The sequence below is a fragment of the Atheta coriaria genome, unplaced genomic scaffold (genome assembly GCF_025399875.1).
Source record: "Atheta coriaria isolate IRGN ID8LTWV9N9 unplaced genomic scaffold, Caltech_Dcor_3.1 hic_scaffold_4_pilon, whole genome shotgun sequence".
NCBI lineage: Eukaryota > Metazoa > Arthropoda > Insecta > Coleoptera > Staphylinidae > Dalotia > Dalotia coriaria.
Window position 1 is genome coordinate 7,275,002 of NW_027045446.1, and position 51,538 is coordinate 7,326,539.

General features: G+C 38.0%; 8 protein-coding genes and 2 long non-coding RNA genes across 10 annotated transcripts; 4 read left to right on the forward strand and 6 right to left on the reverse strand.

Moving 5' to 3' along the window:
• Positions 1-21,538: 21,538 nt before the first annotated feature.
• LOC135791220 (intraflagellar transport protein 43 homolog) lies at positions 21,539-22,448 on the reverse strand. Its single transcript, XM_065301549.1, is given in 4 exon segments — positions 21,539-21,893; positions 21,944-22,067; positions 22,070-22,253; positions 22,311-22,448. Coding segments are annotated over 4 exon segments (546 nt in total). The 5' UTR covers positions 22,353-22,448; the 3' UTR covers positions 21,539-21,697.
• A 157-nt stretch (positions 22,449-22,605) lies between these two features.
• Positions 22,606-23,078, forward strand: LOC135791221 (protein PET100 homolog, mitochondrial). Its single transcript, XM_065301550.1, has 2 exons — positions 22,606-22,848; positions 22,933-23,078. The coding sequence occupies exon 1, from the start codon at positions 22,606-22,608 to the stop codon at positions 22,843-22,845; it is 240 nt and encodes a 79-aa protein (XP_065157622.1). The 3' UTR covers positions 22,846-22,848; positions 22,933-23,078.
• Positions 23,079-23,223: 145 nt separating this feature from the next.
• Positions 23,224-24,802, forward strand: LOC135791218 (uncharacterized). The gene is made up of 5 exons (XM_065301547.1): positions 23,224-23,361; positions 23,418-23,552; positions 23,614-23,743; positions 23,818-24,012; positions 24,070-24,802. The coding sequence occupies exons 1-5, from the start codon at positions 23,317-23,319 to the stop codon at positions 24,789-24,791; spliced, it is 1,227 nt and encodes a 408-aa protein (XP_065157619.1). The 5' UTR covers positions 23,224-23,316; the 3' UTR covers positions 24,792-24,802.
• A 1,997-nt stretch (positions 24,803-26,799) lies between these two features.
• LOC135790858 (acyl-coenzyme A thioesterase 13-like) lies at positions 26,800-27,353 on the reverse strand. Its single transcript, XM_065301142.1, has 3 exons — positions 27,276-27,353; positions 27,115-27,206; positions 26,800-26,953 (listed from the first exon to the last, which is right to left on the reverse strand). The coding sequence occupies exons 1-3, from the start codon at positions 27,351-27,353 to the stop codon at positions 26,800-26,802; spliced, it is 324 nt and encodes a 107-aa protein (XP_065157214.1).
• Positions 27,354-27,653: 300 nt separating this feature from the next.
• Positions 27,654-28,177, reverse strand: LOC135790859 (acyl-coenzyme A thioesterase 13-like). Its single transcript, XM_065301143.1, has 3 exons — positions 28,139-28,177; positions 27,873-28,060; positions 27,654-27,813 (listed from the first exon to the last, which is right to left on the reverse strand). Exons 1-3 carry the CDS (start codon positions 28,175-28,177, stop codon positions 27,654-27,656), a joined length of 387 nt encoding a protein of 128 aa, XP_065157215.1.
• Positions 28,178-28,692: 515 nt separating this feature from the next.
• On the reverse strand, positions 28,693-29,251 carry LOC135790860 (acyl-coenzyme A thioesterase 13-like). The gene is made up of 3 exons (XM_065301145.1): positions 29,183-29,251; positions 28,901-29,088; positions 28,693-28,849 (listed from the first exon to the last, which is right to left on the reverse strand). Exons 1-3 carry the CDS (start codon positions 29,249-29,251, stop codon positions 28,693-28,695), a joined length of 414 nt encoding a protein of 137 aa, XP_065157217.1.
• Positions 29,252-29,570: 319 nt separating this feature from the next.
• On the forward strand, positions 29,571-30,038 carry LOC135791224 (uncharacterized). Its single transcript, XR_010547976.1, has 2 exons — positions 29,571-29,697; positions 29,763-30,038. It is a non-coding gene; the product is annotated as an uncharacterized lncRNA (long non-coding RNA).
• A 407-nt stretch (positions 30,039-30,445) lies between these two features.
• Positions 30,446-31,005, reverse strand: LOC135790862 (acyl-coenzyme A thioesterase 13-like). The gene is made up of 3 exons (XM_065301146.1): positions 30,925-31,005; positions 30,682-30,869; positions 30,446-30,611 (listed from the first exon to the last, which is right to left on the reverse strand). The coding sequence occupies exons 1-3, from the start codon at positions 31,003-31,005 to the stop codon at positions 30,446-30,448; spliced, it is 435 nt and encodes a 144-aa protein (XP_065157218.1).
• Positions 30,910-32,553, forward strand: LOC135791219 (NAD(P)H-hydrate epimerase-like). Its single transcript, XM_065301548.1, has 3 exons — positions 30,910-31,574; positions 31,633-32,168; positions 32,225-32,553. The coding sequence occupies exons 1-3, from the start codon at positions 31,551-31,553 to the stop codon at positions 32,457-32,459; spliced, it is 795 nt and encodes a 264-aa protein (XP_065157620.1). The 5' UTR covers positions 30,910-31,550; the 3' UTR covers positions 32,460-32,553.
• On the reverse strand, positions 32,551-33,487 carry LOC135791223 (uncharacterized). Its single transcript, XR_010547975.1, has 3 exons — positions 33,260-33,487; positions 33,024-33,197; positions 32,551-32,971 (listed from the first exon to the last, which is right to left on the reverse strand). It is a non-coding gene; the product is annotated as an uncharacterized lncRNA (long non-coding RNA).
• Between the last annotated feature and the right edge of the window lie 18,051 nt (positions 33,488-51,538).

Below are 51,538 nucleotides of genomic sequence, written 5' to 3' on the forward strand. Positions count from 1 at the left end.
TCGTACTCTGGCTGCGGTGCGCTTGCATCGATAAGTACGTCCGGCTGGGATGCTAAAAAACAATGTTACGTCTTGTAATATTTTGCAGGAGGAATATTTGCTTTGTGCATAAACCAGCGTGTAATGATGAAGAAACTTCGGGAATACATTGTGAACCATGGGAGAAATATTTTTGATAGTTTGGCACTGAACTAACTTTCTGAGTCTTAAATTTCATGTTATATTGGGTGTAATTTATATCGAGTTAGTTACAGCATTTATAACTCAAGAACGGTTTGACAGATTTTAATGATGTATGATTTATTGGATTTTTCTCCGTTCCAAATAGCAGAATAACTATTAAAATGACAAAAATTCTGACCTATAAGATATTAAATCTATAATATAAAAATGAATCTTAAAATCTGTTGGTAAGCGCCTAACTCAACAACGCCTAGACCAATTTGGCCAATTCTTCTTTTAAAATGTTCGTTAAAGTCCAAGGATAGTTTTACTGCGAGAAAAATTTAAATAATTGCCCGGAAACCCCTAAAGACAACCATTTTCTATAAGATAAAAGTTGGTATTGAGATTCAATCATAGTTATAGTTTAATAATTGAATTCGAGATGATACACAACTTCATATAGTAGGTCTTAAACCAGAAAATAAAAATTAATTACGCTTTTACTAAAAACTACGAAGATGAAGTCGCGGGCAAAAGCTAGTTTTTTATATACTAATTAAGTAACATAACGCCAAAACAATATTCCCACCAAATATCTACCCACGTATGAGTCTACTAGTAATTGTTTTGTTGTTGGGGTTAAAAGCAGCCGTGCCAATGAGATTTTTTGCTGCCAGCTGCACGCCGCGTGCGAAAATTTGCGGTGCGTTGTGAGTATCCGCCACCACTGCCGCCGCCGCCGCCGCTGCATCAGTGCAGCACTTGCAACGCGCCATGAATTATGCTCTCTTTATTGGCTCGATTAGCGGCAATTTGCACATTAAATTAGTTTAAAATTAGTTAGCCGAGTTTCCAACGCCGCCGCACGGCCAGCCACCACCAACCCCTGCATCCGCTCTCCGCGCCGCCGACATCGACGACTAAAATTACCAACTCCGCCGGTGCAATCAGCCCCAACTTGCCTCCAACCCGTTCCCATTGTTCCGGAATATTATTTTTTGCCCTCCGGTGATTTGTGCGTTTCTTGCCGTTATTATAATCCGATTCGATGGTTCGCATCTGATGAAAATCCTCCCGGAGATGCGGCGTGTCGCAAAAAGCTAAATTTTTATCCCACCAGGGCAGGCTACTGGATGGAGTAGAGAGTTGTGGACGAACGGATATTTAAATGCCAGCGTTCTTTTGTCGCCTGTTTTCGATTCAGGGCGGAGTGCAATTTTCTCTTTTTCGCTAGAGTCGCATTCCGCCTCAGTGGATATTAATAACTTTAATTCGGTGCCGGCGCAGCGCATTGAAAACGAATAAAATAACTCCGGCAACACCGGGTTTCATGCGGATAATTAAAACGTAATTAATAATCGTACTAGTTGACAAATTAATAACACTAAAACGTCATTTTCATTCTACGACTTCATACTTTCATGCAGTCGGCAATCATTCGTCTGCGCACTTTTTCTGGTGTAAGAAAATTTGCCATGTGATAATAATAAGTTATTCTTCCTTTCTTGGCGTTCTTTGTGCGTCTCAGCATTGTGTGGATTTGCATCGCTTTAATTTCGCGCCGCGTCCGCAGAAGCCGCCGAACGAAAAGCCGACCAGTCGGATGATGTCTTCGTGCTTTTAATTACATAGATTAAGGTTCGAATCTAGTTGGCAGCGGCATGAAATGTGGCAAACAGCGGCGAACCAAACGAAAATAAAATTCTTATCGGGGAGTTATATCCGTGCGCAAGTACATCCTCCAAGTAATCTTTCTAAATCTAAAACTAGATCAAGAAGACAAATTGGAAACAAAATTATAGCTCAAAGTTTACAACTTCAAAAAATTTTAAAATTAATTTTTGCAGTTTTGTGAGATTTTTGTACTTATTTATATTACGAAACTGAAAAAAATATATTAACTTAAATTTATTATTAAACGACTATTTGTAGTTAATTTATCGCAATTTATCCCAACAAATGATTCAGGATAAGATTCGTTTTTCCGCGAGTTTAAACTCGACCGTGCCAGTTTTACCAAGAATTCTTTGCATCCTATCGATAATAATATGAGCATGTTGTGCGTTGTGCGCAGCAATTTCGCATCGCATACGTGCCCATGTGCTCTACTGGCACACCACGCCGGTGAAGATGCTGCGATGCTGTTTTGCATTTTGCACGCATCGAGCAACTTGGCCGCGGCCGTGCTGATCGTATCAACGCCGCGCCGCGTTTCCGAGAAGCGCACATTATAAGGCATTATATTTCGTCGTCTCGGACGTGCCTCGCACGCAATTGCGCCGAACAAAAATTACACCTACGATAAAAACACCCAGCGCGCATAGAAAAAAAAACATTCCACGCAAGCAAAACTAACGCCCACCCAAATCATATTAGTGCGTATTAATACAACTTCTGTGCTAAACGTATTGAACATCCATGTTTATCGATTAAAGTTCAATTTAATTTTCGCAGACGAAAAATGGGAGAAATAAACTAAACAATGTGAGGTGCGATTGTGAGCGTGGATACGGATGCGAATGCACGCGCAGTCGTCGACAAAAAAAAAACGCGCCGAGGAAAAAGGTTGGAAAAAAAAGTCGGAAAAGAAGAGAAATGTATGCAGATGCAATGCGTATCTCGCCGCCCACACGCCTTCCAGTGCTTTTGGGCGCGTCGGGGAGTCTGAGGCAGCAAATACAGCTGGAATACGCGCGCTATCAATGACGCAAGCAACGCAAACAACGCAAGGCAGCGCACAACAAAAAGAGGATGCGTTCTTTCGCGTTCATGAAACGAACGCAGGAATAATTTCAATTATCTTTGCCAATTTTTACTCCATCCTTTTTTCATTTTCTCACACGCGCAAAAAATTTGATCAATACTTTGATGATTCACAAGTTGGAATATTATAAAATTGAAAATTTGCTTTACCTCGATATTTTTCGTCTGCTTTATTATTATCCTGACTTTATTATTTTATTTCCCATTTTACTGGTTGTGTTTTTTCAATATCTCTTTTTATGTCTAGTTGTTTACTCCATCCAAGACGCCGTTCTCCTGCGTCGCTGCGTTCGTATATCATGCGGGTGCGAGGAGTTTAGGATCGGCGCGGGTGTGAGTTGCAGTCCTGAAAATTGGAACGAGCCGGCGTCGGCTGCACCTCGAAATCCACCCGCATGATGCCCGTGATTCACTGATACGCTGATATACGCGTCGCCCGCCTCGCGCTTGCCGAGAATATCGGAAAAACCTATAAAACTCCGCCGCGTTTCTTTATGTTACGAGCCACAGTGCGCACACTGCACGCTTTTTCTATTATGAAATAAAGACAGCGCCCGGCGAGACACGAATATTATTAGTTATGGACTATAAACGTATAAACAAGGAAGCGTGCAAGCACAACAAGAAGAAAGCGAAATGGAAAAGAGGACGAAACAGAGGACGAGTGCGACACACCAAAACAGGATAAAGACATAAAGTGTGAAACTTATGTTACGGCGAGTTGGATTCAAGGCTTTCCTGTTTGTCTACCTGACAATATTTGGTGAAAAACAATCAGAAAAATATTGTGTGTAAATTTGTTCCTTGGCGTAGGTTAAAATTTTCGTGAGCGCGCACGTCTTCCCTTCTTCCCTTCCCGCGGGTAATACGTGCGTGTGTCGGCGGCGTCGGCGGCGGTGGCGGCAGCGTCGGGTCGATGCGGGTGCAGTGGGGCAGAGAGTGAGGCAGGTTCGGGCGCTCTCCGGTCGATAGGCCCGTCTGGAAGGGTGTGAGTGTGCCGAGCCGCTTTCCTCTAGCCTCTTTCTTCTTCCTTCTTCCCGTTTCCGTCTTCGTCCGCGCGCCGCCAGCCGCCGCCAGCCGCCCACCGTCGCTCCGTGGGTTTTCCGTCTCGCCTAAAATTTCCTCGCCGACCCGTCACCCACACTCGGCGACGTTCGTGCCGCACCAGAGCCGTCACCCGCCGCCGCACCACACCAACACCCCCTTCTACGACCGGCTTCGATGCATTTCGTCTTGCCTCCTGCCGCCGCCCGTTCACGTTTGGGTTTCCGCGTCGTGGGACGGAATGCGTCGTCGTCCTTGTTCGGCACGCACGCAGACAACGCCACCGTCAACGCTACAAGAGGCGGCGGGTGCATTGTGCGCGATTTTTACCACCAACGCACCGAAAAACTCAATCTTCGGTTATTTTCTACACCAGCCCGCAATGCAGCAGCCCTTAATTTTTTTAATTCACATATAAATACAAGAATTTATTTTTTAATCTTTAATTTCTAATTGTTGGAATTGATTTTGCAGCAACATACTCTTGTCGCTTCAATTAATATCAGGAGCTCGCAGTAATCTTAGTCCACTTCTAGAATCCCACGGACGTCGTCCGGGCAGAGCGATATTTTAAGCATAATGCCCTCGGATTTGTTCGCCAAAGCCCTTAAAACACAATCCCTTCTAAACGGCAACCCGAGCCTGGACTGCGCGTGGTTCTTCGGCTACAAAACGGTTAATTAAGTTTGGAACATTAGACGGACCTGAAAGCCCAATCTCCATTAACCCCGCGCGCCGCCGTCACCATCGCCGCCTCCAGCCCGCATAAAACACATTTCGGTACGACATCAATTAATGATCAAAGTTGGCTTGATAACAGACGAGCGGACAAACCCGACCCCGGCTGAACCTTTCAGAAACTGCATCGGGTGCAAGCATGTCTCAACTAGGCTTATTGAAGATCCTTTTTCAGGATTACTCAGTCACAGAATCACAAATGTTGATTTTTTTCATCCACTTTATTTAATTAGCTACCAAAATGGTAAAATATAATTTTCAGGAGGAATGTAAGATAATTTTGGAGTACCAGCGGGTTACATCGATAATTACGCCGTGCGAGCCTGTTGGTGTCTGCACGAAACCGCTTCTTGAGATGCTCGCCCTTTGTCTGCCATCCTCGTGCGGCTCCCGCAGCGCATTATCCCGCTCTTGCCGGCGTTATCCTTGGCCTAGCACGTTGCACGCTCGCGCATTCATCCTTTCATCCTCTCCCTCGACTCATCTATTCATCCTCCCAACGGGGAGAATGCGCTGGTATTCTCCACCAAAGACGGAAAACGCGCGCGCGCTTGCGATTTACTATATTCTTCGGTCATTGTCTGCCGCCCCTCACGCCACTGGTTGTAAACAATGGGGCGTGTAATTAGATGAATGAATGTATTAACTAAATACGTTTAATCAACACTATTGCGGTCTCCCGGTGCATCCGCGCAATTTACTCGTTTTCTAATTTTTGTTCTCCTCTCATCGTCGTAGCGCGTCGGTTTATTTTTATGTCGGATGCGCGATGGTGAACGACAGAAACTTAAAACTAATTACTGTTCAAAGGCGTGCGCTTCTTCTATTAGTCTTTCGCCGTCTTCTCAAACAATGCTTTTTTTGCGTGGTGCGCGCACACACGCGGGGTTGCACCGGCGTGAGATATAAAGCGGCACGTGCATTAGTTCGTCTGGTAAATTACATCATCCCCCGCGAGAGAACCGACGCCGCTCGTCTTCGGCGTAACTCTCTCGACGACTAGCATATACCGAGTATTACCGAAATAAATTCTACCTGCTTCATTTAATTATATGATGATTTTTTACTTATTTTACATCAATTTAAATAAATACTTGTTGTATTATGTTTATAAAATTGTTTGGAATGGTTTTTCTATAACATCCGGTAGGAATAATACTCATCTGTGAAGCGGTCCCATACCCAGACCCAATCCAACGCCTTATCGCGGACGGTCTTACTTTACTGTTGATGACTTCTTATGCATTCTAATTGCGTATTATCCTTCGGAAGGCAAAAGCGGTGCACACCCTCGCCTAGCCTGCCTGAACAGTGACTATGCTAGCTTTGGATAGTAAGTTGTTGCTCCATCGACTCCGCAACAAGAAAAAATAATATCCGATTACTTTTCTCTTTACTTTTTCAATAAATACGCAATTTTTTATTAACATTTTTAATACTTCTTGATAAACTATTTGAGAATTTACCGAGGGCCTCCTTGATGTGGTAGTCCTATGGGGCGGTTAGATGCAAGAGGGGGCGGCAGGGTAGTGGCGTGCGTCTTACCTCCGAGGTCATCGCAGGTCACCGACGGGCCGTGCGCGCCGAGCCTGCCAGACGCACACACGCCTTGCCCCCGTCCGCCGCCGCCGCGACCGCCGCCAGGATAACGTCGGGATTAGGACGTGACTAGCGGGTGTGCGAGCGCGCCAGTTGTCAACCCTTGTGCGCGCCTCGTTTCGGGTAACGAATGATCCCTTTCCGCACTCCTCATGTCCCGCGCTGCACTAACCTATCCAACTATCTTTAGTCCTTACTCCTTCGTCGGCCAAAGGTTCCATTTCGTGCGTGGTGGAAAAATATCCGTTTCGTTATTTACTCTTCGTGCGTTTTTCTTGCATTTCACATGCCGTTTGAAAATGCCAACTCAACTTCCAGTCGGTAAACACGAGGTTGTTTGTTTTAAAAAGGACGAGAAAAGGACAAACCAGACTGTGGGACGTGGACGAGAATTAAATGCTTGTTTACAGATGTTTTAACCGATGTTCTGACCGATGTTTAATTGTCGTAATCTTTGTTTCTTCTCGATAACGTCACAGAAAGTAGCTAGTAAATTTTTATCAGTTGTCCTTTTTTTTCTTTCAGTCAAGACGTGGGATATTTATAACTGTATGATGTTTACTACGATCTAAACTAGGCCATCGCGTACTCCAACAAAACTTTACTCTTCAAACTCTCCAACTTAATTTTTACTTACTTTTTACTGACGGTGGCAATGAAATGAAAGAAATATATATGTGAATGAAAGTATGAAGTGATTTACACGTCATTGCTTCATTAATCGGCCGACAAGAAGCGTTAACAAGTCGCAACTAACTAATGCTTGCAGTAAAAGTTACACTTAAATAAGTGGTTTATTATAACTCTTCACGGAGCTGTTCCATTGCTTATATTGTTTAAGTTCAGCTGGTTTTATGCGTCGAGTCGAAGCGTGTTGTTAGCAGTCGTAACAACGGGCGGTTTACGACCGTTGAAAATTGTCGAATTTCGCTCATCGATGTGTACGAAATGCAAACAAACAGCATTTATGAAAATTACAACTTGAACTGCAACTGCAACAATGAAACCGTTGGATTTTAACACTGATTTTCTATCATTTTATCATTTTAATGATTTGCCATTGTAAGAAAACGCTAATGACCATAAATCACAAGACTGGTAATGATGTGTCTTCGATTCGCTGGCCCACGCTTTATCATCATTGATTTAGAAACGCACCGAGTGTTCTCGATACGAAAACTAATTATTTACATTCACGTTCTTCTTTCCGGCGGTAACCTAAAATACGCGAAAATGATTTGCACTCATTACGGGACTAATAAACAATTGCAGTTGTAATTGTAATCGCAATAGTAAATTCGCAACCAACTCGCACGCAATGCACGAGTAGAATAATATCGAATAATAGCAGAAAGAATATGTTTCGGGTTTGTTGGCGGAGGTTCGTGCTCCAACTCTAATTCGAATTCGAACTGGCGGCGCGCAAAAACACGCTGCGGTGTGTTCATTGCGCAAAGAAAGAAGGACGCTGAGATGAAGCGGAAAGAGAACTGGGAGAGAGAAATTGCAATGATCGCAATGGCTGCAGTTTGCACTGCGCGGCAAGTGCGCAAGCAATTCCATAAATCACCGACTGCAATTAATTAACCTTAGGTTATAATGTATAATCGCCCGGGGTAATAATTAATTAATTTCGCATGGCTTTTCGATCGTTGTAAGCAATAAGTTACATTTTCTGCAGTTGTTCAATTTACGACCAGGAAGCACAATATTTTAAAGAAATAATACAAAAAATAAACATTTTTCATAAGTTACAAGACCAAAATCTGTTGACATGTACAGGTTCAATATGTACCGCCCAACAGAATTGAATAAGGAGGATATGAATGAAGGAAATGGAAGTAAAAGTGGGAAGAACAGGAAGCAAAACGTAAACATCTTCAAAATTATTTCCGCCCGAGTCTCTACTTCCAACATCCCTGACCTACCGCTACATTTTCCCAGTGCGTGCAAAATTTACCACCTGTCAGCCAGACCAACGTGTAATTACTTTTCCTATCCTTAATAATTCCTCCAGAAATGTGCAAATAATATTTTTAATTAAATTTTTAATTTTAAAATATCCAAAAACTATTTCCAAAATATTTATTTTGTTGGATAATATTAATTTAAGTTAGAAAACAAAATTTCCTTGAAAACAGAACTTAATTACGTTCATGTTTACATATTGTATGTTATCCCAGCAATATTGTGGTGCAATGTTCACCGCCCGCGTTGCTACCTTGCAAACATCTGTAATTCGCTCCAACATTTCAAATTCCCAAATTGTCCTACCTTAATTTCGTTTCCGCTGCATTGCGACTCGACGTTCACTCCTTCCGGGACTCATCAACGATTACTGCAAAACAAAATAAACCTTCAAAAACCGTGCACTTTTGATCATCAACTGTTTATTGTGGAGTATAGAAGGAAATTGACCACAATAAACGATAGTAGGTGTAACAGGACATTCATCACCCAATGGCAAAAAAATGAAAATAATAACGATCACGGCACATAAAGCAAAGTTACTGTAAGATAGTCTGCAGTCGGCGGAATTTATGAGAGAAGGCAGGATGGACAACACAGTCACTCTTCAGAGGTCCAAGCCGAGAAGCCTGATGACTGATAGCGAGCGAAGGAGTCGTACATTGCACGCCCCCGCCTCATTAGACGAAGCCCAGACGATGTGAAGAAGAACGTGCGTCACATTCATTACCACCTTTCAGACTTTCAGTCGTTTCAAACATTCGCAGAATATCCAGTCCTACTACTTCTTTGTAAATGTACTCTAATGTAATCTAACCTGTGACAATCAAGCAGTAGTTAATCTCCAACGCTGTAAATCTTTATATTTACACACTGTTTACACGCGTATTTCCGTTTATAACACAACGCGAGCACTAACGTGCTACACAAGCACAAACAAATGAATGATTGCCTTGCACGACTTGTGCGATGCTCTTCGCTGTGATAACAATAAGGAGCGCGTCGTCCAAAAACAACAACCGCCGCATATTTGTACGGCGCGGTTGTTTGGCTGCACAAATGCGAGACCGCAAATACGCGCGCTTGCGAATATGTGAACGACGTCAAAATATAATTTCTGCACCACGACGACGGTGCGGATAGGTGTGCGAAGGTGCATTGTGCGGGGCGTCCGCCCATTAAGGGCCGCACGGCAACAAGATGGGAAGCGATGCGCCAAAGATAACAGTAAACACGCGTGCAAACCTGGAGAGGAAGCTGCACATCATGGCGCGTATTAATTGTAATGCGAGTCATTTTTCAACGTCGCACGCCGTGCGAACAAATGGGTGAACATTTACGAACAAAGCAAAATGTTTTAACAACAAGCAGAAACACAAAATTTTTTCAACCACAACATCAAGTAGCTTAAAGATAAAACATAACCTATATTTACATCTATTTTCTTTTATAATTCTTAAAATTGATAAATTAAATGACTCGAAATTTCTATTTTAAAATTTGATGGATTTTACGGTTGCATTTTGTTTATTTAAACAATCCTCTTGTCCCCGTTTGAGATTTTGTCCAACCGGTACCCACATTCATATGCATATCGCTCTGCATACTCTACGCTAGTCGGTAATACGACTTTCCGTTCTCCTAGGATGGCCTAGCTGCCCTGTTTTATCTGCATGCCATGAAAATATTCCGCGATGCGTGCGCCTGTATAAAATACGAGATCGCAACGGTGCACGATTTGCCTCCGCGCCTCCTCCTCGCGGATTTCATCTCATGTGCAAGCGAGCGGGCATGACGCAAGGTGGATAAAAAATCATCGGCGTTGTTCTCCTCCGCTCCGATGTTCCTCTGTTCTCTTGTTCTCGCATGCCTTCGGAGTGGCTAAGTAACGAGTGAGTAAGTGGAAGCGTTCGCATAATGCGATGCGGCCGGTGGTAGCCGCGGCGTGCGCATTCTTCGGCAGCGGCGAGCGGCGGCGCGCTCTCGGATCGTGGCCCACCCGCCGTGCGTCCGCTCGCCCTCGATACGATCGGAAAAAATCTCAACACCATGCAACTTTGCAACCCAACGGACATACGCAACTCTAGACGCAAGCATATATAATCATACAAACTCAATTCGTGTGTGAATTAAAAACATATGTACCTATATTGATTTAATTTCAAAACCGCCCCCGAGTAAATTATCAGTTAATTAAAAACAAATTTTAAAATTATTATCAATAAAATGAATGAATACTGACATCGTAAATTCGCACAATTTCTTGTTTTGATCTTGTTGCTGTTTTCCTGATTTCTGTTCCGAGTTCGTGTTGGCGCGTAATGCGCACTAAGGGTCGTAAACCCTCGAAATAACCATAAACAGTGTGTTATGTTGTTTGGCCCGCTTCTTCCCTGCAACAGCGATGTATTTTCGCACGTAGTTTCCCACATATGTGAGCTCGTTTCGGCCTGAAAATTTACTTCGCACCGAGCCGCTTCGACTCACTTTCCAGATGCCAGTTTCTAAGTCTCCAACTCCAACCAAAGTGCGAAAGTTGGAAACTTACCACACTCATATATGAAAATATGACAGCGCGTTTTCATGTTAGGCATCACCAAACATCAAAAAGGATAAAATAATAAACTGAACAGACGAAATTAATACAATTATGTGAAAATTTTGATACAGGATGTTTATTTATTATGCACTTAAAGTGTTTATAGCTTGAAGATGTAGATCTTCACGAAAAACACGATCAAATAAAAGATACTCAGCACGAATCTGTTTGCAAGCGCGCGCGCAAACGTTTGCGAATATGTTTGATTCGAGAAATCAGTGCGCGCAGCGCCGGGGTGATCCTTATCAGTTTTATGCATTCTGTGAGAAGCAGGAGTCATGGAAGTCACGGGACACCCAGCGAGCGATCATATTAAATACCGCGTCGTCTTCGCCGGCGTGCGTGCGGACGCGGCCGAGAACAATATGCGAACAATGCGCAAATAAACGATACCAGTAGTTGCCCTTGGCGATAGCGTCCACTCGCGAAGATGCGACACGCAGACAATGGGACAGCGCACGATGACAAACGGAAGCCACCGCGGGGACCCACGACCCACGTCCACGATGAAAGTTCGATCTTTATGGTTTTCAGTTTTTAATATTTTCTCAAACATTTTTCCCGTTTTTTTTTCTTCTCGTTCATGTGCACAACAAACGCACGATGCACTTTTTGTTCGCGGATTGTTTTGGTTGAATTGTTGTTGTTTCTTGTAGGAGGAGCCCGTTGGAAGGCGAAGGCGAAGCCGAAGGAATGAGGAACATAATTCTCGGAATAATGTTGATGTTGTTGCTCGATCCAGATAACGATCGCTCGTGGCGTCTCCGCGCCGCAATCTATTTTCTATATTTTCCTGCGAAGCGATGCGCCTGCTGCCGGCTGCTGGTTTGCGGCGGCGGGAGGAAAACGCTAAACGGATTCCGCAATATCGCCAAGGCGTGCTGCGCGCCCGCTCGCATTGCCGCACGAACGGTTTAATCTCGGATGGATAACGGCTTATTAATATCGCACCAGCGCCGGCAACCATCTTCCAGCGTCATACCACGAAGAACGCGAAGCTGGTAAACACCAAAACGAGCAGGACGCGGTGGTGCAAGAGAAATGTTTATTCTGGGGAGACATTTGGGCCAGGAAATCCCAAGACAAGGCAGTTTAATGTTTGGCATATTTCAGCCTGCTTTTTGCTCTTTTTCTGGTCATTTTACTACGAGCTGAGGTGTTTATTATACTCATATTTCAGAGCGTACATGAGAGGAAAATTTAATGTTGAGTTTTTAAAAATTACACTTTAAAAATATCAACATTCGTTACATTTTGTTCCGGGTTCAAATTTTGAATTTTATTTTTCTTGGGTTAATAACCTCTTGAAAACTGCCCTAAGGTAATTTTGCGTCCACTGACCTCTTGTCGGACTATGACAACATTGCTGCAGACACCCTGGCAGCGACTCGTGCCTAATGCTAAATATAAATGAGCCTAATGAGCGCGCATCGGCAGATCAATCGAGTCACAAAAGAATACAATGATTCCGCTCCGCCGGCGCGCCGTTCGCGCCCTTCCGCGCATTATCCTCTCTCGATGCAGCTACCTGCAGAAGGGGTTAATGCAATCTGCATATCTCTACCAGCATCGTCCGCCTTGCCGGGCGCCGGGCGTTTTTTTCACCGCGCGTCATCGATGATGCGCCGATGAGGATATGGTGTGGGTGCGCTCCGACACTTGCCGACGGTGCAAATTGTGTCCGTATCCACTATCGCTATCGCCGGTCCATTCGACTTTGTGTTTATTTTTTGTCACAGGCGTCGAGCATGATCGCCCCAGAACCGATGCAAATACAGTATGTATACGAAACAATTCGTAACTACAAAACATCCAAAATATACGGATTCACATGGAAATTATTTTTAAAACAATAATTACATAATAAATCATAATAACTAATGTGTATTATTGTATACTCAAGAAAAAATAGCATAAATATTGTTTTTCCGTAAAATATTTTCATTCCGAATGTACCTGGGATGCACTGGGATGCGATAAACGCAATCGAAGTCCTGCAGCGCAGCGTACGGCGCAAAAAAAGCGCTGAAAATACAAAAGGGACAAACGTAAAGGTACCCCACATCCCAGCAACCGTGCATCCTGCATCCTGATGGCCAATCCTGCGGAACAAGGAACAAGGAACGTTTAATGCCGCCGCCGCTACCGGGATTCCTCTGAAGTTAATAATAATTGACTGGCTGATGAGAAGCGATGCAGCCAATTCATCAAGCGTGGAGAAAAAAATCAACATGAGGAGGATATTAGTCAATGAAATATTCGCCGTGCAGGGGGCATGCAAAGTCAGGCAAAAGTAACCGAAGCGCTGCTGTGCTTGTTCGGCCGTTAACTGATTTCATGATTTCAATCATCCGGCCTAAAACCGTAAAACTTGAATCAACGAAATAAAAATAAAAACGAACATAAAACTTGCACGCAAAGAAAATATTCACGCTGCAAGTTTACTTTAATGTTTAATATCTCAATATCTTTATCGTGATTAAAGTCGATTACATCTGAAGTCTATTAGTCGCCGACGGTAAATTAAATTGTTAACTTTCTTAAGCACATCCTTTCGATGTAATAACCACTCGATGCTCGTTCGCACAACATTCAATTACACTTTCCTATGCTTCTTTATGCCTACCAATGAGCATAAACGCAGTATCGTGCACATGTGTATATTAACAGCCAAGGATATGTATGTATAACGTGTGCCCGAGTGCATTTATCGCCGATAGAGCTCGTAATAATTGTTCGGCGGCACAGCGGTGTGTAAAATAATTATTTGCCGCGCGTAAAGGTGATCGTTAGCGATTTGTTTTTATATTTAATAAACGCAATCTGCCCGTACTTACACTAACATATGTAGTCTATTATATGCTCGACGCATGAATTATGCATCTGCGCCCTGCTTATACGCAAGTTTGTTGTGTAGTTTATTCATGATTTGTTATGTTTTAATTACGACAACGAGGAAGCCGAGCGAATTCACTTCAGGTGATAGATATGCCACTGATTGATACGTAGATTTGCATGCGGGGCAATTATGAGGTGATGGTAATTAGCAAATGGCATTTAAATGCAAATTTATAAATAGAAAAATATGCAACTTATATCATCCCTTTCATTATATTTTTCTAACCGGATCTGCGTGACGGGAACGAATTTTATTTTCCGTAAGTAAATATAATACTTTGCGAAATGTTTTGAACAAGTCGCCATTGTATGGTTTACTAGCACACATTAAATATTCGACGTTAAACTGTAAAAACACGCTCGTTTTACATACATTCGAATAGTTTCGAATAACTTTGAATCGCAATGCGGCGCAATCCATTGCACCGCGATCCAATACATTCCAATTGAAGCCGATTTATCCAAGCGCGCATGTCGCCGCGACTACACGAAGGAGTAAGTAATGTTATCTTATTATATTCAGATGAAGTTATTCCGATTCGATGCTTTTCAAAACATTCGCTTAGAGAGCATTGTCACATATCATTAAAAACTGCCAACGGTAAACGCAATCGCAAACATTACACACCGTTGTGTAATTGATGGTTATTATAATGCAGGTGAAGTAGCATCAATTGTATATAAAAAATGGTATTCATTTTATTATTCAATCACGATTAAGTCGTTTAGAAACACGTTTTGTGCGGCTGCAAGTTTTATTACACGCCGAAGATGCTTCTTCCCCTCTTCAAAGACGTTAATTAAATACCACGCGTATGAGACACGTACGTCGAGTAGTGAGACTGCGTGCCGTGCGCGAATATCGCGGTTATTCCTACCCATTCAGCACCTATCCTGCTGTTCAACGTTGGCGGTTGGCGCGCTCTTTTTTCTCCTCTCTCAGCGCTTCAAAAGCAAGAAGAACAAAGAAGAAAATGCATAGTAGGAAAATCTAAACATAAGAAAGCCCACTTCTTCACTAAAGATGTGCCCTAAAATTTCCCCTCTATTGGAACACTTTTCTAAATCTACTTTATCATGTCAATAGCTACCGAGTAAAATAATCACCTCGTAAATAAATATTTCATACCAAAAAGGCAACAACATGAATTACAAGCCCGCAATCTACAATACATATTTTGTCCGAAGACACTTGATAAATAAACGCGCAATAAAACGCCAAACGAATTTATTCAACAATAATAATAGCTTGTAACATTGAAGCAGTCCAGTTCGGGTCAAAAGATGCGAGAACAAAAGGTAAAACCGAGGCGCGTTCATGATGCCCACACAATTCGCGTCGTTTTCTATTATGCGCGAAGACAACAGCTCACATATATCGATGCAAAGTGCATGCGATTCGGAACGAGAAGAAACGCGCGAGTCTAATCTTGCATCTAATCGAAACTTCCAGCAATCGTCATGTTCGTTGCCGAGTCCATATCAGATATTTATCGTTATACCGAATTCGGCATCGCTACAATTCAATCGGACACGCAATCATAATATACAGAGTGTTTAAACTGTTTTTGGACTCAAAATTGTACAAAGCATTTTCAGATGTGTAAAGATTTCTTAAGCTTAACCCAGGGCCTGTTTGCTTGTGTGTACGTGAAGAGCAACATAAACATTAGCATCTGAAATTTATTCATGAGCGTCATAACAATCGCGAAATCAATTTTCACAATGTAATAAAAGCGGGAATTATATCGCGCCGTACAATGGGATCTACGTCCGTAAACGCAGATAACAAATAGATGTGTAGATCGAATTGTGGATGGTGCAACAGACGTGAAACCCGCAGAACTGCCGAGAAGACGTAGAAGGATGAATACTCGTGCAGCGTGGCACCGAGTGTTGAATCGTATATGTGCTTAAACATGCCAAGAACAACGCAATTGAGTGGAGAAATAGTAACAGCAGCGAGAGCTGAAAGGAGAATGGAAACATGTTGCCGGAGCGCTGAAGAACCGACGCAGGCGAGCAATAGATGCGTAATAAACGGCTATAAGCAATCCACTTAGCATATATGACTACAATACAAGATAATTTAATAATACATTAAATATTAGTCCATAATATTCGGGAATGATTATAATTTTACGAAAAAAAGCCAGTTCATTAATATTCAAATAAAAAATTGACATATTTTTGTTCCAATGTGAATTTAATTTATAGATATCCTTTAACGCGTTGCAAATTAAATGTATTGTTAATTAACTCACTTGAAACCCACGTTAATACCTAGTGGATAATCTAAATCACATTTTAATTGCGTAAAATACACAATCAAGGTTAAAAACATCATTTATCACTCAATCACACACCTCCTATGAATACAGCTCGTTCTAACAAATCAATCAATGCAACTCTGATTTGTAAGTTTATGGTTGAATTTCTCACTACGTCTTGTATGAGTACGAGTAGCTATACCTATCCTGCTGCCAACAAAGGAAAATGAATTATATTCACGTATTGAATTGTGTGGCACGCGAACGCAATCACTCTCCTCGAGTTACTCAGTGGTAACAATGACTGCCTGGACACATGGACATGTCGATGGCGATGTCAACCATGGTCAGCTCGGAAGCAGCATCGAAGGCAATACGCCACGCGGCGCGATGGAAATTGTAAATTGCGAATCGTAAAGTCAATAGCTCATGTTTATTGACTACAAATTGTGCTTTTATTGTGCTCTGACTGCGCGTACCCAGCACACACATAACCCAACATACCCAGAGATTCTATTAGCGCATGATCGAGCGAGTGCGAGCGCGCTTCTCAATATCATACATCAATAAGCAGTTGACCTTTTGTTGTCATGATGTCAATCTGTTGGATGTAAATCACTTCTGATGTGGGGCATAAAGATTAGTATTACTTTACAACTGAACAAATCTTTCACTTTGGGTTTAAGATAAAAACTCAGCGGTGAGTAATAATTTAGTTTCAGCAACTTTTTTAGTTTTTTTTTTTAAATTGTTCGATAGATTTTTCATTTGCTTCCAAAACATTTCAGTACCGCCCCAATAACTTTATTTTTATTATTTATAACGTGGAAATATTTCTATGTAAATTTCTCTCGCTATTACTTTGTTTCAGAATAATTTATACAAGTAACATCTTATTAACAACCAAATGCGTTTGTAATATTAATGCGAGGCAAACCTCACAAACGTGTAACACATTTTTTCCACCCGTTCGAGTATTATTACGTTGAGCGCTCGGTTTTTATGTGGTGCACGCTTGTTTCGTTGCTTATGCATGCATATTATTATTATGATCAAGATTGCTAATGACGCTTTTTAGCTAATTCGTTCCTTCGACGGCGACTTCCTTCGCACCGCCGCCGCGCGTGAACTTCGTTTGCATTTTTCGCCATCGGTGCGATAAATTCGGAACTGGTGCACGCATATACCATGCATTATACAAGAAGCAATTACTTTTTATATATTTTTATGTTTTCCGTTAAATTTTCACATAGAAAACATGATGAATCAAAACTGGTTGATTTTTACACAAAAAGACAGCATGCAACGATATATTAAGCGCCAGTTTAATCTGGTTGCCAGTCTTCTCCTCTTCGACCTCTTCTATTCTAGTCAATGCTGCTTTATTCTGCGCGATTGTGCGGCGTGGGCGACGCGAGTCTTCACTTGCAAGTTTTTAGGTAAGTGCTAGCGCACCACAGACTTGTCTTCCACATCGTCGTGGTGTGTTCCGAGAGACCTATATGAGACGTGCTACATATCAGCAACCGTGCGAATAATAGCCGGACGCCGCGGTAGAAATGATGTGACGGCACGCTCGGAGTAACCTACGACGAAGGCACGACCTGCGAGAGGAGGTACCAGGTGAGCCACCGGAGTACCAACTCGGCGTGCTCGTGGCGTGTAATTGAAAGTGCGGCACAGGGGATACGCGCGATTTGCATGCGGAAACGCAAGAGACGAAGGAGCCGAGATGGATGTGATCGAGCGTCCTGTAGGCGCGCATTTTTTCGCTTATCGTGCAGAGCTAGAAAATAATACAGCAACAGGCCAGCTCTTCGGCGCAGTGAAGTTGCGTAGGTGGTGTGGGTGATTGTGTCTATTTTATAATAGTTTAAACGTCACGGTGAAAATTATTTCTAATTCAGTTCGGAAAAATTATAAGTGCATTCAATGGCATGAATTTGATAAGTCACAAAGTTTAGAAGTATTTTTGCTTCGGAGAAATGTCTCGATTTCGATTTGATCCCAAAATGTTATGCGCTTCAACTGTCTAAGTCGTGTTGCCTGCGTGTTCCCAATTTTTTCCACTTTGCCAACCATTTCTGCGTTTCTTCGCGTTCGAGTGTACTTTCCGTGCGATATAAGTACACGCGTCGCACTTCGAATGTTGGATGTTGGATGTTGGATGTCGGGTTCGTTGGTGAAGAGTACAGAACCAAGAACTAGGCGAGTCGGTCGTGAATTACATTTTGCGTTCTCTCGACGCGGCTAAGCCGCGCTAAGAGGATGTGTGCGCATTGCGAGTCTGAATTGTTTTACACCCCCACAGAAAACTCGACATTTCTGTTTTTGCGCACACGAAAACATGACTCGAAGAATCATTCAGCAGAAGAACCAACCGTATTAAATTTAAGTCTACTACTTTAAGTTTAAATACATAATAAAATTTGGATTATTTTTTTTGTGTATTTTTATGACAGTTGAAGAAATGAAAGTGAAGTTTAAAATGACCCAATTCCACACGGGAAAATGAAACGTCCATAATTAATAATTTTTCGGTCATAAACGTGTGCCTGCACTAATTTTTCGCACTTCCATTCCGCGCAGCTAATTTCGCCCGACTGGCAGCGGTGGAAAAATGCAGCGACATGCAGCTGAAAACGAAATTGCGTTTTCTCCTCTCATGACGATGTTATGACATTGCCGCAGCGGCCGATGCCGATGGTATAATATGACGGATTGCACTCACTTATGTGGGTGTTCCTGCGCACACATGCGGCTCACGCGAGCCATCCGGTCATTTATATTAAACCCACATAAATCACGCTCGACTAAATCCGCGCTAAACGCCGCGTCGCGCCGCGCACGCACGCACTTTAATTAAAACAATATTACACTCGGCCTTTTGTTCACTCGGCTGCGCTGTGATCCTTTCTGGATTGTGCACACTGCCAATTTAACGATGTAATGCTCGACGAAAGCATCGAAAATGAAGAAGAAGGCACGAAGATAAAAAGAGTCAGCGTTCCGGAGCTTCTAGTGTCAAATTGGTTTAATTACTGTAATTAAGTACGCTTTGTACAGATAATATGCGCGAATACTGTGGTTGCTACGGTGCATCCTGTGTGAATGTTTATTGCAAACCTTAAAATCTAAAACAAAAAGTTTTCTAATATTATTCCAAAATCTCAGAGATTAAACTATAAAATTTGTTGTAAAATTTCATATTTCATATGCGTTGCCAATATACATCATCGAATGATGTGTGCGCGAAACCCACGTGAAGAAAAACAATTTGCATATCAAAGCCGATGCGGAATATATCTAAATCTAGGTGCACCGGTGTATTTGCACGCCGCGTGCGTTATGCGCCAACTCGATAGAATGATAATAGAAAACGAAACGGCACAAGGGCACATGTTACACACGGCGAACACGCTGCTAATCTCTTGTGCCATTTATTGTCGATCAAAGATGGCGAGCGCGCAACCAATGCGCGTCCAGTTTGCATAATAAACCTATTAATATCGAGGAACTTGATTTCAAACATTTTTCAAGCATCACTATATTGCATCGCAAAGGTGATCAATAGAGAATGGCACTTTTTTCCAACGTATTTGCTATTTATACAAACATTTTATTGAGAATCAATCGATTAAAGTCTCGTTCCTTCGCGGAGTTGAGCAATTTTCTCATTAACATTAGCGGCAACTTGTTCGCTCGCTGTGGGATTAAACAATAAACGTTATTTATATTAATCGCCTTGCATCAACTTCAAATATATCAAATTTTATACAAGGCCTTCCAAATTCTTACAATTCGCTATTTATTTAAGATTTCTTTTGCAAATCAATTAAAAACTTCAAAAAATAATTTAAAAGTAAACATACTTACATTTTATCATTAAAATCTTCATTTTTATGAAGATAAAAATATTTAATGTTTTTATTTGTAACCTCCTGTAATTCTATTGATGTTATTCAATAGATATCAAAAGACATGGTTATTAGAGAGATACAATGCAAGATATTCCGCCGCAATGTTTGACGCACGAGCGCGAGTGTGCAAATACTAAAGAATATTATATGAATTATGAATATTAATAAGGTGGGCACAGTGCGACACTGCAAACCTGCGTTATTTATCGCTTTCAGCCGGTGTTTCGCTGTTATGCAGCGCATAATCGAATCGATACGCGAATCGATTGTTCTGACTTTACGCTTACATCACGATGGATGTGACGACCGTGCAGGGACATTGTCGCTGTCAGGATTAAATCCAGAACAAGTCAAACAAGTTCTTACCATATCAATTATATTGTGGAAGTTATGACATGGCGTTATGACCTAATTTATATCTTTAAAATTGCTTGCCTTTGAAGTTGTTTGTTGATTTTACCAGGAGAGACTTTTAATTTGAGTATTTGCCATCACGAGGGATTTATTCGCAATTGTTTGCGACGGTTTGTTGTTTGGTGTTTTTCTCGGATTGAATAATGGGCCGACGGAGGCCTGTGTGGGCCATTAGCATAGGGCGTGCGGCCGCGACCTACCCCACGGCCCACGTGTGAGCGATCGACAACGCCGATACGTATCCGCCTGCCCACACCTACACCCGCATCGGCACAATGGACCGCATGAAGATGGCATGAGGCGGCCACCGCGGGACGCGCGAAACGCGCACGCCACGCACGAGGAGATGCGAGCGAAGATGCGCGTCCTGAATCGCTCGCGGTGCACCGGCCGACACGACAATGCGCCACGCGAAGAAAGAGGAATTCTTCAAGCGTGCGCGCAAAAAATACACAAAACACACCTTGGATTCATTGCTAACATTGCCACTATCGCCAGTAAACCACCAACGTGTCAAGATTTTCTTCTTGTATCTACTAAAACTACAAAACAAACAATAAAAAAAACTTGTTTGTTTATACGACTACAGTGACACGTTGTGTTGAGAATTAATTAGTAATCAGTAATCACATACCTTAATTAGTTAATTGGTTGTAGACTTATTACCATCCTGGTGCGTTTTCGGTGGAAAATAGCGGCTTTGGTGGAAAATCGGCTTCAGTTCGCAGACGAGTTCGGTGCACGTTTGATTATCACTGCACGCCGCGATGCAAAACGAATAAACAAAGTTAAAGATTGGTGGAGCCATCCAGCGGCGGAAAATAGACTGCAAGTTTCATGTCCTCAGTTTACTGCAATAGATTCTCCACACACCACCGGATATCCTGAATATTCCAAAGGAAAACTTGATATTATCCTTATATTGATATTGCTAGCGTCATCTATATGGGAAACAGAAAGGAAAACATTTAATATTATCTTTAATTCAATATTGCTAACGACACCTATATGAGAAATACGTAACTAAACATAATCAGCAGATAGCAGCAGGTGTAAACGTATAGCATAACTATGTTGAATACGTTTTTAGATCCAGTCTTATTAGCTAAAAACTGCGGTATTTATTGAAAATATAATTCAAAATTATTTAGTGCTGCTCATTTTTTGGCAATTTCAAACTTTTAATACTAATTTTATTCATTGCACAAAAAGATTTTCAAATATTTTAATAATGTGCATGTAAAAAACTCTGGACGGATGTACTATTAATAAAACTTATATTAAAAATTAAATAAATTAAAATTTCTTCAGGATGTTCATCATTTGTTGCAAGTCAATAAAGTCTCAAATAAATCATCCATTGTCCATGGTTCATCCAAATCCTTGATATCATCCTCTGGATATAACTGAGTTGTCAAGAAGGACAAATTAATATTCCCAATATTAGCAATCTTCTTCTGCAAGTTGCTAACCTCTGAGCCCAGTTCCTTATAAGTTGCTTTATTTACAGAAATGCTAAAAAGCAACAATTACTAATCCTTAGAACAAAATTGCTTTAATTTTACCTAGGCTTCTTTGATGTGTCATGAAGAGACAACATTTCTTCTTGCATATCATCAATATCTGGAATGATGGGAATATCATCATCAGAGTCATCTCTTCGACTCACTTGCCCTTCAAATCTCTCTGTTCAATTAAATTTATTGACGACTTCCTGGCAGATTTAGAACCCTCATCAGCCCAACGACCTGTTTTATGTGCCTTAAGAAGAGTAGGACCTGGACTACCAGGGTCACTGTCTAATGATAAGTCTTGAGTTTCTGGACGGTCTGGACTTTGTGTCATGCCGGCACGACGTCCTTGCTTTGCAGCAGACTGGATAATTTCAAATTCAGAGTCAGACATGAACAATGTGTAAGATTGAAATAATACCTTTTTCTGAGCTAGCGTATCAATATCATCGTCCCAGTTCATAATTTATAGAATTAATAATGCAATAATCGGCAATGACTTCTCTATTCGTTTGTTTGTTTGTAGTGAACACAACGAATTTAAAATCGATTTCCCAACCTAAAAGCACATCTGTTTTCAAAATATAACCCTGCTTTCTTCATCCCTAAAAACGTAATTATAATACATATTATTATACATTATTTACTGCTTCTGTGAGTAGTTCTTTTTGATTTTCTTCGCTTTCGATTCTATTCATAGAAATAAAGCAATACTAATGGGCAATTGGCAGTTGGAAGTCTTTAAAATGACGCTCTACATGAGTTTTCCCGTAGCAATGTTCCACTATTTCAATCAACCCGAATATTATGAAGATTATGTGACTAAATTGAAGCAGACTGTCTTCCCGCCCGTAAACAAACAGCGTGATGATGAACTAAAGGATGCCATCAAAAAGATTCAACAGAGTCAAGACCTTCGTATTCTCCAAGCAATGGAGCAAGGTTCCAAACAGTAAATTGTAAATCAGTCACACATTATTTAATAGATGCAATAAATTTACCACTTATTGTTATTTCTTGTATTTAATAAATGCTTTTTGTAGATTAAATGACAATGCTTAGGACTAGTTAAAGAGTAAAATGTTAATTGAGTGATGGACAAATAATTAAAGTTTATTATAAAGTTATTGCTGTACTGGTAAGTTTCTGGTGAATACTTACTGTGATGTACTCAATGTCAAATTGACAAGTTTCATTTTCATAAATTTCATTAATTCTTCTAAATAATAGTGTTTATGTTTCATTTAAATTAACATTTGTTCAACATTTGTGTTGAAATTGCATGATTCACTTGATTGATTTTGTTCATTCAAGTCAGTCAAGTGCAACCAGAAAGAACAAACAAATTTGGTCTCAAGAACATTTAAACCTGGGCAAAATTACTTCATTTACAAAGTCTTCACTCATTAGAGCTGTTTAAATCTATAATGGACAGCAAAAGTCTCAACCAACTTTACATAATTTCATTTTTGGTAAGTTTTATCAGAAAAGTGATTTTCTTTAGATTACATGTTTGATTTATTTGCAGGATTCATTTTGCACTGGATTGACACTTCCAGTTCTAAATAATTACATTGTGGTAGGTTTAAAAGGTTCACACTTCCTTCTGGGCTTATTGAGCATGGTTCAAGTCTTAAGTCAAATTATAATAAGCCCGTTATTGGTAAGTTTAATGACATAAACATTAAAATTATGTATGGAATGTGCATTTTCTTTGTTTTCAGAGCCCAGTGACAATGTTTGTTGGGGCACGTAATTTACTACTGTTCAGCCATGTGATGACATTTTTCAACTATTTAATTGTTATCATTGCTAATGACTATCGCTTGTTTTTACTGTTCCGGATGCCTTTCTGTAAGTATTTGGAGATTTTACTTCATTCCTAAGAAGTACAGAGCAACAGGTCAAGTATTAAATTATAATTTCAGTTTTCTTCAACCAAACTCAGTATTCCACTGACGTGTTAATCGCAAAAACTCAGCAGACCACAGGAGATCATTATGTACGACAATTGAAAAATGTGGCTTTTATACTGGGCCCTTTCTGTGGCGGATTGCTGTATCACGATACCAGTATTCTATGTGTCGCTTCTATGATCAATATTTTAACAACTTTAAGTCTTGGTAAGACGGTTTTTAACATTTTTACAAGACTTAATCTAAAGTATTTCTTTCACATAGTATTGGCTTATAAATTACCTCAAGACAATATTACAACAAACATTCAATTGCCCTCACCGCCAATGTCAAAACTATGGCAAAGCAGTTGGCGCGAGTGCTGGAAGAGTAAATCCCTGCTCTCAATGGTGAAAATACTCACAACAATTGGACTTTCATGCTTTTTTATCAAATTTACTCTGGTAATGACCGCAAATCTCAATGCATCAGCGAGTTTGATTGGATTTACAATAGCAATGCACAATTTAATCTTTCACTCCGCTAAATTCGCATGCCAACTTCTAAATAACTCTGTTCTGAGTATTCAGAAGCATATCCGACAATTATTATTAACTTGTCTTCTGGTTATGACGATCGCGATGTACATTTTGTGCCGGTCACATGACTATGGCGAATATTTATTGGCATTCGTGGGGCTAGCAATGTCAAGAGAGATGTTTGAACGCCTCTGGGGAATAGAGGCAGATTCGATGACGAAAAACTCTATGGAATGTTTACAGAAACTTATCACTTGTGTTCTTCCCGTGGTGCTGGGCGCTTATTGTGATCTTTATTCACATCGAGCCGTTCAGACGTTGGCTGTGGTTCCTTTAATATTCGCTACACTTTTGGGATTTAAACAATTGGCATGGCAACCGGAAAATTCAAAAATGAAAGTAGTAGAACAACAAATTATGAAATCATTCAATCTTGCTATAAGTGCAAATAATAAAAAGCATAATTAGTGATTCTTAAAGCAAGAAGACAAAATATATACCCTCATGTACATTAAATTTATATTTAGTGGAACTTTGTTTCACGAAACATGCTAATCCGTCTTGTCCCCATCACCATGATATTTGGCTTCAAGTTTATCAATTGCATACAAATGATAAGCAACACCTGTCCCGAGCAGTGAGAATAACGCCGCGTATAGCATTACACCACCTGTCGACGATTTATCTGCGAGAATTCCGGCCGTCATCGGCGCCAGGAAGCGTCCTAACGACATCATACTATCCGATGCACCAGTTAAACTTCCGCGTTCGTGGTCCTTACACTTTGCGACAACCAACTCCATTGTTACAATCCTAAGCACCGCATTGCACACCCCGAATGGGACGAGCAACAGTGCAAAGACGAAGATATTGCGAACGCTTAAAAACCCGATGAAACAAATCGTCAGCAAGAGAAACATGTGATATGTCCGGAGGGTGGCGGTTTCATTCACTCCGTAAAAAAGTATTGTGAAACGTGACATGCAGAAGCCACAGATTACACCGACTAGCGAAACGAGCGATATCACATAGCCGACTTCAAGTTTACCAGCGTCGAACATTTCACTTAAGTAAAATGGTTGTGTTGAGAAGAACATTGTCGTCACAAAAATATAAAAGAATTTTAGAAGAAATGCACCCCAGTGGTTTGTCCAGTTCACAGCCCTTAGGTCCTGGACGACTATTTTCAGTTCATTTCTCGCAGTGCGATTTTGACGGGAACACGTCGGTTTGAGATTCGGTAAGCAATAAGCTAAAACTAATTTTAAACAATTTGCAGTCAAGTTCTGTTAACATAATTGAACTTACTTGTATTTACTACAAAGAGAAAAGCGGTTAATGAGCAAATATATTGCAATGCATTATCAAACTCGCTCAGATGACCGCTTACCATTGGACCAAAAACAAATCCAATCGAAGCGAAAGATGCACACCGACCATAAACGGCCATATTCAATTGTTTGTCGTTTCCGGTTAGGTCTGTGATGATTGCTTTATTTAGGGTTTGCGTATGTTTAAACATACCTTTAAATAAGCAAAATTAACCATACTGATAGTTGATATGCTATGAAATGAAATTTCAGCAAACGTTTTAAACTGTACCTAATAAAAGTCTGAGGATAAGAAGACTTATAAGAGTCGTGCAAAATCCCATCAGGAAATAGAGAACGGTGCTTATCATCAATGTGACGAATAATATAGATTTACGACCTCTGATATCACTCCAACTTCCCTTGAGAGAGCATAGAAATGAGTAAATTTGATATTCAAGATTTTTAAGCAATCCCTTACAATGATAGGTCCAGAAATAACTTGTAGAGCAGCATATGCTGAGCCAAAAATTCCTACTTGTGTGTCTGTACATCCTAAGGACTTCACATAGGGCCCCAAGAATGGGAATATAACGCCCACCGCAAATAAATCCTGCGAAAGAAAAGAAATTAGGCAATAACTTTTAAATTTCGAAATTGGTGCGCAGCGCGTGACCTTCGACATCAAAATGGCTGGGATATTTACTTACTATGAATGACATTGCATAAATCATCCTTAATGCACTGTTATTAATCTGCACACGCCGTGTGCCTTCCATTTCGGACATTATTCAGAAGATTTACTTGATTTACTCATGAATTTGCTTTAAAACACTAGCATTGTCTTCTTCACCATAACCTTGCATCGTTTTTTATTGTCGTTATCACTGGCACCTAAACAATTTAGAAGTGGAACACGTTTTAATTACCTACAAGTTAATGATTATGAGCTGGACTTATATTGAATTTTCAACGTACACTTCCCGAACGATGTGTTTAAATTGAAGTCTGACAGTTAATTTCCAACAAACATTTGTTTTGACACAGTTTGTTTATTAAATCTACTAGACTTGAAAATGAGTCAGTATAAAATCTTCATTTTGCAATATTTATCAAAAAAGGATTGTCTTTAAAGTATTACCAATAGTATTAAGACATGTAGCAAATTAAACTTTAAACTTAGTTTGTTCTGCTTTAACTAGCAGTTGATCAGTCTTGAGATTGCGAAGTTCAATATCCAGAAAAGCAAAGGACTTGCCAGCTTTAATCAACTTTGAAATTAGCTTGACTTCATCATCAACTTTTACTCCCTTCATGTACCTGTAATAATTAGATTTATATTCAGTATATCAATGATGCACAGCTCATTTAAATATTAGTACTCACAGTATATTAAGATTAACAGAAACACTTATATTTGGCCAATCTTTGTGTGTTAACAGCCCACTATGAGAAATTGAATCAATAATCTAGCTGAAAACCCTCCGTGTAATGCTCCTAGTGGATTGACATCACCTTTTGTTACTTTAACAGTGGCAACACAACTACCTTGATCAGCTTGCAATATATTAACCTTGAAACAAATTATTACTACTGTGTTATTAAAAAAGCAATCATCTTAGTTTTGCAAGTTTGTACTTACATTTCGTAAGACTTTATCAAATCCATTTCTAACCGGAGCTGATTTCAAGTATTGATTCAACCATTGTGCTTTAGGCATTTTGGATCAGTAGCTGGAATACTTAAGTAGTTGACTTTAAGGCATTAAGTGGTGATGTGCAGTAAGCACAGGCTGTATTAACTGTATTCTTCTGATATTAGTTAACTGTTGGTTGGATTTTAATTATAACAAGTCCAAAGTTTACCATTTTATCTATAACTTGTTCATACTTATTCATTTAAACATGAAGCCACAAAAATGGTAATTAGTATTTGTGTTTTATAAATAATATCCGCATAAGCTATTGTATTTATTTTAAAAATGCGTTTTTATAAATATTTACATTCTTATGAAATAAATTTAAGAGGAAGAACTTCGTAATTTCACATGCTCGCCCTTCACCAGCAATTCTTTTTCTGCATTTCGTATCTCCACGTCTACAAACGCCATATTTTTCCCAACTTTTAAAACCTTAGACTCTATAGTGATCTCCTCACCATATTGTGCGTTTCGCAGATACCTGTACACAAAACAACAGCAAATATTTTCCGCAGCACTGCAGCTTTAATTTGCACTTACGATAAATTCAGCCTAATAGTTGGACTAGGTTCTCGCCATTTACTATGTGATAATAAACCAGTACTAGATATATTATCGATCAAAGTTGCGGCCAATCCACCGTGCATGCCACCCATGGGATTTAGATCATCTTCTTGCAGGGTCAACTTTGCAAAGCAGTTGCCACTATTCACTTTTATTACTTTCACCTTGAAAAGAAATGAAGGCTTTCATTTATCTTCTTTCTGGCGATTCTTCGTAGATGTAAATTGTTTAACGCTACTCACGTGGCTAACAGTTCGGCAAAAACCACTGACCCCACTCATTCTCCTGATTGTTTGATATAAAACTTGCATTTTTGGCATGGTGATTACACGTGGCAAAAACATTCATGCGAATGATACTAGCAAGTATACTAATGACTTCCCACCTATTCCATACCTTTGCCAATACATTAAACCATTTACTACGAAATATTTTGCGATAAGTTTTTATTTTCCGAGTAGTTAACATACCTTTCTATATGTTTATCTTCAACATATGGAAACTACTTTTTGCGAACATTATAATTTGAATTTTGAGTGTTTTTTGGTTGCTGATAAAAGTTACGAATTATAGAAGGCCCACAATACATATTTAAATCTATAGGTTTATTTGCATTAATAATTTCAAATTCTTTTCAATGAGTTCTTGACATTCAACAAACTAAAAATGAATGAATGAACAATGTATTTTTCAAAAAAAGTTGATAAGTACATTATTGGAACACAAACAAACTTAACTTTTATTAATACTTAAAGCTGGCAACAATTGTACTAGCAATTTCAAAACTTGCACTATGTTAAGCACCCATTTTAAATTTTGTATGTTCAGCCTTCACTAGCAGTTGATCAGCTGCATTACGCAGTTCAACATCCAAATAAGCCATAGTTTTTCCAGCTCTTAAGACATTCGAAATAATCGTAATTTCTTCACCAACTTTTGCACCTTTCAGATATCTGAAAACTCATCATTAAGACAACTATAGACATGAAAATTGTATGTCTTACGTAAGATTTATGTTAACAGATACACTTGGTGTGGCCCATGGTTCATGAGTCATCAAACCAAAACTAGAGATTGAATCGACTAAAGTTGCAGAGAAACCACCATGCAGACCACCCATGGGATTCAGATTATCCTCTTGTATTTTGACCGTCGCAACGCAATTTCCTTTATCTCCTTTTAAGAATTTAACCTAAGGTTATGTAATATATTAGACAAATTTCAAGATTTAAGGAAATTCTAGTCTTCAACATGTACGTACTTGATTAATATTCAGATTTACTCACATTTTTTACTACTTTATCGAATCCTTTCAAGGTTTTTATAAATTGGTTCAGTAGATCTGCTTTTGGCATGATGAAATTTGTGGAATATAAAATTAAGTCTGCTTGGTTGGAAACTTTGACTAATTATGAATTAGGTGTACCTAGACTCAGATTATAAATTCACGACTGATTTTATGACATAAACTGTTTTGTGGACTTCGTACTTTTGAGAAATGTTAGCAATGAAGTGATTGTATGTGTAGATATTAAATAATGACTAGACATAAAATGTTGAACTATTTGCTCATAAATATTGCATTAAATCATTTAATTATCAGTAAAGTCGCTTCCAGAATTCTAGATTAGTAATTACAATTACTGCTTGTTCAATATGATTTTTCCGATAATAGAAACCTTGTGTGCAAAGCTTGAGCCAGCAGATCTCCAGTTTGTTTGTTTTTAACCTCCACCCTAAGATATGCCAAGTTTTTACCAGCTCTCATTGTTTTAGCATCAATTAAAATTTCATCACCAAGGTTTGCAGCTTTCATGTAGCTGCATACATTTAATTAATTAATTGTTAATCTTTAATTGCTTACAGTAAGAACTTACGTCATGTGCATATCAAGAGATACACTAGGTGTAATTTCGTCCTGATCACAATACAGTGCATAAGTTGAAGTAGCATCAACCAAAGTTGCCGTAAATCCACCATGTAATGAACCAAGAACGTTGGTTGCATTTTGTTCCACTTTGTACTCAGCTAAACATGTCCCATTGCCAGCAGATATGATTTTAATCTACAATATGTTTGTTTTTAATAATATTAAGCTTTTATATATCTATCAATCATACATTTTTAAGTATTGACTCAAAACCAGAACAATTTTTGAGGTAGTTGCGAATAGCGGATACTGCTTTCGTTGTAGCAGCCATTTTGATCTTGTTATCCTTTAAGCTTGTTGTAATTTAAACAGCTTATTTATCCCGGTCTGATCATACTCAGTTGACGACGCACTTTAATAAGCAGTGTAGGAATGATTGTGAATAAAATGCCCCTATGAATATTTATAATGAGCTGAAAATATTTGTGGAAATTATAGGTAATGAGCAAACACAAAATTTTCAACTATTCACTGATAAATGTAGCATAATACGTTTCTAATCAGCAAAGTCAGTTAAGCAATGTAACAATTATAATCAATGTTTATTGAACATATGAATATAAAGTAAGTTGGCTACACTTGTAGCATATATAAAAGCATAATTAATAAAACAAATGTGTTACTTTTTCCCAGATAAAATAAACTTTGTATGCAATCCTTGGACTAGCAGATCTCCAGTCTCTTTATTTTTAATCTCTACCTTAAGATATGCCAGGTTTTTACCAGCTTTCATTGTTTTTGCATCAATCACAATTTCTTCACCAAGTTTTGCTGCTTTCATGTATCTGCACAGAGTTAATCAATCAAATGCAAATTCATTGTTACTATTTAGAGCTATTGAAGCAAAACACTTACGTCATGTGCATATCCACAGATACACTTGGGGTAATTTTGTCCTCATCACTGTGTAGGGCATAGCCCGAGACAGCATCAACCAAAGTTGCAGTGAAGCCTCCATGTAATGCACCTACAATATTGGTGGCACTTTGCTCCACTTTGTATTCAGCAACACATGCCCCATTGCCAGCAGATATAATTTTAATCTGTAATTTCCAGACTTCATTATGATCAGTCTTTATATTGCTATGAAAATATTACATTTTTGAGTATTGATTCAAAGCCAGGGCAATTCTTGATGTAGTTGACAATATTAGGTACTCTTGATGCTGCTCCAGACATCTTTATCTAGTTATCTTCTCTCTGTTTTACAATGATTACTGTGGAATACTCGAATCAAGACTGCTTACAGCAAATACAGCACTTTTTACTTGTATAACGGATTTATTTATACGCTTTTGAGCGCTTATGAGGTTATACCGGCCTGGACTTTAATCAGTTAGTAATGCAATTTAGCAGATAGTCGAAAAACCAGTTATAAAAAAGAAATTAGACTTTATTTAACAACTCAAAACTCCCAATAGTCATTGTCCACTAAATGAATTCAAAAATCAATGTTTCCTCTTTGTAATGTCAGTAATATTCATTACTTCTATCAGACATAGTATGCATTCATTAATATTGAATATTAGTAATATTTTGACAACTGTTAATTAACAATTATAACATTTTATATGCTCATAAGCAAGTTCTGTCACTGAGCTTTTATTTAAAAAAAAAAAAAAAACCTTTTCCACTGAATTATTTTTTGTAAGTCTGTGATATCTCCGACATTTAACCTTGGACTCTCGTAAATATTTGAACAATATTCAAGGAACGCCCACAAAATGCATATGAAATTATTCAGGAAGGTAATATCATTACTAGCTCTTAAAAATTTAATAATAACACATTCCTCCAACATTACAGTTGTTGTTCCAACTTCCGCATGTTAGCCACTTCAATAGAACTTACATTCTTAACCAAAATTTAAAGCAAAAGTGTACAATGAAATACCTCAGACAAGATGAAGCCATTAATGTTGACTTGGAACTCTTCAATGAGTACAAATTCAGTGTGGATCAATTAATGGAACTTGCAGGTTTGAGCTGTGCCACTGCAATTGCCAAATCATACTCAGTCGAATCTCTAAATGACAAGAAAATCATGGTTTGTTGTGGACCAGGAAATAATGGAGGTGATGGGCTTGTTGCAGCAAGACATTTGAAACTGTTTGGTTATCCTACTGCTGTTTATTATCCAAAGAAGACAGACAAGGAACTGTATAATAATCTAGTGACTCAATGTTGCAATATGGGTATTGATGTCTTGCCAGATACACCTATTGATAGAGAATATGGTTTATTTGTGGATGCCTTGTTTGGATTCAGTTTTAAACCACCAGTTAGGCCACAATTTCATGCTGTAATGCAAGTTTTGAAGAATACCAAAGTTCCTATTGCAAGGTGATATAGTATTATTCCTTTAATTATATTAACTAATTTTTATTGGTATATTTTAGCATTGATATTCCTAGTGGCTGGGATGTAGAAAGTGGTGAACCTTCTGAAGGAGGAATAAAACCTGAACTTTTGATTTCCCTGACTGCACCCAAAGCATGTGCCAAGTATTTTAAAGGAAAATATCATTATTTAGGGGGAAGGTTTGTACCACCTGCTTTAGCACGCAAGTACGGATTAAATTTGCCAGAATATCCTGGTACAGACTGTGTTTTACTGTTGGACGACGAAGGATAATAAAGCAGGTTTGCATGTTGGGTTGCCTATGTTGAAACATGTTTTCAACCATTTTAGAGTAAAGATTGATTCAAAATAAACAATTTACACATGGTTTTTAAATCACATTATATTTTACCTTCATTTAATTACATTGTTTGTTTTCTTTGTTACTTGATATACAAAATATATACAAATTTTTTTTTTCGTATTAGAACTAATTAGCTAAGCGCCAGATTTTGTACAAAGTGTACTGTATCAAATTCGCCACCGGGAGTAATATAATCGTCACTATTAAGGACACTATCACAAAAATCACAAATAATTCACCAATAAATATAAACGTTTTGCAGACTTTTTCTCCTATGTTCTTGCACTCGTCAATCTCCAGTATTTTGTCCAGAATAAAACGAACAAGATTGAGTAATCCTTCGAGGAGAGGCAAAAGACCCATAATCATTGTAATGATGCACAGGCAGGAATTATAAGAGTGATTGAAGAGTGCTGACATTAAGTCAACGAATGTAAAGCGCCTGAAATGTTAAGTTTATATCTCGTTTTCTTTAAATTGACGTTTCGACTTACTGGTGTCTGGAAATACCACGTTTTTCTTGAATATCAGCAATGGGATCACGAATGGTATTGATACCCATTATACACCAATCGTGCATACTTTTAGGTGTATGGGTTTTGGAAGTTTTCTTAGAAAAGGAAGTTGAATCTCCAATGCGTTCGGTTTCTTGTTCAAATTTCTTTAAGCTGTAATTTTTACAGAGAATCATGTTTAGCACGTTGTCTTGTGTAAAGTTAATCATTTTTACCTAATTTTCGGAATGCGGCGAGGAGAATCCACATTTTCTGGCATTGCCATTTTTCATTCTATGCTTCTACTAATTATTATATTAAATAGTTTTAACTTTTAGATTCAAATGAAAATAATTGTATATGTTTAATATATTGTCACCAAATGAAGGCTGTTCACGCGAAAATTTAAATATATTGTTTAACGTGAAATTGGCAGCCTTCAGGTGATATGGTATTACTTGATCAAAATTTATGTTATTTCGGATATTTCTATAGCATTGATATGAACAACTAATATAAATTTCGACATTTGAGGACAGCATAAGTATTCTTTGCGCACAACCTAAAAGAGAGGAGATCCTAATGAATTGCGACTGAACTGGACGATTCAGGCACGACTCAGCGCGGCCCGCAATTCGCGCTTGTCTTTTATACCTGTGCCAGACCCGCAAAAAGTAGTGGGGGTACAGTGCGCCAGCAGGACTTAGGTATGGGGTTGCCCTCGATTTTAACAGCTACAGCTACCTGGTACCAGTACCAGAGATAGAGAAGGAGGCAGTTTGAGTTCCTTGGTTCGCAATCCGAACGAGTAGGCGTCATTGATGGAGGGTTGTGGCTTGTCCTCTCTCGCCCTCTTACCCTCTTTGATCCAGCTTACTTGAATAGCTAAATTTTTGTATTCGCCACGCATATAAAATACACTCGTAAAGCAAAGACTTCCGCCTGCAGGATGGAAAAATAAGCGTGAAAAGCAACATTTCCCTCATAAAAGGCAACTTTAATTAACCGCGTACGCCGTGTACGCATCGCTTCCCCCTTTATGTCTTTGCACATGTTGCCCTCCGGCCTGCTACCCTTGATAACACATTCTCACATATAATAAAACATCAAATCAAATAACATATCAACCCTTAGTGTTTATAATCTAATAAAAACGTTGGAAGTTTTACTGTAGCAATAAAACTTTGCCGCTTATTAAAAATACACGCTTATCAAAAATTCATAAAATATATGTTTGTACAATTGCATTGTTCTACAAAATACGAAATCGTAAAATCATTCAATGTTAGGTGTTGCATAGAAGCATTGTTTTTATCTTTAGTTCTGTGAGAAAATGATAAAGTTTTAATACCTAGTTTAACACCAAACGTAAAACCGGTAAAGCGGAAAACGTAAGCATTGCATTTTACGTTTAGATGTTTAGGCGTTTAGACTAATCGCGGTCATAATGTTAACGTTACGTTAACTCGTTGAGAACACTTCTGCCAAGAATAACACTAACCGTCGACGGCGAAAGGTGGAATTTATGGACGAACCAATTAACTTGTTTATTAGTTAATTTCTCAGCTAGCAATTGGGGTTAGATTACATTAATGGTGGGTGAGCAGGAATCATTTGCAAGGAAAATTTCAACTTCATGATTGGCTTTCAAAAACAAGTATAGTGGAAAGTTGGAACCCTTACAAAATTAAACATAAACAACTTTATTAATTAAACCTAAACACATGTTGTATTTTACTAACATTTTTAGCAAATGTCAATACAATCTGTGGTCGTCAGTTGGTTCCGACTTGAAAACAAAATCTGTCAATAAAATAGCACCGGCTGGGATTTTTTCTATTTCTTTCATTTCCTTTGTCGGGTTTTCTTGACATCAGGTCTCAAACGGGCGCGTTATTAACCGTCAACGTAACGTGTTACAACAAGACAGTGTGTTGCCTTCCATAAACTACAGAAATCGCCTAACTTGGTTAAATTAAGAAAATTCTGAGTAAAAACAAAACGAAAAAGAGAAGGATATAAAGTAAATATGGTAAATATTGAAACACAAAATGAAAATTAGTGTAACGGTGCAACAAACTGAAATAAAACTGAGTTTTCTTTTACTTTTTTCTACTGAAACTTTTTCCAATATTAGTTTTACTCGTACTTTTGCCGGGTGTTTAAACTCTTCTTCCTGTGTTTGTTGCCGGAAAGTTTGTTGCGGCTGATTGAAAGAGTTACTGCAGCTGTAATGGTTGCCTTTTGTGACGTGTTTCCACTAATTGGCAGCATTGCTGCTACTCCAAGCGGAAGATATAAATGATTAAAAAAAACCAGCTGGCACTCTGAATTAGCGAAATCAACTGAATGCACAATATGCACATTTTTTTGTATTTTGCGTAATGATTATTAAATTTTTTTTAAGAAAAAAATTGTTTTTATGCAATTTGAATTTTAATTGTTATCAATTTATAAATATTTACTTGTTATATTTACATACAATTGATTATTTGAATTCTTCAATGCGAATTCTTCATATATAATGCAATATTTTGCCTGAAAAGCAGCGTCTCGTTATTTTCTGCATTTTCGTGCACATTCGCAAACGAATTGGAGTAAATATCGAACAAACGACAGACGATAAACGATGATATATCGTCCAAGACTTATGGACGCGCGCACAAAGTTTAACAACATGGAAATAGGGGCCATCGACAAAGGACGCGATACGCTGTAATAAATTGAACGCGAATATATCGAAAAATACTTCAAAAACTACACAAAACTAATATTGCCTTCTAGAACAAGAATTTACAAAACTGCGTTATTTTCGAACAAACTGCATTCTAGTAAAGAATAAATACATATCATTGGTTTAATTTATCAGAGTTAGATTTATTTATAATGCAAAACGATGATGTGGTGGCGGTGTGGAAGAATTAGGACATATTGCAGTGTCATAGCACCATTTTATGCGGAACGAAGGTTGCGATTGTTGCGATAATAATGGCGTCCGTCGCATTATCCGCGACGGCCGGCTGATACCCTCTTCAAGTGTTGACACTCTGTTGACAATAGGCATTAGTGGTGCTTGCAGATTGGACCCTGCTGTTGATTTGAATGCGCTGCTGGGTCGGCGATGGGGTCGCTCGGCGTGATGGAGATAATAATGCATTCAACGTCTCTACCTCAAACAGATTGATCGATAAAATATTACTGAATCTTCCTGAATTATTTAAGAAGCGTTAGATCATCAATTCACCCATCAATTCAATGGTTCTGTAATATTTATGATTTTTCTTATAATATTTCTCATATTGAAACAGTAGGTATATAGGTATTTATCTCTAATCTGAATATAATCCTATTCTTCAAGCTATTAAACAAAGCATGCATTTAACTTACAAGTTATTTATGTAATTAGGAAATAATTAAACTGAATCTTTTATAATCCGATTTCATGATGTGAAAATGCCGTTTGTGATAATAACTTATTAGTTTTGGCATTGAAAAGCACTGAAAACACGGCATAATTGGACTTCCCTTAATTTCCGCCGCCGTAAATACACCCGTTAATGGCTCGACGTTAAAGCTGACAACTCGGACGCGTAGTTCGACAGGTAATACCGGAAATGGGAAACGCTTCCATCGATTTGAATACATTCGAATACGTTCTCTATCCTGCACAATAACAATTCATGGTAACGCATTTAAACAGCAAAACAACAAGCACTAAACCACACAAACAAACATTGGGACGTTATTACACACAAACCAACATTACTAACATTGAAATATTCACGTAGGTGGGTAGTAACAAATATGTATTCAAATAGTAATATATTTTGGCAAACATGCGTGGGTGATTAAACTTACATTAAACTAGTTTTGTGTTTAAATACAACATAATGTTTATATATTTAGAGATATTATTCACAATATTTAACTTTAAGTTGAAGTCGTTCACTTTTAAGTAACTAGAGGACGCTAAGGGTATGAACGTTTTTATAAATATAAGAAACTATCATTTGGTCGCCACTTCATCTCTGTTGTTTTTAGTAAAAATGTAATTAATTTTTACATTTTTCATTTTACATTCTTCAATTAAATTCGCAATTTTATTTTAAAGAAATGAGAATTGCTAATAATGTACTGAAAAGTAATCGAGGATTCAATTATTTAACTATAACTATGAAAGAATTACTATACCTATTTTCACCTCTAATTCAATACATTTTCAGTAATAATTTGTGTTATTTTGATACTTATTTTACTATTCGGAATGAAGATGAATTTAACAAATCATAAATCAACAAAATCTGTCCAGCCGTTCTTAAGTTATAAATGTTGAAACTAACACAACTATGTTTCATATACCTAGAATGTCTGTTTTCTATTCTCGGTAAAACTATTGTAAAACAATAAAGTAAAACAATATATACATAAACATTATGAAAATATTTGAAATTTTATTTCAATTAACTTTTATTAAAAAATTAGTTTTAATCATACAATGTAAGTCTAAAAGCATGTTAATATACTCATCCCCGTCACGTTATGAAAATTCTAATAACCCAGAATTATTATTCAAAGCAGTGACTCGAGGATTGAATGAGTAACACGCCGTGAATTAAGCGTTGACAATTTGAGTACACGCGTCATAACTGGACATCCTTCGTGTATTTAACAACCCGTCGGTTATTTGCGTGCCAGACGAAGGGTGAAAAGTTCCCGAGCCCAAAACGTTGAAATTCACTCGGACGTCGCGTTGCGACACGCGATCCGTATGATCCGCAGCGCTGAATTCGAACGCAGAGGAAATTAGAGTGCAGCAACATGGAGGAAGTAATGGAAATTACGAATAAAGCATACGATAAACACAATTATATTATAGTACATGTTGAAAAGTACTTGTTAGTGTCAACATTTTAACACTTTTAGGTGCTATTTCCAGACGCAAATGTGATACGCCATTTTATTATGAAATTTATAAAATAACATAACCTCTACTTTGATCTATGCTGCTAATTTTTATTTACAAACATTAAATTTAGAATAATAATGATAATCCAGTCGTTTTTTAACAAGTATCTATTGAAAATTTATGTGATAACATCTGAAAACATATTTGGAGTGGAAAACGTTCATCATATTTTGCATATACTCATACGTATTTCAATTGCCCGTCACTTGCTGAAAGTGCACTGGCAGGTACTCGTGGATTTGCATTTGAAAATGCATACATGTTGCGAATATATTTGGACACATATTTGCAGTTCATATTTGAATAATTGAATAAATATATCTGGGAAGGCGGGAATGACGAAAGCAATATTTACCAGGGAGCGCTTTATATTATACTCGCTAGATAAATTCGTGTCATGATGTTATATTACTTCAACAGCTTCGACTTTACAACAATATTCATGAGATCTATCACATGGGACCTAATCTACATTATGAAAATATTCACTAATATTACACCTAAAGTAGGGTTAGGTATAAGTATAACCTAACTTAACCTAAAAAATATTTAAAATTTAATCTGGCTTTTTTATTGAAATCTTTAATTAACTGTCAACTTGACCGCATTAACATTATTTAACTGCCCCGAAGTTTGTTTTTGGCTTTCTTATCGAGGTTTCGCCGCTGCAATCGACACCAGCCGATCGGGGTGTAACTTACGCAACGTCGACGGCGTAACGACGCTTTTCGGCGATCGGTTTTCCAGTTAATAGAGAAACCTGCCGAACGGTCATGTACCGATCGACATAAATCTTTATCGCCCGACGGTGTTATGGCCTCCGGCCCAACCGAATCAGCGCCGCCGACATGGCCGACATTGTGTGAACCATGAAGAGCGTAAAATTTACTGCGTATGAAGAAAAACCGAAGAAAACGAGCTTTCAGCCATCAGAATTCAAAAGCAGCGCTGAAGTTATAAACGAAACTGATATTAATAATTCAAATGCAGTCAAAATGACTTTCGAAACTTGTGAAATTTTAAAATGGAATTCATTTCTTATGTTTGATTACATTTGTACTGTTGGTTGCATTACACTATATTATGTAATGTTTGTTTTCTACGTAGCGTTGTGTTGTGATATGTATTCATGTATTAAATGCCAAACATTTCAACATATTCCGCATTCGCCAAGAAAACGACACTACCCGCCAAACATTTCCTAACGTTCTAAACACCTATGCCTTGCCACCCTTTCTGTGCGGCTAGCTACAAACCAGACAAACCGAGCGACTGTATCCAACTAGTGTAAAGGCGGTTGGAAACGTCGCATTTGCGTAACCGAGTCGTTCAACACATGCCGAGTACCGGCATTGCAGCATTGTGAATTTCATCCCTTACAGAGACCTAGCGTAGACATGTCGATTGTTAATTATCTTTTGGTAAACAGAGGAATGTACGACACTAAACAACAAATAGCAACCATACCAGCCCATCAATTTTACCATACAGTGTGTTTTGTGATTTTCTGTTTTACCTTGTATATAAAACGCGTATTTAGGTGTTGGTGTTGGTGTTTGTGTGCACGCAGTCGTGTAACAACATTAGGGGGCGCATTTCATTAGGTGGGCTTTAGTGTTGCTCTGGCGCGTGGATATTCGTAGTCGTGCAATTTTAGAGATAATAAGAGGGTTTGAGGGTGTGTACAGGGTGAGCGTGCCAGTGCAGGCAAATTGCCTACCTTTCAAAGCGTATTCTTAGGCTACTTGCTAACTTGCAACAAAAGTTGCCTATATTCAACAATATAACCTAACTTTAGTCTTTTTTTATTGTGAATTTAAATAAGCAATTTAATTGCAATCGATATATCATTCAAAATCGGCCATTTCCGAACAAAATCACATTGCTTTAATTGACCCATCGAGTATATTATCGATGGACGATTAAAAGTGGTGCGCAAAAGAACTCGTCGCAGGCGGCGGCTGTTATTTGTTGCGTTTAGCGCGGCGTGACGAAACAAACGACCACTTTACGACGCCGACGCGATGCCGACTCAAATAAAGCGGAAATAATCGCCCGATTTAAATTCAAACGACACAATTAACCGCCCCGTCCGCCCCATGAAAACGCAATTAATCCGCCGCGCCGCGCAAAACGTTTCTTTCTCTCTCATTCTTTCCATTTTCGCTCGCTCATCTCACGGACTCGTTTGATTTCGCCGAGAGCGAGGAGAGCAAGAAGTACTTGCCCATCGATAGTCCTAAACGATCCCTTTGAAACGTCGCGTTCGTCCGTTGATAAACGACGGCGGTCTTCATCAATATCGCCGGCGTCGATTGTGCGACGTGCCGCAATCCGGTATTCTCGACTTTGTCGAGTTGCGATTTGTCTTTGACTCGAGTTAATTTGCCGCAAAAACCAAGCCACCAAACGCAGAACGATTGGAAAGAATCAAGCTAATTGCCAATCAGATACAATCAAGGCAAATATTTCCCCCAAAAAATATATTATTTATTTATTCTTTTATAAAAATTCAAGCAATAACAGCATTAATATATTATGTTTATTGTTTATTTAAAAACGAAAAAATCAAAAAGCAAAAACCTCAAATGGAAAAGATAAAAGTGAATGGTCCTCAAGAGAGATTTTTGGATTACCACAATCGCCGCAAATACGCATCACAAACCAGCATCCGATTGGCGGATGTCGAGGAAAACTTTACCAAAGAGAGTTTTACCGAGAACGAAAGCAAAAGCGGCGAGGAGAGCGATGGGAAACATTAGGGCTGACAGGTTAACGAGCTTTAAAGCCTGTGTCCTTCGGTTGGGTAGAAATTAGAAAAAGGTTCACATTGATCAACCAAGAAATTAGTAATTTTGGATAAAACAATTTCATTTTTTTTTCTTTTCTAAAATATAATTTAATTTTTTCCACATTTTGCACGGTTATTAACGTTATTTGCATATTCATCCCTTTTTGGTTTTACAGTCATTCTCACACTTTCCAACCTTTTCGGTATTCCGTCCTTTTAACACCCTTCTCGTCCTTTTGCTTTCATCTAAAGCCAGAGTTAAAGCCAGCGTGTTGGTGCAACCTACGAGATAAATTTACATTCTCCGCTTTTCATCCGGCCTCTCTCACCCTTTAACTTATTTTCATCGCGAGCGTTTTGTTCCGCTTTTCATTACCGCGCCTAATACATTTCTGATCTAATAACGATAACGGTAACGCTGTCTAATTAACAACATGATTAGCCTACGTTGGTTTCGTCCATTTTGGGGGTTGTAAACTGCAACGTGTGAGAATATGGTCACCTTTTGTCATTGTTTTTGTTTCAGCCTTCTTCATTTCATTTGAGGTGGTTTCAATGGGTTTTACTTGGTTTTACTGAGAAATGTTGCTAGGGTTGGAAGTTGCAAATGCGCTTAACAAACGTAATCCGAAACCAAATGCTCGGATAAGCCAAGTTACGGATGTATGTTATGAGTACTTGTTAAATTGTGGCCAATTATATCGAGATTAATTCAATGTTTCAGAAACATCCCTTTGCTACATAACCAACTTATGAAAATGTGTTTGGATTGTTATTTCGCAACCCAAATCACATAAACGTAAATATTAAGATCTAAACTATAATAAATATGTGTTTGAAAAATTATTTAAGTAAACAAAGGAAGGTAATCAATCATCAAGTTTAAATCATGAAAAATTGTTAGAAAAGAATACAGGTTAAAAAAGCAAAGCGATTAAAAGTAAATTATCCACAATTTTCCATTTCCTCAGCGGTGACTTGCGTGACTGATCATGATTTGTAATTTGCGAACCAATTTCGTGCTGGAAATTATGCTCTTATTCTGAAAAAGGGAAAAGTTTTCAAGTTGCCTACAAATCACAACAATATAGGCAGTATTTAAGGTTATGATTCTGTTATAAAGTTTGTGTTGAACGTAATGCGGGTTGCCTTCACTTAATTTCTCTTGAATTGCAGTAAGAAATCATTTATCATTATATTTTATCACGTTTCGCATTTCTGCATTTCCACCCCTAACATTATGTGCAATTCCAACTGCAACAAAATTATTGTAGATGGGTATAGAGTTGGTGTAATAAGCACGATTCTTTTAACTGGGAGGCAAGGAAAGCCGTAAGAAAGCGTTTTTACGAGCGCGGTGAGACGTAGCCGACGTGCGCCTTCGGGATGCAATCGGGTAAATTAAATGCAAATGCGGCAAAGATTCACGGCCTCGTATTTTCCTATCCGGCCGCTATCGCGTCGGCCCAGCGCGCGAATACGAAGAACGCGAAAACTTTGACTATAAAATGCAAGCGTGCCTGCCTCTCACCTTCACAATCTCTATTGCAGAAAGCTGCAAAGATGCAACGAATTCAAAACTCAAATAAAAATGGATTTCTATAAAAAAATGTTTTGAAAGTATTAATTCATTATAAACTCTTCGATCTTACGCGGCGTCAAGTTCTTGAGGGTTAATTCAAGTCCTGAACCAAGTCGTGAATCATGTCGTGGACAGAGAGGTCGAGTGCTTTTGATCGAGGGACGAAAAAAAATAAGCCTGCGCTTGGCTTTTCGAAATAAGTCGCTATTCAAGGGGAGACGAATTAAGATTAACGATGATGTATCAACTCAAGATGATTTTTTTCTGTTTTTGTTTCAGTTTATGATGTTTCCATATTGTTCTATATAAAAATATCTCATTTTGATACGAAATAATAGGTGTACATATTGAAAATTGTCATGTTTACTTTTTCTATGCTGAATATTCACCGGTTTACGTTCAATTTGCAAATTCGCACGAATTTGCACGCAACAAGCCCGGGCATGCATTCCCAGGTTCAGCATTATCCTCACTTTCGCCGCCCCCTCGTGGCGCACGTCCGCGCATAAGAAACTGCGCGAATCCGTTTCCAATTCCGGCATATACCACGTTCCGCCGCACCGAACACTCGCTCCTTGTCGTGCGTTTCCACATTTTCGCAAATCCACATTTCCACATTCTACATCTCCACATTTTCATTCCCAATTCTGTGAATTCGTTTTCCTATTCCTGCGTATGCTGTTGTAGTTTGAGTTTAGGTTCTTGCATTCGACGCGTTTCTTTTCGGCGGCGTGGAGGCTTTGAGCTTTCGAGCCTTCTTATCCGGCGATCCAACGAGTCCTCCAGCTGCTGTAGGCGTCGCGCGGCGCGACGCTAGGTGCTTTCGGAAATGGAACGGATTGCGAATGAATATTTTACGCGAATGAATATTTTAAACGCGCTCGCAACCCGCGCGAGCCTATCGTAAATCCGCGCGTGTGCTTCAGACATTTCCACCGGCATCGGCTCATCCCTTATTGTCAACTTGTTCCATGGCATTTCAGCTAGTGTTGAATCCCGGCATTTGGGTATTCGATAAGTAGTTGATGCGTTTTATGGAGCTAAATTGGAATTTATACCTATATTTTCAGAAAATTTGATACATTACATATCAACATAGATATTTTTTACAAAAGTATGTATGTTTGTTTTCTTTTCACGCCTAAACCACTGAATTAATCTTCATAAAATTTGGGGTAGTGGTAGTTTAAACATTGGAGAACAATATAATTAGTTTGTGAAACAAAACAATTAAGACGTAAAATTGACGTCAAAAGTTTATATATGCAATTATTCATAATTATGGTTATGTGACTCATGAAAAATATATAATCTCTCATATTAATTCTTATCATTTCATATAATTTTATATCAAAATTTTGCAGTTTCGTGATTCGACTTACGAAACCAAAATATGACCTTTTAACAACCCTTTGCGTCGCTATTTGCGTGTGTGTGGCTCTAACTGTCTGCCTGCAAATAAATGCACTCAGCACAACGCCGAGTTGCATTGTTTCTCCCTCTCGTTTTGGCAGCGCAGATATCCTCGGAATGGGTCGGGACAAAATATCGCAATAAAACTTAACAACAATAACAATAACAACCTGGTCACGTCCGCCGGCAGTTTCGTGCCGATGCGACCCTACAGTCGCATTGCATTTCACATCTCGCTGCGTTTTATCAGCAACTCGACGACCTTTCGACCCTCAACGAGCTTCACAGACAAAAATAAAAATAAATATCAATTATTGTATAATAACACGAAATGAAATACTACAAGCGTAGGAATAACTTACGAAAATCTATTTTGTATACAATTTCTTGACTATCAATAACGAGTCTTCAAATTTCGGTTTATATTTGTGTTTCTGATTTTCTATTTGAATTTTCCTGGAATATTGTAAATCATGCTTCGAGAAATGCAGAATTAAGTTACTAGAATAGAATATGTAGTTCGTATCATCAATGGGTATCGTGAATTTCAAAATCGACAATTATAATAGAAGACGACTCGCGAAAAGCGAATGAGAACGCAACAGGAATACGCCGCGCAAAAGGGTGCATTGAATTGACGTCGATGCGAGCGAGTAGTTATTACAAGACGCATCATGGCATGAGCACAATGGTCTCAAACTCCAACTCGGATCCAATTCAGATTCAATTTTGACGAGTTGATAATACCATAATAATACCAATATCAGTGTTGTCGGCAACAATACAATATGCTTGGGTGCAAAGGAATCGAGAACCAAAGTTACTAACTAGGTTGTCATGTGCGCTTTGATCTCAAGGGTTACACACTTCAATTATTTCTGATAAAGAATAGAAATTTTCTGTAAAAGTTTATAGATATCAAAATTGACAAAAAGTTAATTCGCATTCAAAAGTTGAATTAGTTGTGAATCTGGCCGCATTGAATTGCCGCTGAGACTTGCATCGGGAGTGGAAATTACTGATAAGAAGCCGACATCAGTTTGAAAGTGCGAGTACGATTCGCAAATGAAAGACTAATGAACGCAGGCGACGACGCCGCCCCTCGACAACAAAACTCCCGCGACAACGTCTTCGAAACGTGCAATCGCAACGAGAACGCCGTTAATAATTGCAAGTGCTGAGTTTGTGTCGAGTTTGGAAACGCGAGCGATTGCAGATAAAATTGTGCTGTGAATAAAACACGCACACAATTGAATGTGTTGCATTGCCATTAATGACATTAAAACCAAGCAAAACGTACAACACAGCACGGGATAATTTTCATTCCCATTTTAATTCACAATCTTATGATTTATTTTCTCGTTTCTATAGGTTCTATTGTGTTGAAGGTTGATATAATAAATTGTTTTCATACAAACTAGAAGAAAACAATTCATTTTCTTAATAAAAATTCTTAATATTTATTTAATAGCATTTAATATTTCTTAGAGCAATAATATTAAGTATTGCGGTAAGAATATTTGAGCTGGAAAGCGTATAAATAGCGAAGTGAGGAAAATATGAGAAAAGTTTGTCATTTATGTTGACTGAAAGTGCAAAAATAAAACAAAAATATAAAATTATAAATTTTAAAACGGACAACATTGCAACTTTCACTAATTTACTTTAGTTTTGTTGGTATTTTAGTCAAAAATCTTGTTTAGTAACAGAATATGACATCGTAAAAAGATTTTTCAAAGTTAAAATTACATATCGTAAACATTACGCAAACTTTTCTAGTTTTCTCAGTTTTCACTCGTCTGGCATATTTTTTTCTTCTTTGCCAAGTCGTATTACGCGACACCTTTTACTCAAACGTAAGTAGGTACTGGTGTTTTATGTCAAACAAATAAAAATACGTTCAAAATATATAAAAAGTAAAATAATGTTTTGAAACATACAAAAATAACAAAATATTATGTTTTAGGCATGGCAGTTTTATATAAGACAATAAAAGAAAGAAATCTGTGACATTGTTAAATTATGCGGTTTAAAATGTAAATTTCAACAATTTTTAAACGAGATTTATGATATTTTTTATATTCTTTTCCTTTGTTATATAAAGTAATTTATTTAATATGATTTTTAATTAAATACATTCACATTTACTATTATGTGGTTTTGTAAAGCCTTGAAAAAAAAACTTAACAAATTACTGTAGCATTCTGACATCGCGAGGGTCGAGAAAAATACTTTGATGTTGAAATTCAGACGTTACGTGTTATGCGCGTTCTTTAATTCGTCCCCCATTTACATTAAATATTCTCGTTTGTCGCCTTGATGCCCGACACCTCCACCAGCGCCACGAGCATTTCTCACACCAGCCAGACACTTTTTTATTCCGTTTCAGTAACAGTTGGAGTTTTCTTTTTCACCACAAGAAACGCACTCGGTGTCACACTCACTTCGGTCGATCTCTCCAACGCAAATGAATATTCATTATATACATTGTAGGAAAATTCAAACTCCAGCCCTCCTCGCAATCATTGTATGTGTGTGTAAATGTTTGCATTTGGGGTGTGGTTGCATTATGCAAAAAATGCAAATAGTGAGTGAGTGTGGTGGAATTAATTGAAATGAATATTTTTATGCGTATTCCGAGTTGTGACACATGCAAATTTATGCAAACGAATTTTGCGACAACATAAAAATGAATTTTAACAAATAAGTATAGAAATTTCATATCAAAAACGTAATAAAACATTATATTATTAAAACTATAATTTAATTAAAATTTAAGTACTTAGTTGAAAGTATGCTAATGCAAGTGGAATATTTTAAAATGCGCAAAGTTTGTAACGATAGGATTGGGTGCGTTAAAAACTTCCGAGGGTTATTTCTTCATTTCGACGCGCGGGCACAATTCTCACCGGAGTTCTTTCGCTTCCCTCGCCAGTAGAGTGAGTTTGGCCATGAAGAATGCAGACAATGAACGTCGACGTAGAAAAGAACGCGCGTGCGATTACGACTTGAACGCCGGCGGCGGCAGTGGCGGCGGTAGAGACGCGCTGCGCATTCAAATGATACCCAAACTACCCCCAACTACTATTAACGCTGATTAGTATCTCGCTGTATCATGGCATGTCGCGCCTTCGCGGCATTTAAATGCGAAATGAAGCGTTCGCTGAATTCAAATGGAAACAAAATTTCCAAAATAATTTCGGCAAATAAAACAAATAAAAAAAGTTATAATTGAAAACCGAATATTTTGTACAATATTAATTGACCAATTTGTTTCTATCAAACGTATTCAATAATTTAAATATAAAATTCATACTTTAGTATTAAACTAAAAATTGTTATTGAAATAAAAGTTTTATTAAAAGTGAAAATAAGCAATTCAATTATATTTACATTTAAGCTAGAAAATAAATTCATTAATAAACCAGTAATTTCCAAGAAATAAATTACCATTAAACTTCATTAGATTATTACATTGATAGTTATAAAACAATAAAACTGCTTTCCTTACTAATATTATAAATGCGAATGTCCTGAAGTTCATCGTGCTTTCACGCAAAAACTACTTAACAGATCATCATGAAAATTTGTACACATATTCTTAGTGGTCCCCGATAGGTTATAGGCTACTTTTTATTTAATAAAAATAATTATTTTTTTAAATAAAATAAAGAAATTGTTTAGTCACTAATACCTCTGCATCTGGTTATTTGACTACTTTAACGCTATCTAGCACCTAAGTACTATAGTACTGTACACACTGTATTACCGACAGCTACGTCAACATCAAATCCGTACACAAATTCTTAGTGGTCCCCGATGGTCCCTGAATGGTTATAGGCTACTTTTTAATTTAATAAAAAAATTATGTTTTAAATAAAATAAAGAAATTGTTTAGCCAATAATACCTCTGCATCTAGCTAATTGACTACTTTAACGCCATCTAGCATTCCATCTAAAATTTAAAACTTTATTGCATGTAGTAATTTTTTCACATAGATAATCCTAGCCAAGCAGTGAAATATACATTCTTTCTATCAATCCGTTTCAACTATGTATAATGATTTCTAATATTTATTTGATGGATTCAACGCGAGCGAAGCCGCGGGTTAAAGCTAGTAGAGAAATAAATGTATAAAGGCACATGAAACCAAGTTTATTTCATGTAATTTAAAATTGAGTAACCGTGCACTGTGCCGCTATCACAAAGCATTTCCAAAAGGGTTGGTGTAAAATTTCAAACGCCGACCAGCCTGCCAGCGTGCGTCTGCTTTTTCGCTCACTCGGCGCGCCCGTGAAATATCTCTTTAATTAAAACTGTGGACGACCCGCTGCTAGGTTGAACACGGCACAGAACCACATCGACCTAAAACTAGCGAGCAAACTGTTTCACAATCGACCTACAACCGTTCCCAGTCGATTTATGACGTTTACACTAATTAAAAATGTCTACAACAAGCGCGTACATTGATCGTATTAAAACATTCATTGCGATATTTATTGCTGCGCTATTGCTGGATATGTTTAATATATTGAAATGAGTTGAAGCTCGCGTGAGTTGTGCGCATTTTTTACGACGTAATTAAATCGAGCCTGAAATAATACGGTAATCACAAAGTGTTCATCCTCAATGGCGCGCTATCCTTGGCATGAAAAGTGCGCGTGCACTTAGTGGAAATTGTCGGGAATACTGGACAAGCATAGACCTTTTCCTCGCATCGTTTGTGTGCTCGGACAAACGAATGAATGAACTGAGCGCCATTCATCGTATGGTCAAAAGCGCGCGCGTCGACGGACAAAGAACAATGGGCGAAACGAAATCAACTCTTTACTGTTGAACTTCAACTTCAACTGCATGAAGAATAAAAAAAGAATGGGTAATTAAATGAGATATATTTCAGTTGAAACATTTAATAGCTGTATTTTATTTAATCTTATTTTATTATTTTATGCGGTATAAATGTGAATCTGTGATGATTTGTTGTTTAACGTCCATTTCTGTTAGTTGAATATCCGACAGGACAAAATGTTAACGCTGATGTAAACCCAGGATATTATACATCCTGTTAATGTTCATGATAAATCAGTCACAGTGTGTGTTGGTGTGGAATGTGTACCGGAGGTTATAACCTATACACTATTCCATTATACACTATATTATGGAAGCCATTTTGTTTTCAAGCGTATCAGAAAATTACAAAAAAGTATTTGCATTTTTTAATTCTTAAAATTTGCTAAATAATATTTTGTTGTTAGTTAATTACTATTTTGAAAGGAATATTGTATAGAGTTTTATCATAACCTCAAAATTGGGTTATGTTTTAACTAAATTTTGTTTAAAAAAAATACTCAAAAGTTGTATCCTATTCATTATTCTCCCAACTAGAGGAAAAAGCGTTCGGTGGATAGAAAGTATCTAAAAGTCAAAGTCGCAGGGTTGGTATAAGGTTTTAATTAAATTCGTGCGCATTAAAAAGCTCATTAACCGCCGATTCGCTTTGGCTTTATCGCGTCGGCTTACCGGTTTGAAATTCTACAAATATTTTCCGCTTTTCCATGGCATCACGTCCATGAAATTTCGCTCCAAAACAAAAAATAGCAAATAGCAAAATATATTTTCGTTATCTGGTTACAAATTAATAGTACCTTGCGTAAGAGTTTAAGAATTCATTTCCGTTGAGCCAGAGTAACTTCCTGTTAATTACCAACAGAAAATATAATAAAATTTAATGGAATAAACATAATTAAAAATACGTTTATATTTTTTGTCTATTGTGTGGAAAGATAAAACATTTGCGTAAAATACCGAAGAGGAAATTGCCCTTCTGCAATGGGTTTGGCATTTTTGACATTAGTATGGTTTATAGATGCTTGCAAAATACCTGTTTGCCATTTTTTATCTACGAATTCAACCAATCCAACATGTTTACGCTGCGGAAAAGTAAAATATGTGCTGAATTTGATTTATCAGAACAGACAATTTCTTTTATTTCTACTTTGCACTATATTTTACTGGATTTTTAAAATAAAAAAAATTTCTTCTAATATTGGATCACATTGCTAAAGTTACAACGCAAAGTTTCTATTATAAACACATATTTTTGTCCTGTTATTTCACTGCCCGACTAGTTTTCCTAGTTGCTTTATTTATGTATGTGTGCTTTGTGAGTTTGCGCGTTTGTTGTTTTTGGCTGTTTTCTCATTTCGGTTTGCAATCGCTTTTATTGGTTGCTTTACAAAATTTGCGCATTTCCCACCGATGGGAGTTACGGCTGTGGCGCTGTGGAAATGTCGTATATTCCTGTTATTCCCGCAATTCCTCACGCGTTCGCACGTTTCGCAGTGCGAGATCACTTCTCATCCGTGCGTTTGCAAACGAAACGGAGCGCGCATTGTATGAAAAAAAAACATTCTACGTTTTCTACCTTTTCAGTCGATGCTATGAGCTATAAATCTTTGTCGGTTGTCAATGTGTTTTTCCGGTTTATTGCGATTCAGGATTTGGGTGAAAAACAAATAAAATGCGCATAGAACTGTGTTTAATAATAAATAAAAAATAAAAAACAAATAAAACTAAAGTAGAACGTTGTAATATTTGGCGCGCTTACTGAACAGTTATTATGCACATGCGCGCTATACAAACCCGTGTTTCTAACCTCTGAAACCTGTTAAAATTTTACAATCCACAATTGTTTTTTGCTCCATCAAGACGTTTAGCACAGTTGAATTCCTGATTATTATAAGGTAGGTGCAAGTTAAAATCACTACCAACTGCAAAACAAAGAAAATTCTTCTTTCAAACCAACTTGGTCATTTTTACAAACAAAAACTCTGAACTTATTCAATGAAATAGTTTGTGTTCTACATTTTTATTCTACTTTTGATGCATGAGTTGCAAAGAATAACTAATAAACTTGTTGTATTGAAAAACTTTGCGTCCTGAAAAAATCGAGTTAAGTAGATATATTTGAAATTTATTTTCAAACTTGCGAGCAGCAAACCCCACAAAACGGACGCAGCGTTGAGGCGCGTGATGTTGGTGGATGTTTGCAATTCTCTCCTGCGCCACGCAGCGCAACGCGGAATTGCAGAAATAATTCAAATTAAGGTGAAGGCAAGTTTTAATTAAATATTGTTTCGCGTCAAAAGTCTCAACGCCAAACGCACCACACGCCTACCTGAAGCGTGTGCTCCTGCTCGTATTTTACGCAGCACGTCGACGCGAAAACAAAACGTAAAAGAAGGATTAAACTGCGAGTTGTACGAATGCTATGTACAAAATAAAACACAGAAATGCAAAAGTAAAGATGATATAAAATAGAGATAGTCAAGGTGCAAAATCACTCCACCAAGAATTAAAATTAATTGCAATTAATGGAATTATAATAGAATTATAATACTTATTTAAATTTTACGTGACAGAATTACAATTTAATTTGAGATATACATGTTTTGCCTTGGGGGCATCGTCAGTAACTTCTCAATAACTAAAATTGTAATTCTATTATGTTAAACTTAAATAAATATTATATTAACAATGAAAAATAAAATTAAAATAATTTACGACAATTTTGTGCATTGCTGTTTGTTTTTGTTTTATAAAATAAAGCTGATTATGCACTTTGTTTAATTTACGGCGAATTGTTATCGCATACGCATTTTTACATTTATTTTACAATCCTCTGATGAAATGATTGCGGCAAAATCAGAGCGACTCTCGAGGGTAATGAAACGACTGAAAATGTGCGATGAACACAAAACGG

Excerpts from the sequence above, each read along its gene's own strand:
- LOC135791221 (XM_065301550.1), top strand. The coding sequence starts at position 22,606 with ATGGGCAATTGGCAGTTGGAAGTCTTTAAAATGACGCTCTACATGAGT.
- LOC135790859 (XM_065301143.1), bottom strand. The coding sequence starts at position 28,177 with ATGAGTGGGGTCAGTGGTTTTTGCCGAACTGTTAGCCAC. Across the intron at positions 28,061-28,138 it reads TTTGCCGAACTGTTAGCCAC|GTGAAAGTAATAAAAGTGAA; the intron begins GTGAGTAGCGTT and ends TTTCTTTTCAAG. Across the intron at positions 27,814-27,872 it reads ACTATTAGGCTGAATTTATC|GTATCTGCGAAACGCACAAT; the intron begins GTAAGTGCAAAT and ends TTTTGTGTACAG.
- LOC135790858 (XM_065301142.1), bottom strand. The coding sequence starts at position 27,353 with ATGCCTAAAGCACAATGGTTGAATCAATACTTGAAATCAGCTCCGGTT. Across the intron at positions 27,207-27,275 it reads TTGATAAAGTCTTACGAAAT|GTTAATATATTGCAAGCTGA; the intron begins GTAAGTACAAAC and ends ATTTGTTTCAAG. Across the intron at positions 26,954-27,114 it reads CTAGGAGCATTACACGGAGG|GTACATGAAGGGAGTAAAAG; the intron begins GTTTTCAGCTAG and ends TAATTATTACAG.
- LOC135790862 (XM_065301146.1), bottom strand. The coding sequence starts at position 31,005 with ATGTCTGGAGCAGCATCAAGAGTACCTAATATTGTCAACTACATCAAG. Across the intron at positions 30,870-30,924 it reads TTGAATCAATACTCAAAAAT|ATTAAAATTATATCTGCTGG; the intron begins GTAATATTTTCA and ends TGGAAATTACAG. Across the intron at positions 30,612-30,681 it reads TCTGTGGATATGCACATGAC|ATACATGAAAGCAGCAAAAC; the intron begins GTAAGTGTTTTG and ends AACTCTGTGCAG.
- LOC135790860 (XM_065301145.1), bottom strand. The coding sequence starts at position 29,251 with ATGCCAAAAGCAGATCTACTGAACCAATTTATAAAAACCTTGAAAGGA. Across the intron at positions 29,089-29,182 it reads TCGATAAAGTAGTAAAAAAT|GTTAAATTCTTAAAAGGAGA; the intron begins GTGAGTAAATCT and ends ACATAACCTTAG. Across the intron at positions 28,850-28,900 it reads TCTGTTAACATAAATCTTAC|ATATCTGAAAGGTGCAAAAG; the intron begins GTAAGACATACA and ends ATGAGTTTTCAG.
- LOC135791218 (XM_065301547.1), top strand. The coding sequence starts at position 23,317 with ATGGACAGCAAAAGTCTCAACCAACTTTACATAATTTCATTTTTG. Across the intron at positions 23,553-23,613 it reads TTATAATAAGCCCGTTATTG|AGCCCAGTGACAATGTTTGT; the intron begins GTAAGTTTAATG and ends CTTTGTTTTCAG. Across the intron at positions 23,744-23,817 it reads ACTGTTCCGGATGCCTTTCT|TTTTCTTCAACCAAACTCAG; the intron begins GTAAGTATTTGG and ends TTATAATTTCAG.
- LOC135791219 (XM_065301548.1), top strand. The coding sequence starts at position 31,551 with ATGCATATGAAATTATTCAGGAAG. Across the intron at positions 31,575-31,632 it reads ATATGAAATTATTCAGGAAG|TTGTTGTTCCAACTTCCGCA; the intron begins GTAATATCATTA and ends CCAACATTACAG. Across the intron at positions 32,169-32,224 it reads ACCAAAGTTCCTATTGCAAG|CATTGATATTCCTAGTGGCT; the intron begins GTGATATAGTAT and ends GGTATATTTTAG.